The sequence below is a fragment of the Hyla sarda genome, chromosome 4 (genome assembly GCF_029499605.1).
Source record: "Hyla sarda isolate aHylSar1 chromosome 4, aHylSar1.hap1, whole genome shotgun sequence".
In the NCBI taxonomy this organism is placed as follows: domain Eukaryota; kingdom Metazoa; phylum Chordata; class Amphibia; order Anura; family Hylidae; genus Hyla; species Hyla sarda.
In genome coordinates, this window is record NC_079192.1 from 164167122 (window position 1) to 164239210 (window position 72089).

Here is a 72089-nt window from a genome sequence, read left to right on the forward strand (position 1 = left end):
ACAACCACATTGATCTTTGTGCTCTGCACTCGATTGATAAAGCCTGGCCCTGCCAGGCTTTATCATTCAGAGCGCAGGAGCCGCCGCAGCAGGAGAGGTAAGCCCTCCGGCTACCTCAAAAGGGTATCGCTTCCCCCATGATCGTGCTGCGGGGGGCAATCCACCCCACTGGACCACCAGGGCCGGTTTGTCCTATGTCGGCAACCGGTTAAGGTAAAAAATGGGTCCATCCTTAAGGGGTTAAAGGTCTTGAAGGTGGGTGATAGCTAGATGTCTCAGGTTAGTGAAGCTCTGGTGAAGTCTTGGAGACAGTTGTGTATGGTGCGGATGATCTCAGAGGGCGTGAGGGGCCGCATCGGGAGATGAGGTCAGAGATGTATGATAGGGGGACAGGTTGTCGATGGCCTTGTATGTTGTGGTGAATGGCTTCAACTGAAATCATTGGGAAATGGGTAGAGGCAGAGGAAAAAGGAGAAGAAAAGTGGATTAGTCGAGCAGCAGAGTTGAGAATAGATTGGAGAGGAGCAAGAATGAAGAGACAACAGAGGAGGATGTTGCAGTAGTCCAAGCAAGAGATGATGAGGGCATGCACCAATAGTTAAGTTGAGTCTAAGTTGAAGAATGAGCAAATTTGAGAGATGTTTTTGAGGTGAAGGTGACAGGCAGTGGTAAGGGTCCAGATGCATGATTTGAAGGACAGCGCAGAGGTTGAAGGTGACCATAAGGCAGTGGACTTGTAAGACTACAAAGAGAGTGGAGCAAATGACAGTGATTGATAGATCGGGTCAGGGGTGGAGCAGGATTGGGGGGAAAATGGTAAATTCCATTTCTCCATGTTGAGTTTGAGAAAGAGAAGAAGACAGAAAGCGAAAAGAAATATATAGCTGACAGATTATCTGGGATTCTGGATAGGAGGAAGGGGATATCAGGGCCAGAGAGGTACATATGGGTGTCATCAGCATAGAAGTGGTACTTGAAGCTATGGGATTCTATAATCTGTCCCAGGCCAAGGGTATAGATAGAGAATAGTAAGGACCTAAGGACAGAGCTTTGGATGACTCCAACTTTATCCCTGGATCCAAAAATGTGTTTATTTTTTTTCAAGAAAAACATCCAGGCCCCCGGAGTCAGTAATCACAACATCAAGTGACAGAGAGCTCCATAGTTTCCCTGCTCTTACAGTAAAGAATCCCCATTTGTAAAACCTTCTTTCCTCTGACGTAGAAGATGCCCTCTTGTCATGGTTACCAACATAAATTTAAAAAAATCACTGGATATAGCTCTGTACTGTCCATTCATATATTTGTACATTGTGATAAAATCAACCCTAAGACGTATTTTCTCCAAACTGAATAACTCTTAACACCTTGGGGACAGTGGGTTTTTCCGTTTTTGCACTTTCGTTTTTTCCCTCCTTACCTTATAAAAATCACAACCCGTCCAATTTTGCACCTAAAAATCTATATGATGGCTTAGTTTTTGCGCCACCAATTCTAATTTGTAATGACATCAGTCATTTTACCCAAAAATCTACGGTCAAACGGAAAAAAATCATTGTACGACAAAATTGAAGTAAAAGCTTTTGTAACTTTCGGGGGCTTCCATTTCTACGCAGTACATGTTTCGGGGAAAATGACACCTTCTCTGTATTCTGTAGGTCCATACGATTAAAATGATACCCTCCTTATATAGGTTTGATTTTGTCGTACTTCTGAAAAAAATCATAACTACATGCAGGAAAATGTATGTGTTTAAAATTGTCATCTTCTGACCCTTATAACCTTTTTTATTTTTCCATGTAGGGGGTGGTATGAGGGCTCCTTTTTTGCACCGTGATCTGATGTTTTTAGCGGTACCATATCTGTATTGATTGGACTTTTTGATCGCTTTTTATTCATTTTTTCATGATATAAAAAAATATGCTATATAAAAAAATATGCTATTTTGGACTTTGGCATTTTTTTGCGCGTACGCCATTGACTGTGCAGATTAATGATATATTTTTATAATTTGGACAATTATGCGCGCAGAAATACCACATATGTTTATTAAAAAAATTTTTTACGCTGTTTTTTTTTGGGGGGGAAGGGGGATGATTCAAACTTTTATTAGGGAAGGGGTTAAATGATCTTTATTCACTTTTTTTAAACTTTTTTTTTGCAATGTTATAGCTCCCATAGGCAGCTATAACACTGCACACACTGATCTTTTACATTGATCAATGGTTTCTCATAGGAAACCATTGATCAATGATTCTACCGCTTGACTGCTCATGCCTGGATCTCAGGCACTGAGCAGTCATTTGGCATTCAGACAGCGAGGAGGAAGGTAGGGACCCTTCTGCTGTCCTATAGCTGTTCGGGATGCCACAATTTCGCAACGACGATCCCGAACAGCACCACTGAGCTAACCGGCATTAATTTACTTTCTCTTTAGACGCACCGTTCAACTTTGAATGCTGCGTCTAAAGGGTTAATAGCGCGTTGCACAGCAATCAGTGCCACGGGTCCCGGTTGTTGTTAGAGGCTGGGCCTGACCCGTTATAGAACAGGAGTGGGAGAAGGGCGTACAGGTACGCCCTCCATCCCCAACATGTTAAAGGGGTATTCCAGTGGGAAAAAAAAACATTTTTCAAATCAACTGGTGCCAGAAAGTTAACCAGATTTGTAAATTACTTCTATTTAAAAATATTAATCCTTCCAGTACTTATCAGCTGCTGTATGCTCCACAGGAAGTTCTTTTCTTTTTGAATTTCTTTTCAGTCTGACCACAGTGCTCTCCGCTGACACCTCGGTTCATTTTAATCACCGTAGCAAATCTATCCTGCTCTGGACAGTCCCTGAAACAGACAGAGGTGTTAGCAGAGAGCACTGTGGTCAGACTGAAAAGAATTCCAGAAAGAAATTCAACTTCCTTTGGAGCATACAGCAGCTGATAAGTACTGGAAGGATCAAGATTTTTGAATAGAAGTAATTTACAAATCTGTTTAACATTGTCGAACTAGTTGATAATAAAAAATGTTTTCACTGGAGTACCCCTTTAACCCCTTAAGGACTAAGGACGTACCGGTACGTCCTTGGTCCTGCTCTCCTGATATAATGCGGGGTTACACAGTAACCCCGCGTCATATCACGGCGGGCCCGGTGTCATAGTGAAGCCGGGACCCGCCTCTAATAGCGCTCAGCGCCGATCGCGGCGCCGCGCGCTATTAACCCTTTAGCCGTGCGATCAGAGCTGAGCTGCGCGGCTAAAAGCGAAACCGAAAGTGGCCGGCTAGCTCAGTCGGGCTGTTCGGGATAGCCGCGGCTAATCGCGGCATCCCGAACAGCTGACAGGACAGCGGGAGGGCCCCTACCTGCCTCCTCGCTGTCCGATCGCCGAATGACTGCTCAGTGCCTGAGATCCAGGCATGAGCAGTCATGCGGCAGAATCGTTGATCACTGGTTTCTTATGAGAAACCAGTGATCAATGATGAAGATCAGTGTGTGCAGTGTTATAGGTCCCTATGGGACCTATAACACTGCAAAAAAAAAGTGAAAAAAATAAGTGAATAAAGATCATTTAACTCCTCCCCTATTAAAAGTTTGAATCACCCCCCTTTTCCAATAAAAAAAACACAGTGTAAATAAAAATAAAAATAAACATATATGGTATCACCGTGTGCGGAAATGTCCGAATTATAAAAATATATCATTAATTAAACCGCTCGGTCAATGGCGTGTGCGCAAAAAAATTCCAAAGTCCAAAATAGTGCATTTTTGGTCACTTTTTATATCATTTAAAAATGAATAAAAAGCGATCAATTAGTCCTATCAATGCAAAAATGGTACCGTTAAAAACTTCAGATCACAGCGCAAAAAATTAGCCCTCATACCGCCCCATACACGGAAAAATAAAAAAGTTATAGGGGTCAGAAGATGACAATTTTAAACGTATTAATTTTCCTGCATGTAGTTATGATTTTTTCCAGAAGTCCGACAAAATCAAACCTATATAAGTAGGAGATCATTTTAATCGTATGGACCTACAGAATAAAGATAAGGTGTCATTTTTACCGAAAAATGTACTATGTAGAAACGGAAGCCCCCAAAAGTTACAAAACAGCGGTTTTTTTTTTCAATTTTGTCGCACAATGATTTTTTTTTTTTCGTTTCACCATAGATTTTTGGGAAAAATGACTGACGTCATTACAAAGTAGAATTGGTGGCGCAGAAAATAAGCCATCATATGGATTTTTAGGTGCAAAATTGAAAGAGTTATGATTTTTTAAAGGCAAGGAGCAAAAAATGAAAATGCAAAAACGGAAAAACCCCGGTCCTTAAGGGGTTAAAGGGGTTATCCAGGGGAAAACTTTTTTTTCATATATTAATTGGCTCCAGAAAGTTATGCAGATTTGTAAATTACTTCTATTAAAAAATCTTAATCCTTTCAGTACTTATGAGCTTCTGAAGTTGAGTTGTTCTTTTCTGTCTAAGTGCTCTCTTATGACACCTGTCTCGGGAACTGTCCTGAGTAGAAGCAAATCCCCATAGCAAACCTCTTCTACTCTGTGCAGTTCTCGAGACAAGCAGAGATGTCAGCAGAAAGCACTGTTGCCAGACAGGAAAGAACAACTCAACTTCAGCAGCTGATAATTATTGGAAGGATTAAGATTTTTTAATAGAAGTCATTTACAAATCTGTTTAACTTTCAGGAGTCAGTTGATATATAAAAAAAAGTTTTCCTGGAATACCCCTTTAACCCCTTAAGGACTCAGCCCATTTTGGCCCTAAGGACTCAGACAATTTAATTTTTACGTTTTCATTTTTTCCTCCTCGCCTTCTAAAAATCATAACTCTTTTATATTTTCATCCACAGACTAGTATGAGGGCTTGTTTTTTGCGCGACCAGTTGTCCTTTGTAATGACATCACTCATTATATCATTAAATGTATGGCGCAACCAAAAAATACTATTTTTGTTGGAAAATTAAAACGAAAAACGCAATTTTGCTAATTTTGGAAGGTTTTGTTTTCACGCCGTACAATTTATGGTAAAAGTGACATGTGTTCTTTATTCTGAGGGTCAATACGATTAAAATGATACCCATTATTATATACTTTTATATTATTGTTGCGCTTAAAAAAAATCACAAACTTTTTAACCAAATTAGTACGTTTATAATCCCTTTATTTTGATGACCTCTAACTTTTTTATTTTTCTGTATAAGTGGCGGTATGGGGGCTCATTTTTTGCGCCATGATCTGTACTTTTTTTTATACCACATTTGCATATAAAAAACTTTTAATACATTTTTTATAATTTTTTTTTATAAAATGTATTAAAAAAGTAGGAATTTTGGACTTTTTTTATTTTTTTTCGTTCACGCCGTTCACCGTACGGGATCATTAACATTTTATTTTAATAGTTCGGACATTTACGCACGCGGCAATACCAAATATGTCTATAAAAAATGTTTTTTACGCTTTTTGGGGGTAAAATAGGAAAAAACGGACGTTTTACTTTTTTATTGGGGGAGGGGATTTTTCACTTTTTTTTTACTTTTACTTTTACATTTTTTTACATTTTTTTTGATCTATATTGATCCCGGCACCTGAGGGGTTAATGGCGGACGCCCGCGAGATCGCGGGCGCCGGCCATTGCCGGCGGGTCCCTGGCTGCGATCAGCAGCCGGGATCAGCCGCGCATGACACGGGCATCGCTCTGATGCCCGCGGTTATGCTTAGGACGTAAATGTACGTCCTGGTGCGTTAAGTACCACCTCACCAGGACGTACATTTACGTCCTGCGTCCTTAAGGGGTTAAGCTTGATAAACTTTCCTGGTACTGTAACCCACCCATTTCCTTGTATTGGGCACCCTCCTCTGCACCCTCTCCAACCATGTCCTTCTTATATAGGGGCCAAGGGGCCAAAATTGGACACAATACTCTATATGTGGTCTGACTAATGATTTATACAGAGGCAAAACTATATCCTTGTCACAAGCCTCTATGCCTCTCTTTATACATCCCATGACTTTATTAGCCTTGGCAGCCGTGGCCTGGCACTAATCACTAAAGTTGATTTAACTGTTGATTTAGCAGTTTTACTTAATTAATAAATAAATAATGAAAAACTATTTTGTTACCTCGACCCAAGTGCATCCGCTTACATTTATCTACATTAAACATAATTTCTCATGTCTGTGTCCAAGCCTCCAGCTTCCCCAGATCCCTCTGTAATATTATATTATCCTCCTCTGTGGTGGTCACCGTATCCAATTTAGTATCAAGGAAATGAATAAACATATTGTTAGGAAGTGGACCTAGTAACTGTCAGTGACCTCCCACTGTCAAACCTATAGACTAAGTGGTCAGTACTGACAACAGTATCTATAAGATCAACATTGCCTTGACTGGTGCCATCTGGGTTTTTTGCAGTTGCTGCAGGATCCTGGCTGTGATTGACAGTTGGATCCCACCACTGATCTCCTGCAGCACATCACACATAGCAGGAAATAGCTAGGACATCTGTATTCATCCATTCGCAGATAGGACATATGTATACGCCCAGTGGAGGAAAAGGATTAAGGTTAATGTCTTTACTTGTAATGCTAGAGAGAATAAAATCATACAAAGAAAATAAAAATGAATCATTTTTATAGGGGAGGGGCAATCAATCCAGGGAGTAATAACTTAACACCAGGCGAACAGGTTTATCCCCTCCACCTATATAAACAAACAGATATTCCTAGTAAAACAACATACTAAAGGTGTGTCAAGCAAAGAAAATATAAAAAAAAAAAAATACAAAGGAATAAATCTAATGTTTAATATGTGCATGATTATAAATATACCATTATAATATCAAAATATAGCATGAAATTAAATATCTATTATATAAAAGGATGCAATACATATCATAACCATACCAACAAAATATGCAGAATAATGCAGACACAAAATATAATTATATACAAACCCTAAGCTTTTGATCTACTGTCTATGCCCTGGTCCCACCCCCTCAGGTACCCTGTAATCTACTGCCTGTGGCGAGATGCTCATCTTCCCTCATGGCCGATGCAGCCCCTGAAGGACCTGAAGCAAATAATGAAAAGGATCCCACTAACATAGCAATGTTGCAGCTGATTTGTACAGAGAGATGGTCTATGATTCCTCCAAATGTTTAGAAGCAGTTATTGCTTAATTGGATAATTTTCCGCAAAAAAGAAATGACCAAGTCTAATATTTTTTCATCATTTGTTTGATTTGGTTCTCCTTATCTATTTTTAAGGAATTGTTTGAAAATCTGATATAATTTTAGGTTAAAATTATGAAGAAATATAGAAAGAATATTCAGGTCATATATGTTAATATTTTTAAATTAAAAAAAATGCATTGAAAAGCCCCACTTGAAAAAATTGCTCCAGTCCCACAGCTAATCCATGACAAAATATGCAACATCTACAGATTCTCCAATCATGTCAATAAGAAAAAAGTGTAATGAACCCACAACAAATCAAACATACCAAATAACAAGCTACAGATTCCAAAATGGGACCACAGGTTAAAAAATTTTGCAGATGGAAGAGATTTTTTTTAAATTTGTTGTTGTGGAAATAAACAGCAAATATACTATTTGTGACACTACCCAAAGACGTAATCTTATCAGAGACAACCCCTTCCAGTTGGACATATTAGCAAAATCTCCACGCATGTTGTAGTATGAGCTAGTTCAGTAGAAACCTATTAAAAAAGACTTCACATCCATCTGCATTTCAACATGCACAAACATTTATTTCCAATCAGCCAAATATGTATGTTTGGAGGAAAAGTAAGAGGTATATATATATATATATATATATATATATATATATATATATAGCCGCCTTCAGTGTGTCTTAAATATATTAAGAATACTAGTAATCTTAGATTGTACCAGAGCTTGTTTTACATCTTCATTTCTTAAGCTATAGATCATAGGATTCAACATTGGTATTATCACTGTATAGAACACTGACATCATCCAGTCCTGATCCACTGCATAAGCAGAATTTGGTCGTAAGTACATAAAGAAAGTTGGGCAGTAGAATAAGGCTACACAGGTAAAGTGAGAGACACACGTGGATAAAGACTTGATCCTACTTCTTGAAGATCCTATCTTAAACAGGGCAAAAATAATGTAGATGTAAGATAACAATATACAAAAGAAAGAACCTACTTCAAAAGATCCAGCAACAACAAACAACAACAACTCATTGACATATGTATCTTTACATGAGAGTTTTAATATGGGGTTAATATCACAGTAGAAATGGTTGATGTTATTAGACCGACAGAATGGTAAGGTAAAAGCAGCACATGTATGGATTAAGGAATTGACACATCCTGCTGTGTATACGGCGCAAACAAATCGGATACATGTCACTTTGTTGATAAGGATTGCATAATACAGCGGTTTACATATGGCTACATATCGGTCATAGGCCATCACAGCAAGTAACATGGCTTCTGAGCTTGCCAAATCGATGAAGAGGAACATTTGTATTGCACAAGCAGTTATAGAGATTGTCTTCTTTTCTGAGAGAATGTTGGCCATGATGTTGGGTGTTATAGATGATGAATAAAGGACATCTACAAGTGATAGATTCATAAGGAAGAAGTACATTGGTTTTTGTAAACCTGGATTTGTTCTAATCAACACAATGATCATAAGATTTCCCAGTAAAGTTACTATGTAGATGAATGAGCAGAGGAGAAAGAGAGGAAGCTGAAGGGTTGGGTTAGAGGAGAGACCAGAGAGAACAAATTCTGTCACAAATGTTTCATTCTTCATCTTCGTTATATCTTCTCAGACGGTATGTAGATGTGTTACATTTCTATCTTGTAAATCAATATCAAAAATAGAAAACACTTCATTTTGACAAACTACAGCATAGCAAACAAAAGTCAATGTTTAGTGAATATAATGAATGATCTTTCACTGTCCTTTTATTTCTAAAGTAGATGAATATCCAGCCTTTAGAGGTTTAAATTCTAACACAAACATTATTCTATAGAGATAACTTTTAATGAACAATTCCCAAGTGCCCCATTGTGATTTAGCTACATAGAGACCCAAAAGAATCTATAGAGAGAATTAGAGATGAGCGAAACGAATCTGACTACTCCAGATTCATTGCGAATTTTATGAAAAATTTGATTTGCAACGAATGAGAATATCGCTGCGATTCTATTGCGCGAATCGCTGCATTAAACTCCATTTAGTGCGGTCCAGGCTCCAGGGCATCTAAATTGGCGGATCCACATGTGAGGACATGGGGCAAGGAATCCTGGGAAGGCAGGAACAAGGGTAGGTGGGATGACCCTTAATCACATGCAGGATGCAGACTATCAGCAGCCAGTCACCCCTGTGATGTCACAGCCCTATATAATCGGCAGCCATATTCCATCTCGTCTCTTCATCCTTTCACTGCAGAGAGATAGGGCAGATAGCGCTGTGTGTTACACAGAAAAGCTTTTTCCAGCAGCGTTTCACCTCCTAGTCACGTCAGCATTCTGGTGGACAGAAAAGCAGTGCGTTTTTCACAGAAAATAATTTTTACTTTAGCGATTAACCTCCCAGTAACTTTCTACAGCATTGTATTACAGAAAGGGGCAGAGAGCTGTGTGTTGCCTCATACGTTTGAACAAGCTGGCTCAGCTGGAGAAACGTTAGGAGAGGAGGGAGGAATACGTTTTTAGTGCAACTCTGTGTCTTTGTGCCACAACAAATCTGTACAGTCTGTACTGTCTGTAGACGATATATTACATACCCAACAGTCCATTCCTAATAGTATTTGAGAGAGAAAGTGCAATTTTCGGTTTAGTACTCAGCGACTGTGTGCTGCAGCACTGTTGTGTACAGCTGGTGTTGTGCACAAATACTTATTTATGCGTACTGTAGGGCATTTTTCTGCCCTCATAAGTGCATACCACATATCTACATCTAGGTTGTGTACTATTTTGTACCTGTTAATCTGTCAAGGGCCTAGATACTGTGAAAGGCCAGGCAAAAGTACTCACCGGCTGGTGTTGTACACAAATACTTTTTTAAGCCTACTGTAGCGCATTTTTCTGCCCTCATAAGTGAATACGACATACCTACATCTAAGTGATGTACTATGTTGTACCTGTTAAACTCTCAAGGGCCTAGATACTGTGAAAGTTCAGGCAAAAGTAATTACCGGCTGGTGTTTTACTCAAATACTTTTTTAAGCGTACTGTAGCGCATTTTTCTGCCCTCTTAAGTGCATACTACATACCTATCTCTAAGCAGTGTACTATTTTGTACCTGTTAATCTGTCAAGGGCCTAGAGAGGAAACGACAGCCAAAAGTGCACACCTGCTGCTGTTCTAGACAAATACTCTTTTAAGCATAGTGAAGTGTATTATACTCCCCTCATATATGCACTAAGTATGTCAGGTAGAGAAGTGCCAGGACGTGCACCGAGTAGTGGCGGAGTCCTAAATTCATCAGGTGCAGGCAGAGGTCGCAGAAGACTAGGGGCGAGTGGTAGCAAAAGTCGCAGTGAGAGGCCTGATCTCCTGGTATCAGATAGCGGTCGTGTCTCGACCAGCAACCCATATGCCATCATCGATTGGTTAACACGGTCATCCATGTCAACAGTCGGTGGGTTCCTCAGACACAACCCTCAGTTGGCATGGCCGGAAGCAGTCCCTGTCCTCCCATTGCCTCTGTCCTATGCTGTTCCCTCCCCTAAAAAAGTATCTAATGCTTTTCAACTCCACTATTCAGTGAGGACGATCTAATAGAGGGCAGTCAGCAGCTACTGCCCAGCCAAGAAGTGGAGGAGACATCCGCCGCTTCCTCTGCTAGGTGGGCAAATAGTGATGAGGAGAGTGATGTGGGAGGTGGTGTTGCCAGCATTCAAAGTCCTGAGGCAGACACTGTTGAGGAACCTGAGGAGGACATCAGTGACATGCAGACACTTGTTGATAATGATGAAGCCGATCACAATTGGGAGCCGGGTGCAGAAGCGGCTTCATCATCATCAGGAGAAGAGGTTGCAGGTTGCCCTTGAGGCAGCAGCTGAGCCAGCAAGGTGGTAGCACGGTTGGCAGGCAGCATTATGGCAGAAGTGGAAATTCTGGAGCCAAACGTGCCATGGGGAGACCACCTGCTTCGCAGCAGCCTACCTTCCCGGGAGGTAGTGGAACAGGGGTTCCAGGAGACAGCGGCAGTAGTAGTCAATTAGTGCGGACTATTGGTGGGAAAATCAGCTACTCAGCGGTGTGGCAGTGTTTCATCAAGCATCCGGAGGAGGTTACCATAACCACATACACGTTGCGTTGGCAGAAGGTGAAGCTTGGCCAGGGTCCCAATGTTGGCACCACGACCCTGCGTCAACATATGCTGCACCACCATAAAGCAGCCTGGGAGAACCTTAGCTCCAATGGGGTTGTCCAGCCTTCTGCATCACCCAGTGGCACGCCGATCCCTCTTTCAGCCAGCCAAAGCTTCACCACCTCAGCCGAAGGGAGCTGTGTGTCATACCCTCCTTCTGTCCCTACAGATGGTCCTGGTCCTCCTACTTTTAGTCAGTCATTCCTCCAGTAATCCACATGTGAAGCCATGTCCAAGAGACAATAGTATGCACCCACTCATCCAACGGCACAGAAGATGAATGTGCTCCTGTCTAATGTGCTGGTGCTGTAGTCCCTCCATTTTCAAGTCGTGGACTCTGCACCTTTCAGTGAACTGATGGCTTGTGCCAAGCCAAGGTGGAGGGTACCAAGCCGTCATTTCTTTGCGAAGAAGGCAGTACCAGCCCTGCACAATTTTGTGGAAGAGATGGTGGGCAAGTCCTTGAGCCTGTCGGTGTGTATCCATCGGCGAAGTCATGTCCAAGAGACAACAGCATGCGCCCACTCATCCAATGGCGCAGAAGCTGAGTGTGCTCCTGTCCAAGTTTCTGGTGCTGCAGTCCCTCCCTTTTCAAATGGTGGACTCTGCACCTTTCAGAGAACTTATGGCTTGTGCCAAGCTGAGGTGGAGAGTCCCAAGCCATCATTGCTTTGCAAAGAAGGTAGTACCAGCACAATACATGTGCTTTACGGCCCACTGGGTGATGTGGTTCCTGAACAGCCGCAACACCAACTTGGACAGGTCACGTTGCTTCCTCCATGCTCTCAGGTCGTTGGTCCCGTGACAGTGGGCGACTCCGCCTCCTCATCCTCCAACGTGTCCTCAGCCTCCACTGCATGGACAAGTCTCAGTGGCCCTTTAGCATACCATGTGTGCAGGGCACGGCGGTGTCACGCTGTCCTTCACATGGTTTGCCTTGGCGAACGGAGTCACACAGGGGAGGAACTGCTAAAAGTATAAAGAAATCGGAGCATGGCTTACTCCACGAAAACTGGAAATGGGAACCATGGTGACTGACAATGGGAAGAACATCTTGTCTACGCTGCAAGAAGGAAGGCTTAGCCAGGCGCCCTGCATGGCACATGTATTCAGTCTGGTTGTCAAGCGGTTCCTGAAGTGTTCCCCCTATTTGCAAGACATTCTAACAATAGGAAGGAAACTTTGCATGCACTTCAGCCACTTGTACACCGCAAAGCTCTCCCTCCTTGAGCGGCAGCATCAGAACGGTATCCCCCAACATAGTCTGATTTGCGAGGTTGCCACACGTTGGAATTTCACCCTCCATATGTTGGACAGACTATACAAACTGGAGGAGGGGGAGGGGAACATTGGAGCACAGTATAGGTTTCGTGAAATGGGTGGTTTTTCTAGTCATCTGACGGTCAGCTGAGCAGCCAGGGGGGCTAGAGGGTTATGATGAAGGCGAGACAGAGGACTCAGACACACCGTGGCAGTATGCAGTGGAGATGGAGGCAGGGAGCCCCTCCGAGTCACTTGCACAAATGGCACGATGCATGCTTACTTGCTTGCGTAGTGACCGCCGAATTGTCACCATTCGGCAGTGGGATGACTTCTGGCTCTCCACCTTATTGGACCCTCACTACCGCCACAAAATGGAGGTGTTGGCAGCATGAGGAAACCATACAGCGGCTGAATGACACAGCGTGGAGGTGTTGGCAGCATGAGGAGACCATATAGTGGCTGAATGATACAGCTTGGATGAGGCTGAAGCATGAGGAGACCATATAGTGGCTGAATGACACAGCGTGGAGGTGTTGGCAGCACGAGGAGACCATACAGTGGCTAAATGACACAGCGTGGGGGTGTTGGCAGTATGAGGAGACCATATAGTGGCTGAATGACACAGCTTGGAGGTGTTGGCAACATGAGGAGACCATATAGTGGCTGAATGATACAGCTTGGATGAGGTTGAAGCATGAGGAGACCATATAGTGGCTGAATGACACAGCGTGGAGGTGTTGGCAGCACGAGGAGACCATACAGTGGCTAAATGACACAGCGTGGGGGTGTTGGCAGCATGAGGAGACCATATAGTGGCTGAATGACACAGCTTGGAGGTGTTGGCAGCATGAGGAGACCACATAGTGGCTGAATGGCACAGCCAGGAGTTGGCAGCAGCATGAGTAGACACTAGGCATTCACAATCCCTAAGATTAAAAGATGAATTCAGAAAATTAATTGGATAGCTAGTGCTACCTACCATAACAACATTTTTATTTCCAGGCCCAGCAGCAGTATCAGTAAACCATATATTGCCTGAATGACACAGCCTGGAGTTGGCTGAAGCATAAGTACACACCAGGGCTTAACAATCCCCCCCCCCCAAAAAACAAGAATTTTTTTTATTTAAAATGAAGAATTTGGATAGCTAGTGCTACCTACCATAACAAAATTTTTATTCCCAAACCCAGCATCAGTATCAGTATCAGTAAACCAAATATTGCCTGAATGACACAGCCTGGAGTTGGCTGAAGCATGAGGACACCATTGAAATGTATGATTTTTTTATTTAAATTTAAGATTTTGAAATTTAAATTAATAATTTTGAAATTGAACTTTTAACTCCCAAGTTTTAGTGTCCCAGACCCAGGCGTGTGGGTACAAAGGGCCAAATCTATCAAGTCCCCACAGGGCTCATGTGGCCGTGAAATGTAGACACAATGTCTTCATTGCCCTGACCAGCCATTATTTCCAACACTTTTCGCCAAGGCAAACCATGTGAAGAACAGCGTGACACCGCCGTGCCCTGCACACATGGTATGCTGAAGGGTCACTGGGACTTTTCCGGGCAGTGGAGGCTGAGGACACGGTGAAGGATAAGGAGGCTGAGTCGCACATTGTCACAGGACCAACGGGCTGACAGAATGGAGCAGGAAGCAGAATGAGTACACAAGAGGGGTTCACAACCCCTAAAATTAAAAGGTGAATGTTGAAATCTCTACTAGAAATGCATGTTGGGTAGTGCTAAACATCCAAAAATTGAAGGTCCAAGCCGGGAAGCATCAGTAAGCCAAGTAGTTCCTGGAAGACACAGTCAGGAAAAGGCATCAGCAGTACACAAGAGGATTTCATAACCCCTAAGATTGAAAGATCAATATTGAAATCTCAATTAAGCATATATGTAAGCAAGTGCAAAACATCCAAAAATTTAAAGCCCAAGCCCAGAAGCATCAGTAAGCCAAGTAGTTCCTGAAAGACAAAGGAGCAGTCAGGAGCAGATATCAGCACTACCCAAGAGGGTTTCATAACCCCTTACATTATAAGATCAATGTTGAAATTTCTATTAAGCATGTATTTAGCTAGTGCTAAACATCCAAAAATGTAAGGCCCAAGCTTAGAAGCATCAGTAAGCTAAGTAGTTCCTGAAACACACAGTCAGGAGCAGGCATCAGCAGTACACCAGAGGGTTTCATAACCCCTTACATTGAAAGATCAATCTTGAAATCTCAATTAAGCATTTATGTTAGCTAGTGCTACCAGAACAAATTTGGAGTTAATATCCCAGTCCCAGTAGCATCAGAAAACTATATATTGGCTGAATGACACAGCCTGGAGATGGGGAAAGCATAAGGAGCCCATGCAGTGTCTGAATGGTACAGCCTGAAGTTGGCTGAAGCATGAGGAGACCATATAGTGGCTGAATGGTACTGCCTGAATGTGGTTGAAGCTTGAGGAGACCATTGAAATACAAGAATTTTTAATAGAAATCTAAGATTTTTAAATTGAAATTGAGGATTTTGAAATGGAACTTTTAACTCCCAATTTTTTTGTGGCCCGGGCCCCGGCGTGTGGGTACAAAGGACCTAATCTAACAAGGAGTCCCATGTCACATGTCAGCACAATGACAGAGCCTGGAGGTGGCATCAGTAGGAGGAGACCATATAGTGTCTGAATGGCACAGCCTGGAGTTGGCTGAAGCATGAGGAGACCCCAGGGCTTCACAAAAATTGTCAGAATACCACCTGACATTCAAAATAATAAAATGATAGATAAGTTCTCTGAAGAAAAGGATCCTTCATTAGATGACAATATGAGTATTGTGTGTTCCAGTGACATTAACTCATCGGAGGAACAGGAAAACATGATGCAACTTCATTCTGCAACTGAAGAAACACAACTAAAAATGAACGACTTAAAGCCTACCTGAACTGAGGAACTTCAAAATGGTAAATCTACCACCTGGGATAGTCAGTCAATTCCAACAGCTGGTGGTCAGTAACCACAGTTCCCTGCTTCTGCTAGTCCTTGGCAATATTCCTTTTATTACTGGTCTGGTATCAACATGGCAATAATGCTGGGAGAGTATACAGTATATTGCCTGAATGACACAGCCTGGAGTTGGCAGAAACATAAGGAGACAAAATAGTGGCTGAATGTAACAGCTTGGCTGTTGCAGAAGCAGGAGTCCTGAAAGTGACCCGGTGAAAGAGTGGTGCGGTGGGTGGCAATACCAGTACTCGATAGTGAAGGTGGCAGGAATGTTTGTAACTGGGGAGCAATGGCTTAAATCTGTTTGGCACTATCCATATTTGTGCAGTGTTGGTGTAGCACCATGGTCAATCTACTCTGAGGCATCTGGCATTGGTGGGTGGAAATCCTGGCTGATCCATGCCTGATTCATCTTCACAAAGGTCAGTCTCTCTACATTTTTCGTGGACAGACAAGTTCTCCTTGGGGTGACTATGTCTCCCGCCGCACTAAACACTCGCTCTGATGCCAAACTACTGGCCGGGCAGGAAAGCTTTTCCAGGGCAAACTCTGCTAGTTGCGGCCACAAATTAAGTTTGGCTGCCCAGAAGTCCAGCGGATCTCCATGGTCCGTTGGCATGGGCATGTCAAGGTATGCCACCACCTGCTGGTTCAGGTCCTGCTTCATGTCTACCTGCTGCTGATGAGTTGCTTCACTATGTGGGTGAAGAAAGCTACTCATCAGCGACTGTAGACTCAGATTGTTGCTGATGGAGCTGATACTGCTCCTGCCACCCCACCCCTCCCCAGCAGCCATGGCAGTGGAAGGTGATGGCAGAGGGCCCCCTGAGTAAGACCTGCTATTGGATGGACAATGGCTCCGATAGGCATCAGGCAACTGAGAACGTAGGATCTCTCTGTAGCAGTTCAGTTTGTCCTCCCTTTCAGTGGGTGTAAAAAAGGCACCCATTTTGTGCCGGTAGCGAGGGTCCAATAAGGTGGAGACACAGAAGTCATCCCGCTGACTAATGGTGACAGTTCGGCTGTCACTACGCAAGCAAGTGAGCATGCATTGTGCCATTTGTGCAATTAACTCGGAGGGACTCCCTGCCTCCATCTCCACTGCATACTGCCATGGTGTGTCTGGGTCCTCTGTCTCGCCTTTCTCATAACCCTCTTGCTCCTCTAGTTCATCATACTCCTCCTCTCCTGTCAGATGAGTAGAAACACCACCCATCTCATCAAACCTAAACTGTGCTCCACTGTGCCCCTCATCCTCCTCCTCCAGTTCAGCCTCCACAGGGATCATGTGGTTGTGAGATGTAGGCGCAACGTCTCCATTGCCCTGAACAGCCATCATTTCCAACACTTGTTGTAAGAAATGAAGCAGTGGAATGACGTCGTTCATCCCGTAATTCTAGTGACTTACCAATGTGGCTTCCTCAAAGGGCCTGAGCAAATAAGCTGCCACTGGTTCACATTGAAGTTACACAGGGGAGTACCCCTATCCGCTTGGATCATCAAGGAATCGGTTATGGTTTTTCTCTATTCGTACAGTCGGTCCAACATATGCACGGAGGAATTCCAACGTGTGGCAACGTCACAAATCAGACTATGTTGGGGGATACCATTCTGACACTGCAGCTCAAGGAGGGTGTGCTTTGCGGTGTATGAGTGGCTAAAGTGCATGCAAAGTTTCCTTCCCATTCTTAGGATGTCTTGCAAATGGGGGGAACACTTCAGGAACTGCTTGACAACCAGATTTAACACATGTACCATGCAGGGCGCATGGGTCCCCCCTCCAGTGCGGCCATGATGTTCTTCCCATTGTCGGTCACCATGGTTCCCATTTCCAGTTTTCGTGGAGTAAGCCATGCTCCGATTTCTTTACGAATGACTTTTAGCAGTTCATCCCGTGTGACTCTTTTTGCCAAGTGAAACCATGTGAAGAAAAGCGTGACACAGCCGTGCCCTGCACACACGGTTTGCTGAAGGGCCACTGAGACTTGTCCGTGCAGTAAAGGCTGAGGACAAGTTGGAGGATGTGGAGGCAGAGTCGCACACTGTCACAGGGCCAACGGGCTTACAGCGTGGAGGAGGAAGCGGCGTGTCCTGTCCAAGTTAGGGTTGTGGCTGTGCAGGAACCACATTCGCCTAATGAGCCATAAAGGATATTTATTTTTCCCTGACCGTAGTTACAGCTCCAGACATCAGCGCTGCCGTGTACTTTGGTACACACCAACAGGCTCAAGGACTGGCCCACCATCTCATCCGCAAAATTGTGCAGGGCTGGTACTGCCTACTTCGCAAAGAAATGGCGGCTTGGTACTCTCCACCTCGGCTCCGCACAAGCCATCAGTTCTCTGAAAGGTGCAGAGTCCACCACTTGAAAAGGGAGGGACTGCAGCACCAGCAACTTAGACAGGAGCACATTCAGCTTCTGTGCCGTTGGATGAGTGGGTGCATACTATTGTCTTGGACATGGCTTCGTATATGGATTGTTATCGGAATGGCTGACTAAAAGTGGGAGAAGCAGGAGCATCTGGAGCAACAGAAGGAGGGTATGACACACAGCTCCCTTCAGCTGAGGTGGTGGAGCCTTGGCTGGCTGTAGGAGGGAGTGGCTGGCCACTGGGTGATGCAGCAGGCTGGACCACTACATCGGAGTCACGGTTCTCCCAGGCTACTTTATGGTGGCGAAGCATGTGTTGACGCAGGGACGGGGTGCCAACATTGGGATCCTGGCCACGCTTCACCTTCTGCCGACATATCTTGCATGTGGCTATGCGAACCTCCTCCGGATGCTTGATGAAAAACTGCCACACCGCCGAGTAGCTGATTTTCCCACCAACAGTCTGCACTAATTGACTGCTACTGCCGCCGTCTCCAGGAACCCCTGTTCCACTACCACCCTGATAGGTAGGCTGCCGCGAAGCAGGTGGTCTCCCCCGGGCACGTTTGGCTCCGGAATTTCAACGTCTTCCACCACGCTGACTGCCAACCATGCTACCATCTTGTTGGCTCAGCTGCTGCCTCACAGGCAACCTGCAACTCTCTTCTCCTGATGATGATAAAGTCCCTTCTGCACCCGGCTCCCAATTGCGATCAGCTTCATCATCGAGTTGTGTCTGCACGTCACTGATGTCCTCCTCAGGTTCCTCAACAGTGTCTGCTTCAGGGCCCTGAACCCTGGCAACACCGCCTCCCACCTCACTCTCCTCATCACTACTTGCCCGCCTAGTGGAGGAAGTGGCACATGTCTCCCCCCCTTCTTGGCTAGGCAGTAGCTGCTGACTGTCCTCTATTAGATCTTACTCAGTGAATAGTGGAGCTGAACCCACAGCATAAGATACTTCTGTAGGAGAGGGAACAGCATAGGACAGAGGCAATGGGAGGAGAGGGACTGCTCCCGTACCATGTCAACTGAGGGTTGTGTCTGAGGAATATAGCGACTGTTGACTGGGGGTGTCAGATGTGATTTGTGATGAAGTGGATGAACGTGTTAACCAATCGACGACGGGAGATGGGTTGCTGGTCGAGACACAACCGCTAGCTGATAACGGGAGCTCAGGCCTCTTGCTGCGACTCCTGCTGCCACTGGTCTCTAGTCTGCTGCAACTTTTGCCTGAAGGATTTAGGCCTCTGCCACTCCTCTGTGCACGTCCTGGCACTTCTCTGCCTGACATACTTAGTGTGTATATGAGGGCAGTACAATACGCTTCACTACTCTTAACCCCTTAAGGACACATGACGTACTGGAACGTCATGTGTCCGCTCCCGATCTATAACGCGGGGCCAGTCATAGCGGGTCGGGCCCAGCCTCTAACAACGGCCGGGACCCGTGGCTAATAGTGCGCGGCACCGCGATCAATTAACCCTTTAGTCTAAAGTGAAAGTGAAACCATGCCGGTTAGCTCAGTGGGCTGTTCGGGATAGCCGCGGCGAAATTGCGGCATCCCGAACAGCTTACAGGACAGCAGGAGGGTCCCTACCTCCCTCCTCGCTGTCCGATCGCTGAATGACTGCTCAGTGCCTGAGATCCATGCATGAGCAGTCAAGCGGCAGAATCATTGATCACTGGTTTCCTATGAGAAACCAGTGGTCAATGTAAAAGATCAGTGTGTGCAGTGTTATAGGTCCCTATGGGAGCTAGAACACTGCAAAAAAAAGTGAAAAAAAAAAGTGAATAAAGATCATTTAACCCCTCCCCTATTAAAAGTTTGAATCACCCCCCTTTTCCCAGAAAAAAAACCACAGCGTAAATAAAAATAAACATATATGGTATCGCCGCGTGCGGAAATGTCCGAATTATAAAAAATATATTGTTAATTAAACCGCACGGTGAATGGCGTACGCGCAAAAAAATTCCAAAGTCCAAAATAGTGCATTTTTGGTCACTTATTATATCATGAAAAAATGAATATCAATAAGTTCTATCAATGCAAAAATGGTACCGTTAAAAACTTCAGATCACGGCGCAAAAAATGAGCCCTCATACCGCCCCATATGCGGAAAAATTTAAAAGTTATAGGGGTCAGAAGATGACAATTTTAAACGTATTAATTTTCCTGCATGAAGTTATGATTTTTTCCAGAAGTACAACAAAATCAAACCTATATAAGTAGGGTATCATTTTAATCGTATGAACCTACAGAATAAAGATAATATGTCATTTTTACGGAAAAAATGTACTATGTAGAAATGGAAGCCCCCAAAATTTACAAAACTGCGTTTTTTTTTTTTCAATTTTGTCTCACAATGATTTTTTTTTCCGTTTCACCGTAGATTTTTGGGCAAAATGACTGACGTCATTACAAAGTAGAATTGGTGGCGCAAAAAATAACCAATCATATGGATTTTTAGGTGCAAAATTGAAAGAGGTGAAAAAACAGAAAAAACCCCGGTCCTTAAGGGGTTAAAACAGTATTTGTCGAGAACAGCAGCAGATTACTTTTGGCTATCCTTTCACAGTATGTAGGCCTTTGACAGATTAACAGGTACAAAATAGTACACTACTTAGATGTACGTATGCGGTATGCACTTATGAGAGCAAAAAATTGCAATACAATACGCATAAAAAAGTATTTTTCTGTATTTAGATGGTAGTGAACGATTCATGTCAGGGTTAAATACTAAATGTAAAAACTTTGAAGATGCCACTGCTGTTGCTGCTGCTTCTGCCTCTTGCAGGAATAGTGCTAGAAGTGGGTGTGGAACATTGACATAGTGAAGAGTGGACCCCTGTTCAGCAGGTATTTGGTGGAGAGAGCTGTGGCAAGCTGTCTCTGTAGCTTCCCCCTATAAAAAATCCAATTTATCCTTCTTCTTGGAAGGTGAAAAAAACTCCCCCATTCTGGCTTTATACCATAGGTCTAAAATTGTGGGCTATCCAGTACTCATTTCTTTCTTTCATGCGCTTAATGTACCTGTCAGTGTGCAAGCAAAAAAGCATACAGCTTGTCATCCTTGCCAGCCATTACGCACCAGTATGCCTTCAGCTGTTGCAAAACTACAACTCAAAGCATGTACCGACAGACCGTGCATGCTGGGAGTTTTAGTTTTGTAACAGCTGGAGGCATACTAGCACGGAAACACTTAGTCTGTTACCTAACTCAGTGTTTCCCAACCAGTGTGCCTCCAGCTGTTGCGTAACTACAATTTCCAGCATGCATTATCTGTGAGTGCATGCTGGGAGTTGTAGTTTTGGAACAGTGGAGGTTTGCGCCCCCCCCCCCCCCCCACACTCTTCCCACAGGGTACATTCACATGGATGGGGGTTTTCAGTGAATTTTCCGCTGCAAGTTTGAGATGCGTCAAATTTTCTCCCGCAGCTCAATCTCCCAGCGGGAAACTCGCTGTGAACCCACGCCTGTGTGAATGTACCCTAAAAACACTATACTACAATACACAACACAGACCCACAACCTTACACTGTTACACCCCCCCCCCTATAAGATTTAAAATATCTCGGACGGCACTGCTTCCAAAACAGAGCCTCCAGCTGTTGCAAAACAACAACTCCCAGTATTGACGGTCAGACATTGACTTTCCAGGCATGCTGGGAGTTTTGCAACGGCTGGAGGCACCCTGTTTGGGAAAGACTGCCATAAGGCATTTTTGGTGGCGGAGGCAATTGTAATGCTTGCATCCGAGTCCGTCCCTATGCAAATCCCTAATTTAGGCCTCAAATGCGCATGGCGCTCTCTCACTGTGGGGCCCTGTCGTATTTCAAGCCAACAGTTTAGTGCCACATATGTGTTACGCCGAGCGCTCCGGGTCCCCGCTCCTCCCCGGAGCGCTCGCTACACTTCCCTCACTGCAGCGCCCCGGTCGGTTCCACGGACCCGGGGCGCTGCGTTACCACCTCCGGCCGGGATGCGATTCGCGATGCGGGTAGCGCCCGCTCGCGATGCGCACCCCGGCTCCCGTACCTGACTCGCTCCCCGTCAGTTCTGTCCCGGCGCGCGCGGCCCCGCTCCCTAGGGCGCGCGCGCGCCGGGTCTTTGCGATTTAAAGGGCCACTGCACCGCTGATTGGTGCAGTGGTTCCAATTAGTGTTTACACCTGTGCACTTCCCTATATCACCTCACTTCCCCTTCACTCCCTCGCCGGATCTTGTTGCCCTAGTGCCAGTGAAAGCGTTCCTTGTGTGTTCCTTGCCTGTGATTCCAGACCTTCTGCCGTTGCCCCTGACTACGATCCTTGCTGCCTGCCCCGACCTTCTGCTACGTCCGACCTTGCTTCTGTCTACTCCCTTGTACCGCGCCTATCTTCAGCAGCCAGAGAGGTTGAGCCGTTGCTAGGGGATACGACCTGGTCACTACCGCCGCAGCAAGACCATCCCGCTTTGCGGCGGGCTCTGGTGAAAACCAGTAGTGACTTAGAACCGATCCTCTAGCACGGTCCACGCCAATCCCTCTCTGGCACAGAGGATCCACCACCTGCCAGCCGGCATCGTGACAGTAGATCCGGCCATGGATCCCGCTGAAGTTCCTCTGCCAGTTGTCGCTGACCTCACCACGGTGGTCGCCCAGCAGTCACAACAGATTGCGCAACAAGGCCAACAGCTGTCTCAACTGACTGTTATGCTACAACAGTTACTACCACAGCTCCAGCAATCATCTCCTCCGCCAGCTCCTGTACCTCCTCCGCAGCGAGTGGCCGCTTCTGGAATACGACTATCCTTGCCGGATAAATTTGATGGGGACTCTAAGTTTTGCCGTGGCTTTCTTTCCCAATGTTCATTACACTTGGAGATGATGTCGGACCAGTTCCCCACTGAAAGGTCTAAGGTGGCTTTCGTAGTCAGCCTGCTGTCTGGAAAAGCCCTGGCTTGGGCCACACCGCTCTGGGACCGCAATGACCCCGTCACTGCCTCTGTACACTCCTTCTTCTCGGAAATTCGAAGTGTCTTTGAGGAACCTGCCCGAGCCTCTTCTGCTGAGACTGCCCTGTTGAACCTGGTCCAGGGTAATTCTTCCGTTGGCGAGTATGCCGTACAGTTCCGTACCCTTGCTTCAGAATTATCCTGGAATAATGAGGCACTCTGCGCGACCTTTAAAAAAGGCCTATCCAGCAACATTAAAGATGTTCTGGCCGCACGAGAAATCCCTGCTAACCTACATGAACTCATCCATCTTGCCACTCGCATTGACATGCGTTTTTCCGAACGGCGTCAGGAGCTCCGCCAGGATATGGACTCTGTTCGCACGAGGCGTTTCTTCTCCCCGGCTCCTCTCTCCTCTGGTCCCCTGCAACCTGTTCCTGTGCCTTCCGCCGTGGAGGCTATGCAGGTCGACCGGTCTCGCCTGACACCCCAAGAGAGGACACGACGCCGCATGGAGAATCTCTGCCTGTACTGTGCTAGTACCGAACACTTCCTGAAGGATTGTCCTATCCGTCCTCCCCGCCTGGAAAGACGTCCGCTGACTCCGCACAAAGGTGAGACAGTCCTTGATGTCTACTCTGCTTCTCCACGTCTTACTGTGCCTGTGCGGATGTCTGCCTCTGCCTTCTCCTTCTCTGCTGTGGCCTTCTTGGACTCTGGATCTGCAGGAAATTTTATCTTGGCCTCTCTCGTCAACAGGTTCAACATCCCGGTGACCAGTCTCGCCAGACCCCTCTACATCAATTGTGTAAACAATGAAAGATTAGACTGTACTATACGTTTCCGCACGGAGCCCCTTCTAATGCGCATCGGATCTCATCACGAGAGGATTGAACTGTTGGTCCTCCCCAATTGCACTTCTGAAATCCTTCTTGGACTTCCCTGGCTTCAACTCCATTCCCCAATCCTGGATTGGTCCACTGGGGAGATCAAGAGTTGGGGGCCCTCTTGTTCCAAGGACTGCTTAAAACCGGTTCCCAGTAAACCTTGCCGTGTCCCTGTGCTTCCTCATGTAACCGGTCTCCCTAAGGCCTATATGGACTTTGCGGACGTTTTTTGCAAAAAACAAGCTGAGACTCTACCTCCTCACAGGCCTTATGATTGTCCCATTGACCTCCTCCCGGGCACTACTCCACCCCGGGGCAGAATCTATCCTCTGTCCGTCCCAGAGACTCTTGCCATGTCTGAATACGTCCAAGAAAATTTAAAAAAGGGCTTTATCCGTAAATCCTCCTCTCCTGCCGGAGCCGGATTTTTCTTTGTGTCCAAAAAAGATGGCTCTCTACGTCCTTGCATTGACTACCGCGGTCTTAATAAAATCACGGTTAAGAACCGCTACCCCCTACCCCTCATCTCTGAACTCTTTGATCGTCTCCAAGGTGCCCATATTTTTACCAAACTGGACTTAAGAGGTGCTTATAATCTCATCCGCATCAGAGAGGGGGATGAATGGAAAACGGCATTTAACACCAGAGATGGACACTTTGAGTATCTGGTCATGCCCTTTGGTCTATGCAACGCCCCTGCCGTCTTCCAAGACTTTGTTAATGAAATTTTTCGTGATCTCCTATACTCCTGTGTTGTTGTATATCTGGACGATATCCTGATTTTTTCTGCCAATCTTGAAGAACACCGCCAGCATGTCCGTATGGTTCTTCTGAGACTTCGTGATAATCAACTCTATGCCAAAATAGAGAAATGTCTGTTTGAATGCCAATCTCTTCCTTTTCTAGGATACTTGGTCTCTGGCCAGGGACTACAAATGGACCCAGATAAACTCTCTGCCGTCTTAGATTGGCCACGCCCCTCCGGACTCCGTGCCATCCAACGTTTTTTGGGGTTCGCCAATTATTACAGGCAATTTATTCCACATTTTTCTACCATTGTGGCTCCTATTGTGGCTTTAACAAAAAAAAATGCCGATCCCAAGTCTTGGCCTCCTCAAGCGGAAGACGCCTTTAAACGACTCAAGTCTGCCTTTTCTTCGGCTCCCGTGCTCTCCAGACCTGACCCTTCTAAACCCTTCCTATTGGAGGTTGATGCCTCCTCAGTGGGAGCTGGAGCTGTCCTTCTACAAAAAAACTCTTCCGGGCATGCTGTTACTTGTGGTTTTTTTTCCAGGACCTTCTCTCCGGCGGAGAGGAACTACTCCATCGGGGATCGAGAGCTTCTAGCCATTAAATTAGCACTTGAGGAATGGAGGCATCTGCTGGAGGGATCAAGATTTCCAGTTATTATTTACACCGATCACAAGAACCTCTCCTACCTCCAGTCTGCCCAACGGCTGAATCCTCGTCAGGCCAGGTGGTCTCTGTTCTTTGCCCGATTTAATTTTGAAATTCACTTTCGGCCTGCTGATAAGAACATTAGGGCCGATGCTCTCTCTCGTTCCTCAGATGCCTCTGAAATTGAACTCCCTCCTCAACACATCATTCCTCCTGACTGCCTGATTTCCACTTCTCCAGCCTCCATCAGGCAAACTCCTCCAGGAAAGACCTTTGTTTCTCCACGCCAACGCCTTGGGATCCTCAAATGGGGTCACTCCTCCCATCTCGCAGGTCATGCGGGCATTAAGAAATCTGTGCAACTCATCTCTCGCTTCTATTGGTGGCCGACTCTAGAGACTGATGTGGTGGACTTTGTGCGAGCCTGCACTATCTGTGCCCGGGATAAGACTCCTCGCCAGAAGCCCGCTGGTTTTCTTCATCCTCTACCTGTCCCCGAACAACCTTGGTCTCTGATTGGTATGGATTTTATTACTGACTTACCCCCATCCCATGGCAACACTGTTATTTGGGTGGTCGTTGATCGATTCTCCAAAATGGCACATTTCATCCCTCTTCCTGGTCTTCCTTCAGCGCCTCAGTTGGCTAAACAATTTTTTGTACACATTTTTCGTCTTCACGGGTTGCCTACACAGATCGTCTCGGATAGAGGCGTCCAATTTGTGTCTAAATTCTGGAGGGCTCTCTGTAAACAACTCAAGATTAAATTAAATTTTTCTTCTGCATACCATCCTCAATCCAATGGACAAGTAGAGAGAATTAACCAGATCTTGGGTGACTATTTACGACATTTTGTTTCCTCCCGCCAGGATGACTGGGCAGATCTTCTACCTTGGGCCGAATTCTCGTATAATTTCAGAATCTCTGAATCTTCCTCCAAATCTCCGTTTTTCGTGGTGTACGGCCGTCACCCTCTTCCCCCCCTCCCTACCCCCTTGCCCTCTGGTCTGCCCGCTGTGGATGAAATTTCTCGTGATCTTTCCACCATATGGAAAGAGACCCAAAATTCTCTCTTACAGGCTTCTTCTCGCATGAAGAGATTCGCAGATAAGAAAAGAAGAGCTCCTCCCATTTTTTCCCCTGGAGACAAGGTATGGCTCTCCGCTAAATATGTCCGTTTCCGTGTCCCGAGCTATAAGTTGGGACCACGCTATCTTGGTCCTTTTAAAGTTTTGTGTCAAATTAATCCTGTCTCTTACAAACTTCTTCTTCCTCCTTCTCTTCGTATCCCTAATGCCTTTCACGTCTCTCTTCTTAAACCTCTCATCCTCAACCGTTTTTCTCCTAAATCTGTTCCTCCCACTCCTGTTTCCGGCTCCTCGGACATCTTCTCTGTCAAAGAGATCTTGGCTTCTAAAAAAGTCAGAGGAAAAACTTTTTTTTTAGTGGATTGGGAGGGTTGTGGTCCAGAAGAGAGGTCCTGGGAACCTGAGGACAATATCCTGGACAAAAGTCTGATCCTCAGGTTCTCAGGCCCCAAGAAGAGGGGGAGACCCAAGGGGGGGGGTACTGTTACGCCGAGCGCTCCGGGTCCCCGCTCCTCCCCGGAGCGCTCGCTACACTTCCCTCACTGCAGCGCCCCGGTCGGTTCCACGGACCCGGGGCGCTGCGTTACCACCTCCGGCCGGGATGCGATTCGCGATGCGGGTAGCGCCCGCTCGCGATGCGCACCCCGGCTCCCGTACCTGACTCGCTCCCCGTCAGTTCTGTCCCGGCGCGCGCGGCCCCGCTCCCTAGGGCGCGCGCGCGCCGGGTCTTTGCGATTTAAAGGGCCACTGCACCGCTGATTGGTGCAGTGGTTCCAATTAGTGTTTACACCTGTGCACTTCCCTATATCACCTCACTTCCCCTTCACTCCCTCGCCGGATCTTGTTGCCCTAGTGCCAGTGAAAGCGTTCCTTGTGTGTTCCTTGCCTGTGATTCCAGACCTTCTGCCGTTGCCCCTGACTACGATCCTTGCTGCCTGCCCCGACCTTCTGCTACGTCCGACCTTGCTTCTGTCTACTCCCTTGTACCGCGCCTATCTTCAGCAGCCAGAGAGGTTGAGCCGTTGCTAGGGGATACGACCTGGTCACTACCGCCGCAGCAAGACCATCCCGCTTTGCGGCGGGCTCTGGTGAAAACCAGTAGTGACTTAGAACCGATCCTCTAGCACGGTCCACGCCAATCCCTCTCTGGCACAGAGGATCCACCACCTGCCAGCCGGCATCGTGACAATATGGGGTATTTCCGTACTCGGGAGAAATTGTGTTACAAATTTTGTGGGGCTTTTTCTCCTTTTACCCCTTATAAAAAGAAAACGTTAGGGTCTACACCAGCATATTAGTGTAAAAAAAAATAAAAAAAACACTAACATGCTGGTGTTGCCCCTTACCTTTCATTTTCAGAAGTAAAAGGTAAAAAGAGTAAAAGACCCCAAAAATTTGTAAAGCAATTTCTCCTGAGTAAGGAAAAACCCCATATGTGGACGTAAAGTGCTCTGCGGGTGCACAACAGGGCTCAGGAGTGAGAGCGCACCATGTGTATTTGAGGCCTAAATTGGTGATTTGCACCGCCATTTGCACAGCAGTTCTGACATAAACGCAAAAAAAAAATAACACATGTGACCCCATTTTGGAAACTACACCCCTAATGGAACATAACAAGGGGTATAGTGAGCCTTAACACCCCACAGGTGTTTGATGAATTTTTGTTCAAGTTGGACGTGAAAATGAAAAATGTGAGTTTTTTTTACAAAGATGTTGCTGTTCCCCCAAATTTTTCCTTTTCACAAGGGGTAATAGGAAAAAAGCTCCCCAAAATTTGTAACCCCATTTCTTCTGAGTAAGGAAATACCCCATATGTGGATGTAAAGTGCTCTGCAGGTACACTACAGGGCTCAGAAGAGAAGTGTAGGGTATAGTCTACACTCGAACCTATCTGCTAAACTAACCTACCCTATCTAAGTCTAACTATCAATTTAGTATATAATTTGATTTGCTTTTTAAAAAAAAGCACAGCACAGACAGTATCCAATCTCCTCACACAACCACATGAAACTGCAATAAAACGCTGAGAAGAATCTTATATAGTGAAGGGGTGGGCAACTTTACTATTGGTTGCTAGGGATGTTGCTAACCTCTAACAACTAACTGTATTTGCATCCTTCTCATTGGCCCACTAGATAAAGGAAGGGAGGGATCAATGTCCTCTGGAAGTCCCGATATTCGCAAATATTCGCATATACAAAATATTCGCGTACCACACCGACTCACACAGTAAATGATATTAGAGCCTTCTTTGGACCGCAAGCTGGAAGTAGGGAGGGATGATCACAATTTTTTTTTACACAGTACACATCATTGTGATGTGTACTTTGAAGGGCAAAAAAATGAAAATTTGTCATTACGAATATATAGTGCTACATTCTAAATATTGCCGAAATCGTGAAGTGCCAATATTAGCGATAAAAATTAGCATTTTGAATATTCGCGCTCAACACTATTCCGCTGTTGTCCCTGCTGACAAATCTAGTTGCCTCTTTGAAAGTTCTAAGCACACATGTGTCTGTAGCTGCCTGAGCTAAAAGTAATATTGACTCCAATAGCTGACCATCTCACTGGTCCAACGTGTGTAAGAATGAGTTAATGCATGTTGGAACATCGCAGATTAACACCTTCCCACTTTAGGACGTATGCATATGTCCCAGCACTCGACATGTTCGCCCGCTGGGACGTATGCATACCTCCTGATGGGACCCGGCTGTCAATCACATACGGGTCCCGCCACAGCTGCGGTCCTGGCAGCATTAACCCCATAGATTTGTGATCAATCCTGATCACGGCATCTATGGTGTTGACAGGGGGAGGGTGCTCCCCCTGTTCACCAACGGCAGCGCCGCAATACAATCGTGGGTTGCCGTTGGTTACTATGGCAGCAGTGGGCCAGATCATAGCCTCCTGTCTGCCTGCTACGGAAGCCTGTGAGATCCAGCTATAGGCTGGATCGCACAGGCTGTAGTGTCTGCAGCTCATCAGGTCATACTGTGCTGCAGTACAAATGTATTGCAGCATAGTGTAACCTGTAAAAAGAGAAAAAAAAATGATAAAAGGTTCTTCAATAAAAGTTATAAAGTGTAAAAAAAAAGAAAAAGAAAATAAATGCCCCTTTCCAAATAAAAGCCCTGTATTATCATAAAAAAGCACAACTCATATACATACTAGGTATTGCCATGTCCACAATAACATTTACTATAAAGCTATAATGTAAATTATGCTACACGGTCAACGGCATGAAAAAACAACAACAAAAAAGCACAAAATTCACCAATTTTGGTGCAAATAGCGGAATATAAAAGATCAACAGGTAGCATGTATCACAAAAATACCAATAAAAATTACAGCTTGTCCTGCAAAAAATAAGCCCTCATTCAATGGCATTGGATAAAAAGTTACAGCTGTAACTGAAAATGTTCCAGTTTTTCACAATATTTTGGAGTTTTTCCACAAAAAATGCTGCATGTGTCAACAAAAATGCACCACTTATATGAAGTACAAAATGTCACGAAAAAACAATCTCAGAATTGCTCCGCTCAGAAAAAGTGTTCTAAAGTTATTACGATTTAAAGAGACACATGTCAAATAAAAAAATAAATAAAAAAAACAACCTGGCCATTAAAGCGTACCTGTCAGTGCAAAAAAAAAAGTGATATGTTACTCAGGACCCAATCCTGATCATGTGCATATAATTTTTATATGTCTCAACCTATATGTCCAGAGATATAAGCATTTATCTGCTAGTGAGTTACTTTTTCATTGTGCAGGCTGGAGGGGGCGTGTCAGTCTGTCTCCCTCACAGGAGCAAGCCTGTGCAGTCAGCCAATCAGTACTCTCTACTCTGTAACCCTTTCCTCTCTGGTTTTATGCCGTGTCATGTGTCAGAGGAAGATACTTGGAGCTTGCCTGCAGTAATCAGAAGACATTATGGTGAATTCATAACAGGATAAAATGTATAAATATAAGAATAGATCTTTATAAAATTAGTGCAAGGATTTTTTAGATAAAAGTACAGCATTTTTATGAATACATGTTCTATCTGTTTTATCTTCTCCTAGTAAAGCTGAATGCTAATCAGCATAGCTGTCACTATGTGTGTCATTCATCTTTCACAGACTCCTGAATGTCTGATCAACTTCTTTGTCATTCAGGAGTCCGAGAAAGCTTTGACTATTTCAGCATGCTGGGAGTTGTAGTTTAGTAACAACATAAGCTGCAATGTTTGTAAATAACTGTGTTAGAGCAGTGTTGCCTCCAGCTTTTTTTAAACTACAGCTCCCAGCATGTCCACACATCCTTTATCTGTAGTTTTAAATACACAATAGAAATCTCCTATACTGGATACCGGTATGCTTTATGGCCAGTATCCAGTATGCTGTAAAATCTAGACTAGTCTGTCTGGCTAAAAGACAGGCGACCCCTAGTGGTGGCTATTTTGAGCTTGAATTTCAGGTGAAAATGTTCATTTTTTTTAACAGGTGTATAATGTGAAATTTCATATTACAATGAGTCCTGCAATATATGAAAAGTTTTTAACAATGACAGTGCCTCTTTAAGGTTAAAAATGGTTCAGTCCTGCCCACTGACAACTGCATGCAGTGACCCACCCTTTCCTTCACTCCTTCGTCTTTTTAGAGAAGTAATGGCGACTGGGTATGCACATACTTGGCTGGGCATACCCCATTAGTTACCTAAAGGTGGTGGATTACAGCAGTGACTGCACCGCCAACAACTTGGTCAGGTGTGACCATCAATTTGGTTCTTTCATTTTTTTAGTGGCCTTTTCAAAAATGAAAAAGGCAATCGGATTGGTTACTATGGGCAAATCAGCAACTTTTCCTCTGGACAGGTTATGATCAATCTCCCCCCGCAGTGCTTCTCAGAACTATCCATACACTTGGGGAGATTTATCAAAACCTGTCCAGAGGAAACATTTCTGAGTTGTCCATAGCTACCAATCAGATTGCTTCTTTAATTTTTGAAAAGGCTTCTGAAAAATTATAGAAGCAATCTGATTGGTTGCTATGGCCAACTCAGCAACTTTTCCTCTGCACAGGTTTTTATAAGTCTCCCCCTATATGTCTATGCAGGGGATTTGAAGCTCTATATTCCAGCCATGCATGCAGAACTATATGGGGACAGCCCAAAAGACCTCTGAGAAAGGAATTACTAGGCATGTGGGATTTTAACCTCACACGACACTGCTTATTCTCTTTACCCTACTTCAGTGTATCCTAAATATATTAAGAATACTGGTAAATTTGAATTTTACCAGAGCTTGTTTCACATCTTCATTTCTTAAGCTATAGATCATAGGATTCAACATCGGTGTTATCACTGTATAGAACACTGACACCATCCAGTCCTGATCTACTGCATAAGCAGAATTCGGTCGCAAGTACATAAAGAAGGCTGGGCAGTAGAATAAAGCTACACAAGTAAAGTGAGAGACACACGTGGATAAAGACTTGATCCTACTTCTTGAAGATCCTATCTTAAACAAAGTAAAGATAATGTAGGTGTATGATATCAATATACAGACAAAAGATCCTACTTCAATTGAACCAGCTACAACATATGCAAGAAGCTCATTGACATATGTATCTTTACACGAGAGTTTTAATATGGGGTTAATATCACAGTAGAAATGGTTGATGTTATTAGACCGACAGAACGGTAGGGTGAATGCAGCACATGTATGGATTAAGGAATTGATACATCCTGCTGTGTATACGGAACAAACACATCGGATACATGTCACTTTGTTCACGATGACTGTATAATACAGCGGTTTACATATGGCTACATATCGGTCATAGGCCATCACAGCAAGTAACATGGCTTCTGAGCTCACCAGATCGATGAAGAGGAACATTTGTATTGCACAAGCAGTTATAGAGATTGTCTTCTTTTCTGAGAGAATGTTGGCCATGATGTTGGGTGTTATAGATGATGAATAAAGGACATCTACAAGTGATAGGTTCATAAGGAAGAAGTACATTGGTGTATGCAGACCTGGAGTTATTCTTATCAACTCAATGATCATAAGATTTCCCAGCAAAGTTACTATATAGATGAAGAAGCAGAGGAGAAAGAGAGGAAGCTGAAGGGTTGGGTTAGAGGAGAGACCAGAGAGAATGAATACTGTCACAAGTGTTTCATTCTTCAACATTATGAAAGAAAAATGTGCAGTAAAATTCTGTGAATCAATACAAAAAATAAATGTTAAGGAACATTGCATAGCAAATGCAATTCAACGTTTAGTACACAGAGTGTCTAGTCTATCACTGCTTTTATTTCTAAGGTAGATTAATTTGTAATCTTTGGAGATTTCCATTCTAACACAAATATCATTCCATAGCGATTTCTTTTAATGAATAAATGAATGAATAATTGGTAAATGTCTCTTTAGAATTTAGTCACTATGCATAGACAGAATCTCTCCGGGTTATACCTCCCACTATGCAGTCAAGGATTCAACTTGCTTTCCTTATTGCTTGACTGCACTGTTGACTCATTTGTCAGAAACATGTCAGAAATTCTATGCAATATAATTCTGAAATTACCCATGTTGATTCTACCATCTTATCTATTAAAGCTATAAAAATTCTCGGTTCCCCCCCAATATGAAATAGCCATTTACATTACCTCTATAAGAAGCTTACGTAACCTACACTCTAACAAACCTCACCACCACTCTTGTGTTTTTACTTTGAGAGTGACGCTGACCAGGATGCCCAGACATGGGCCTGCAATATTTAATTACTACTTGGTCCATGCCAGTCACTGTGGTTCTATGATATTTTCATCCTGACTCAGTTTCATGTTGCCCCTGATATATTTAATTATTCACTGTCAACTCTATTTAACTCTAGCATGAATTTCTCATAACTAAGTAGTAAACTTCCTACAATACCTGCGAATGTTCGAAACGTGTACTTCCTCTGTACAATACATGCCTTTGGCTTTCTTCTTGACACTGGTGGATGAATTTGAGACCTAATCTGCCTTTTTGTTCCCCTAAAAGCTAAATCTGCAGAAAACCTGTCCTTAAATAAACTGTCTTATCACACAAACTGAGATATTTATGATAATATACCTGTTAACTGTATAGTTATTTAGTTACCTTACATTAGTTAGCTTGCCCCCTTTCGGTAGGACCCCCAGTACTTACTTTGCACCTTGTAGGTAGGACCCCTGTATTTAGCTTGTACCCTGTAGGTAGGACCCCCTGTATTTAGTTTGTTCCCTGTAGTTAGTTTGCACCCTGTTGGTAGGATCCTCTGTATTTAGCTTGCACTCTGTAGGTAGGACCCCATGTAGTTAGCTTGCATCCTGTAGGTAGGACCATCTGTATTTAGTTTGTTCCCTGTAGTTAGTTTGCACCCTGTTGGTAGGATCCTCTGTATTTAGCTTGCACTCTGTAGGTAGGACCCCATGTAGTTAGCTTGCATCCTGTAGGTAGGACTGCTTTGAAGATGTAAAAAAATCAAATACTTACCTTGGTTCCCCAAAGTCATCTATGTCTTTTCCTACTTCTAGAGTGGAAGCGTCAAAGAGGAAAAGATTCTCTCAGCCTCTAGTGGCCATAGGCAGTGACACTGGAGGCCGGTGTTTTGCACATCCAGTTGCCATCTTTCTCATTGAATAGCTGCAGCACTCCAGTTAGGAACCACTGGAGAGCCACTTAAAATTATGCCTCTAGTCGGAGGTTCCTCACCCCTGGTATGAGTGAATACAATACAGTTAATTCCAGTGACTTACAGATGGCCTTCATTCACTTTCCTTTCCCTTCTCCTACAAAGGCAAGATGACTTTTACCATCCATGATGCATCACTGCAGAGTCCTCTGTTTTCCAGCACCCTGCTTACATATTACATATTTGTCACCCCTGCTGCTTCTTCTATTACTATGCTTACTGCTATCCCAGGTTTCCACATTACTGCATACAAAACACAACTTTGAAAATTTGAAATAATGTAAACTTTATACAAATAAACAAGATAAAGTGCGGATATTTGTAAGCATTACACCAAAGTCAGTGTATAGACTATACAATGTCCAGTTGCCTCTCTGGTGTAGCAGCAATATAAGCACAAGTCCCAAAAAGTCCAAGACTCACATTAAGCCATTGCCTGAAGTTTATGTATTATCCTTACAACATGTATACCATAAAACATCCATGTTGTAAGGAAAAGTGGACTTTTATATCCTTAAAGGGGTATTACAGCCTTAGACATCTTATCCCCATCCAAAGGATAGGGGATAAGATGTCTGATTGCAGGGGTCCCACTGCTGTGACCCCCCGCGATCTCGGTGCCGTTGCCGCCATTCTGTGTCGGGCACTGCTCCCGAGATGGAGACGTGACGTCACGCCACGCCCTTTCATGATGTCACGCCAAGCACCCTTCATTCATATCTATGGGAAAACAAATGGGGGGAAAGAATGAAAGTAAGATTCAAACAAAATTGTGACAACGAGATGCCTATTGGATCTGCAAGTTAGAGACACTAAGTCCGAAAGGATTAAACAAAGAATGAAAGAATGATTTAATTTTTTTCTGTAGCTTATGTATACATCTCTTGTGTGGTTTACTATTCTGTATATACTTCTTATCGCTCTACTATAACATGTATTGTAGGGGGTAGACATTATGTAATTTGTGGTTTTAGCTTTTTAAATATTTACAGGCTTATAATTATTATTATTATGAGTTCATCTAAACTGCCACATAAAACAGATAATGACACATTAGTGTGTATGTTGATGTTATGTGGTTTGGTATCAGCACTTGTTTTGTCCATTTTATATCATAGAAGGATATAAAAAGGCAGTTCATCTTACAACGCACATCTGACAAAGGAGGCGGAGACTCTGAAACCTAACAATGGATAAGTGAAACACACAGCCTCTCCAGCTCCCAAGGTTTCCATGTGCAAAGGATAATGGGGGACATTTATCAAAACCTGTCTAGAGGAAAAGTTGTCCAGTTGCTCATAGCAACCACTCAGATCGCTTCTTTCATTTTTAACAAAGCCTCTGCTAAATGAAAGAAGTGATCTGATTGGTTGCTGTGGGCAACGGGACAACTTTTCTTCTGGACAGGTTCTGATAAATCTCCCCCAATAAATCTTGGCAATGGTTTAACCCCTTAAAGGGTAGCTCCCACCATCCTATTTTTTTTTTCTGTCCCTGCCTATTGCCAATCTATCCCTAACCCCCTCGCTGCTTTTAATTTTTCTTTTTACTATATTAAAAATAACTTTATGTCTGCCTGGTAGTATGCTCGCTACCAGGCAGACTTCCCCAGCAGGCACCACGTCACTGATGCCTGCTGGGGACAACACTTCCGCCCTTAGTTTATCTACACAGGGTGCCTCCAGCTGTTTCACCACTACAACTCCCAGCTTGCCCTGACATCTATAGGCTGTCAGGGCATGCTGGGAGTTTTAGTAGTGAAACAGCTGGAGGCACCCTGTGTAGATAAACTATAAGTTAGTGCCATGCCCCCATGCCCCGTTCCCTCCATCAAACCCCCCCCCCCGCCCACCCGCCCGCATACCCCATTCCCTCCATCACAAACCCCCCGCCCACATACCCCATTCCCTCTTACTTACAGATACTGCAGAGTCCGGCAGCGGGCATGCAGGGGCAGCGGCGGCGACAACTCGTGCGGGAGGAGTGGCCTCCCAGCCAGTGGCCGGGGAGCCAATGCGCTCGCTCCCGCCTGTCTGATTGACAGGCAGGGAGCGAGAGCAGTCTAAATGAAAAAGGACTGATTGCCAGGCCAAAATCAGTCCTTTTTCAGGCATGACGTCACGCCAGGCTGCAGCAGGCCACTAGGAGGGAGACCCCTAGTGGCCGGTTTTCAAATGTAAATTACACCATGTTAATAAAAAAAAAAATTATGAAACTATGTTAGAGATATGTTGTAGTACATATGTACTACAACATATCAAAAAAAAAAGTTGGTGACAGAGCCCATTTAAGGACACAGCCCATCTTGGCCTTTAGGACACAGGCCATGTTCATTTTTGCACTTTTATTTTCCCAACTTGCCTTTTAAGAGCCATATTTTTTCATCCACCAAGCCATTTGTATGTGTGTAGGGGGGGGGGGGGGGGGGATTAAAAAATATGACGTTATCTTTTTTTCATAAAGGGGAAGTGAAAGGGCTCATTTTTTTGCATCATGATCTCTACCAATTGTGGCGTCCTGGTACCATATAGTATACCGTACCTTGCATGGTGGTCCCCAAATCCAGAGTTACTCTGTTCCGGTAGGGTTTTCCTGGTGGGATAGCCCCTAGTCACCTCTTCCTTCTTTAATTTTGTGATGTTTGTGTGTGTATATTTAATTGTGTATATAGTGTCGCAGGACCTTCGGTCATGTGACTGTTAATTCTCTTAGGGTATGCTAAAGGACCTTCCTAGGTCACGTGTGTGGTCACATGTTTAGACCATAATCCCTTGTATAAAGTGACTGACAGATGGTATGTACCAATGAGCTCAAGGCCAGCCCGTGCCCATATAAGGGAGCTGCGAGCCAATCCTTGCTCTCTTGGGTTCCGGACTAGAAGAGAGATCCATGCAACTTTCAAAGACAAGACCAGGCCAAAGCCTGACAATACTGCAACTTACCAAATCGTGAGTTACAATACAACTCCCTGCTAAAGTCTGCGTGACTGCTGGACCTAAAATCAATCCCCTAAATCCAGCGGAACAATGCATATAAATCTCCTGAGCTTAAAACTCACAAGGTCCCAACCAACTGTCAGGATCCTAATAGACTCTTCTTGTACAAAGACTGTTCCTGTTTAACTCTGCATAAAACCTGCAGTAAAAGTTCTGACAGTTTTCTGAAACCTCCGGTTGTGGACAATCATTTATTATCCCTCCCTATCACTCTTGGGACGGGTGGCGATAGGACAAGTATATACAGAGGAGCCCTCACCCTGGCATCACAAGTGTTAAGGGTTAACCAAACACCTTTTAGTCACTACACAGCTACACCCCATATACCCTACACCCCCACAAGCTTACCACACAATGATTGGAACAATTTTTGCTTTGATGGGACTTTTTGATTACTTTTTTTATTTATTTTTTCTGATATATGATGTGACTAAAAATCTGTAATTCTGGCAGTTGGTATTGTTTTATGTTTACGCTATTCACCATGCAGAATCATAAACATTGTATTTTACACAAAAAAGCCAAAAGATAGCTGACACAATGTGAAATGTCACTGCTGCTATTTCCAATGATCAATGAATGGTATTTATTTACAGCATGGTGGTACTCTGTGAAGTAGTAGGAGACAACAAACTTTATGAACAAAAGAAGAAATTATCGTGGCACTCACCCCTCTGTATGCTTGGAAAAATGCACATAGCTTATTTAGACCAGTTTCAGTGTGTACATTCAGTTAGTTTTATGCTGGCCCCCACACTTTTTGCATTAAATTTGCACAAAAGCCTTGCCAATTCAGACCACACTTATCTGGCTGCACTATGTTCACTAACAAGTAAACAAGTAGTGCTGCATAGATGCATAGCATCACGATGTAGCTCCGTCGACTGTACAGTACACAGCGGTGCATAGTACATCACTGTAAACTGTGTATAAAAGCCCAGACTTCCATCACTTTAAAGGGGTATTCCATTCTATTTGACTATGCTACAAGGTCTGTAAAGTTAGTGTACTTCATAATATAGTGTCTGTACCTGTGTGTGACGGTTTTCTCACAATTCTTCTGTGATTTTCACCCCAATATTTATTTTTAACAGCATACAAAATGACTGTTTTAGGAGGGAAAAGGGAATTAATTGCCATTAACTGCCATCCCTTTTTCCTGGTCCCTTGTTTTATCATGGCCAGAGTGCCAGAAGGTATAACTAACACAGACGGACAGACCCCCCAATAAAACTGGAATACACAAAAATAAATGCACAGTCGGAATGAACCCTCACCCATGCCTTAGATTATACATTATACACAAATACAATTATAACACACATGTATGATTCCATAATTAGGCCTTGGGCCTAACAGGTACTCCGCTGGAAAACTTTTTTTTTTAAATCAACTGGTGCCAGAAAGTTGATCAGATTTGTAAATTACTTCTAATTAAAAAATCTAAATTCTTCTAGTACTTATAAGCGTCTGTGTGCTCCAGAGGAGGTTTTCTTTTTAAATTACCTTTCTGCCTGACCACAATGCTCTCTGCTGACACCTCTGTCCATTTTAGGAACTGTCAAAAATAGGAGAAAATCCCCATAGCAAAGCTATCCTGCTCTTGACAGTTCCTGAGACAGACATAGGTGTCAGCAGAGAGCACTGTGGTCAGACAGAAAAGAAATTCAAAAAGAAAATAACTTCCTTTAGAGCATACAGAAGCCTATAAGTACTAGAAGGATTAAGATTTTTTTTAATAGAAGTGATTTACAAATCTGTTTAACTTTCTTTCATCAGTTGATTTAACAAAAATTTTTTACCAGCGGAGTACTCCTCTAAAGGGGCACTCCGGTGCTTAGACATCTTATCCCCTATCCAAAGGATAGGGGATAAGATGCCTGACCGCGGGAGTCCTGCCGCTGGGGACCCCCGTGATCTTGCACGCGGCACCCTGTTTGTAATCAGTCCCCGGGTTCGCTCCAGGTCTGATTACAGTCGACCGCAGGGCCGGCGGCGTGTGACGTCACGCCTTCGCCCCTCAGTGCAAGCCTACGGGAGGGGGCGTGATAGCTGTCACGGCCCCTCCCATAGGCTTGCATTGAGGGGCGGAGCGTGACGTCACACGGGGGTGCAGTCGCCTACCCTGTGATCGTCTGTAATCAGACCCGGAGCGAACACGCGGCGGGACTCCCGCGGTCAGGCATCTTATCCCCTATCCTTTGGATAGGGGATAAGATGTCTAAGCACCGGAGTACCCCTTTAAATCCACATAAAAACTAAGACAATAGTATGTAACTGTTGTAGCTTGTCATTTTCTCATGATGACAAAATATATATAATGTTATTTCCAGAATCTCTCTTAATTAAAGGCACTTTAAGATTTGTATTCCTTTTTTCTAAAAAAAAATGTGCTCAAAAGGAAGGAAAGCATACAACCCCCCCCCCCCCCCCCAAAAAAAAAAAATCTCTATACTTTTCCTTCCTCATTCCCCCTGCTGCCTCCCTCGTTCTCCCATAGTTGCTCCTCTTTCACCGCTTCTTGTGCTTTGGATTGTAGCAGGATTGAAGGTTTTCTTCAGTGCACATTGTGCCACATGTATACATCTCTGGAGCAGCAGCTTCAGGGTGAATACCGCTGTGACAAATGTGAGCATGTTGCCCACCTGGAAGCTCGTATTAGAGATCTAGAGGAGCAAAATGCAACATTGAGGGCGATTGACAATCTTACAGAGCAAGCAGTTAGTGGGGTAGAAATGGAGGTTGGAGAAACTAGCCAGGAGGCCCAAGTAGGGAGCTGGGTTAATGTAGTTAGAGGGACTGGAAAGGGGGCAAGGAAAAGGAAGGTCACTTCTGCTTCTGATCTCCCAAGTAAAATTGCCAAGTTGGGCGATGATGCGAGGGCCTCAGTATCAGAGATGGCAACCCTAGTGGATACTGGTCTCCCTAACAGCCGGGGGAACAGCTCAACTAGTAGTGTGGGGGATGGTAACGCAGGTAGGCCAAGACAGTTAGTTGTGGTAGGGGATTCTATAATCAGGAAGACGGATAGAATAATTTGTCGCCAAGACCACCTCAACCGAATGGTTTGCTGTCTCCCTGGAGCCAGGGTTCGGCATGTGGTGGAAAGGGTGGACAAATTACTAGGGGGGGCTGGGGATGACCCAGCTGTCGTGGTCCATGTGGGAACCATCGACAGAATACATGATAGGTGGAGGTCCTTGAAGAATAATTACAAGGAACTATGTGCCAACTGAAGGGAAGGACCTCTAAGGTTGTGTTCTCTGGAATACTTCCTGTGCCATGCGCATCGCAGAAAAGACAGCGGGAGCTTAGGGAGTTAAATGCATGGCTTAAGTCGTGGTGTGAGGGGGAAGGATTTGGGTTTTTAGAGCACTGGGCTGACTTTTCATTGGGGTACAAACTCTATTCTACGGATAATTTGCACCTGAATGGAAGGGGGTCCGCTGTGCTGGGGGAGAGAATCCTGGAAGGGGTGGCTGAGTATTTAAACTAGGTGAGTGGGGGGAGGATAATAAAGCAAAGAAAGCAGACAGTGGGATGGATAGGTTAGAGAGGGGTCAGGACATAATGGTGGGTGGAGAGGAGTCCTGTGGGGGGAGGTTAAGAACAGTGGATAAGGAGATCCATGCGTTACAAACCAGCTGTAAAAATAAATGTAGCCCGAAAAATTGTAATCCCAATAATTCAAAAAATTCCATTAGCCCCAATAACTCAATAACTACAATAAGCCCCATTAACTAAAAAAATACCATTAGCCCCAATAACTTAAATAACAACGTTAGACCCAATAACGCAAAAAATCCAATTAGCCCCAATAACTTAAATAATAATGTTAGACCCCATAACTCAAAAAATCCCATTAGCCCCAATAACTTAAATAGTACAATTAGCCCTTATAACTCAAAAAGTAACATTAACCCCAATAACTCTGAAAATCCCATTAGTGAGACTATATGTGTAAAACTTAATGGAAATGTAAAGTGTATGTTCACAAATGCCAGAAGCCTAGCAAATAAAATGGGGGAGCTTGAGGCCTTGATACTGGAGGAACATATTGATATAGTTGGGGTCACTGAGACATGGCTGGACTCCTCGCATGACTGGGCCGTTAATCTGCAGGGGTTTACATTGTTTCGCAAGGATAGAATGAACAGAAAAGGTGGTGGAGTCTGTCTGTATGTAAGAAGTGGTATGAAAGTCAGTGTGCACGATGCCATAGTGTGTGATGATTCTGAGGATGTGGGATCACTGTGGGTGGAATTACAAAAGGAGGGAAATATTGAAAAAATAGTATTTGGTGTAATCTACAGACCCCCCTAATATCACTGAAGAGATAGAAGGTCAGCTGTATAAACAAATAGAGAGGGCCGCCCGGGCAGGTACAGTGGTAATAATGGGAGATTTTAACTATCCAGATATAGATTGGGGCCGGGGGCTGGCTAAAACTACAAAGGGGAGAAAATCCCTAAATTTATTGCAGGATAATTTTATGGGCCAGTTTGTGAAGGACCCAACAAGAAGTGATGCCTTGTTGGATCTGATCATTTCCAACAACGCAGAGCTGGTTGGTAATGTAACTGTGAGGGAAAACCTTGGTAATAGCGACCACAATATAGTTACTTTTTACTTAAAATATAGAAAACAAAGACAGACGGGGAAGGCAAAAACATATAACTTTAAAAAGGCAAATTTCCCTGGGCTGAGAGCTGCACTACAGGACATAGACTGGGGGGAGGTAAATGGGACATCTTTAAATCAACTCTAAATAACTATACAGCAAAATATATACCAAAGGGGAACAAATATAAACGATTAAAACTAAATCCTACATGGCTGACAAATTATGTTAAAAGAGCAATAAACAACAACAAAAAATTGCCTTCAAAAAATTCAAATCTGAGGGGTCAGCTATAACATTTAAACAGTACAAGGAGCTTAATAAAATCTGTAAAAATGTAATAAAAACAGCAAAAATTCTAAATGAGAGACAGGTGGCCAAAGAAAGCAAAACTAATCCTAAATATTTTTTTAGATATATAAATACAAAAAAACCAAGGACAGAGCATGTAGGACCCCTTAATAATGATAATGGGGAGGTTGTCACGGGCGATCAAGAGAAGGTGGAGCTACTGAATGGGTTCTTTAGTTCTGTATACACTATGGAAAAAGGAGCTGACATTGGCCAGGTCAGTGCTGGTAACACATCATGTAATGTACTGAACTGGCTTAATGTAGAGATGGTACAAGGTAAGTTAAGTAAAGTAAATGTAAGCAAATCTCCAGGGCTGGATGGACTACACCCAAGAGTTCTTAGAGAAGTAAGTTCAGTAATATCTGTACCCTTGTTCATGATATTTAGAGATTCTCTGGTGTCTGGTATTGTGCCAAGGGGCTGGCGCAAGGCTAATGTGGTACCAATCTTCAAGAAGGGCTCTAAGTCTTCGCCAGGCAATTATAGACCGGTAAGTCTAACGTGCATTGTGGGTAAATTGTTTGAAGGACTTATAAGGGATTACATACAGGAATACATAGGGGATGATAGTATTATAAGTGATAGCCAGCATGGGTTTACTAAGGATAGAAGTTGTCAAACCAATCTAATTTGCTTTTATGAAGAGGTGAGTAGAAGCCTTGACAGAGGAATGGCTGTGGATATAGTGTTTCTGGATTTTGCCAAAGCGTTTGATACTGTCCCTCACAGACCTCTGACAGGTAAGTTAAGGTCTTTGGGCTTGGAAACTTTAGTTTGTAACTGGATTGAACACTGGCTCATGGATCGTACCCAGAGAGTGGTGGTCAATGATTCGTACTCTGATTGGTCCCCGATAATTAGTGGTGTATCCCAAGGTTCAGTACTGGGCCCGCTGTTGTTTAATTTATTTATCAATGATATAGAGGATGGTATTAACAGCTCTGTTTCTATCTTTGCAGATGACACCAAGCTTTGTAGCATGGTACAGTCTATAGAGGATGTGCATAAGTTGCAAGATGACTTGGATAGACTAAGTGTCTGGGCATCCACTTGGCAAATGAGGTTCAATGTGGATAAATGTAAAGTTATGCATCTGGGTACTAATGACATGCATGCGTCGTATGTCTTAGGGGGGATTAAACTGGCACAGTCACTGGTAGAGAAGGATCTGGGTGTACTTGTAGATCACAGACTACAGAATAGCAAGCAATGTCAGACTGCTGCTTCCAAAGCCGCCAGGATATTGTCATGTATAAAAAGAGGCATGGACTCAAGGGACAGGGACATAATACTCCCCCTTTATAAAGCATTGGTACGGCCTCACCTGGAATATGCTGTTCAGTTTTGGTCGCCTGTTCATAAAAGGGACACTGCAGAGTTGGAAAGGGTGCAGAGACGCGCGACTGAACTAATATGGGGCATGGAACATCTTAGCTATGAGGAGCGATTAAAGGAGTTACAATTGGTTAGTCTTGAGAAGAGATGTTTAAGGGGGGATATGATAAATGTATATAAGTATATAAATGGCCCATACAAAAAATATGGAGAAAAACTGTTCCAGGTTAAACCCCCCCAAAGGACGAGGGGGCACTCCCTCCGTCTGGAGAAGAAAAGGTTTAGTCTAAAGGGACGACACACCTTCTTTACCGTGAGGACTGTGAATTTATGGAACGGTCTACCTCAGGAACTGGTCACAGCAGGAACAATTAACAGCTTTAAAACAGGGTTAGATACATTCCTGGAACAAAATAACATTAATGCTTATGCAGAATTATAAAACTACATCCCTTTCCCTTATCTCCTTACACCCTTCACTTCAATTCCCTGGTTGGACTTGATGGACGTATGTCTTTTTTCAACCATACTAACTATGTAACTATGTAACTATATTTCCCACTCAGTGACTGAGGTGGCACCTGTACGGCCAAGGGGGCAGTGCAAACACCAACCCAACACACAAGAACTGCTGTGGAACAGGACCGGCTCCAGGAAAACATGGATGATGGGGGGAAATAGGACCATATGAACTAGGAAGTGAGGAGCAGTCACATAGGGAACTGATTGTTTCTTACAATTCATATTTATTAATCTGCCCTGTATCAGCGTGGAGGAGAACAAGATTTCCGATAATATCAGGGACTTTTGTGATGGTTTTTTCTAAGGATGCCTTCAACATTCTGCCTCCACATGAGAATATGATTGCGCAGTCTGTTGCCTAGGGCCAAGTGCTCCAAAAGTAGAATTTATAATCTGTCCGTGCCTGAAAGGTAGGTCATAAGGGAATACATAAGTGAGAGTGTTAAAAAAAAGGGAAATCTGTCCTTCAGTCTCCCCAGGAGGAGCAGAATTCTATTTCTCGGGCTAAATGGATGGCGGGTTACTTCCCTGTATTGACTATAGAGAACTCAATAAGATCACATATAAGAACCAGTATCCCCTAACATTGATCCCTAATCTGTTCAATCAGATATTTGGTGCACAGTGGTTCTCTAAGCTGGATCTGGGGGGGAGGCTCCAACATCATCAAAATCAAATAAGTGGGTGAGTGGAAAACTCCTGAGGGGCACTTTGAGTATTTGGTGATGCCCTTTGGGTTCAGTAACCCTTCAGTGATTTTCCATAATCTGGTCATTGATATCTCTCATAATTAATTAAGCAGGGTACATTAGGGTACATCCTTACTCTGCAAACCTTCCGCATGGACGAAACATTTTATCTTCTTTGAGTCTGTGAAATGTTTAAACTCTCGGCAGGCTGATTGGGATTTGTTTTTTCTGGTTTTATTTCATTACTACCTACAGACCAGGCTCAAAGAATGTTAAAGGTGTACTCCAGTGGAATTTTTTTTTCATATTCACTGGCTCCAGAAAGTTAAACAGATTTGTAAATTACTTCCATTAAAAAAACACAATCCTTCCAGTAATTATCAGCTGCTGTATACTACAGAGGAAGTTGGGTTGTTATTTTCTGTCTGACCACAGTGCTCTCTGCTGACACCTCTGTCCATGTCAGGAACTGTCCAGAGTAGGAGCATATCCCCATAGCAAACCTCTCCTGCTCTGGACAGTTCCTGACACAGACAGAGGTGTCAGCAGAGAGCACTGTGGTCAGACTGAAAAGAGCTACCTAACTTCCTCTGTAGTATACAGCAGCTGAAAAATACTGGAAGGATTAAGATTTTTAAATAATTTACAAATCCATTCAACTTTATGACACCATTTGATTTGAAGAAAACTGTTTTCCAACTGAGTACCCATTTAAGGTTGATTCCTTATTCTGCAGTTTTTAGTTTTTTGGTTTTTTTTTCAGTCCTCCTCCTGACTCAAAGCCTGTTTGTATATCACCAACTGGTATCTGCAAAAAGACCTGAGATAGACACCTGAAAATCTTCCCAATGGAAAATATTTTATACCAGTTCATCTGTGCCTGTGTCTTTTAGGTATGTTTTATGACTCTGTGTTGGGAGGTCATCCAGGTATTGCTGGTACTAAATATCTTATTGTTAGATATTATTTTTGGCCGTCCATCATCAAAGATGTGGGAGCCTATGTGTCCACTTGTGAGACATATGCCAGATCTAAGACCCTGAGAACTGGCCCTGTGTGTCAGTTGTATATGTTAGCTGTACCAAAGAAGCCATGGTCGCATCTAGCCATGGATTTTGTTACTGATCTACCTGTCTCTCCAGAGAAATACATGGTTTGGGTGATTATTAATGTGTTTTAGCAAAATGTATCATCTGATTCCACTCCATCAGCAACCCATCACCATGAAATTGGCTTCATTATTCATTGAACACATATATCTACATGGTCTACCAGTAAATGTAGACCAAACGGAATGGTCAAACGGAATGTCTCAATCAATCTTTGTGTCTGAAAGGCAGTCGAGCTGGGTGATTATGTTGCATCAGCAGAATTAGTTATTAACAACCATATAAACAGTTCAACAGGGTTATAACCTGGGCAACATTCTAGGTTTTCCACTCTTGCTACTAATTTTGGAAACCCAGAAGTCGATGCAACCTACTCGAATCTGCGCACAGTCTGGACCCAGTTTCAGGAGGTATATGTAATTCTCTCTGTGGTAAATCCTGTATCATACTAGTTGAAATGTCTGTCATCATTGAGAATTAATGATGTGTTTTACCACTTTCTACTGAAGAAATATATCATCCTATTGTTGCCTTCCAGGAGAACTGCTTGAGTATGTAGTCTCAAGGATTCTTGATTGCAGCAAGAGCCAAGGGGCCTTCCAGTATTTAGTACATAGTAGAGGTTACAGACTAGAAAGGAGGACCTGGATCTCAACCAAAGATCTTCATGTTTATAGACTCTCCAAGATTTGAGGGTCCTGAGGCCCCTCATAAAGAGGGGTTTCTATAACATATGTACCTCTCTCAGTCTCTGTTTGGTGCATCTGGCAGCATCTTGCGTTGTCCTGACAATGGCCCAGCATTGGGCACTGGTAACGTAGCTGGCCCTGCCAATCAGCCAGTCATTTAAGTACATCAATATAACTAATTTACAATTAGCCATAAATAGCATGTCATATAGTTATTAGGTAACATTAATTATTATCAGGGGATTGATACTCCTGAGTAAACAGAACACAATAAAACTTTGCAGCATCCAAACACACACAATACTCTGAGATAACACTGTCAAGGTGACTGAGGTAACATAATAGTGTCTTGTGTTGTGTTCTCTAGAAGAATTAACTCCACTTATTTTTCAGAACAGAAGATTAATTTTAAAGAGATGCAATTGGAAGACATGAAGAAAACTAAATGTAATGGCTATGTAATATTCTTTATGTATTCCATCCCTTATTTATAGAGCTAATGAACAAGATTGTTTATATACAGTGGTCCCTCAAGTTACAATATTAATCGGTTCCAGGACGACCATTGTATGTTGAAACCATCATATGTTGAGACCAGAACTCTATGGAAACCTGGTAATTGGTTCTGAAGCCACCAAAATGTCATCCAAAAATAGGAAAAAGTGAGGATTAAAGATAAATAAGTAGATAACTAATAGAGATAAAGCAAATCCTTACATATAAAAGTAAGAAAGATCTGCTGGGAGCTGTAATCACTGTCTATGTCAGTGTTTCCCAATCAGGGTGCCTCCATCTGTTGCAAAACTACAACTCCCAGCATGCCCGGACAGCCGTTGGCTGTCCGGGCATGCTGGGAGTTGTAGTTTTGCAACAGCTGGAGGCACCCTGGTTGGGAAACAATGGTTTATGTAGAGGACAGGAGCTTCTTCAGGGTCCTATACAGTACACACAATGTCCCAAATGGAGCCGCCCTTACTTGGTGTCCAAAAGGAGCAGCTAACCCTGGCAGAGGTAATGAGTAGTAGAGAACTTGTAGTTCCTCCCTGTACTGCGGGGGGCGCTACCAGACCGCCAGTCGGTGCATGCACTTCAGTGATACAGGTGATTTACCAGTGAATGCCCATTCTGATTGGTCAGTTCCTGCAGTTGTGACACGTTTCACAGATCCTGACTGTCTGTACAATGTATGTTGAGCCTGGTTTCAAGTTACGATGGTCCAGAAAAGAGCATTGTATGTTGAAACTATTGTATGTTGAGGCCATTGTAAGTTGAGGGATCATTGTACATTGTAAATTAGCACCCAAACAATTCCAGTTATAGCAAGGGATGTGCCTCTATACATCAAAGAACAGCTGGCAGATGTGCAAAACCTCTTTTATCTGTACAACTATATTCTTATGCTATATTAGAAGATGGTGACATAAAAAGAGATTCTCAAAGAATGTCCATCAATCTCTATGAAGAGGAGTTACTGCAATGAACCATGAAGAATTGTGTGAGAGGAAGTGATCTGCAACATTAATCAAGTAGTTATATGGAAAAACAGATTATTGTGTCTATACAAACCTAGATGGCAAGTTGACCTGTTGAAATTGCTGATAATTCTGATATTGCAACTTAATAGACTTATATAGAAAAATATTATAAGTACTATAAAGTGTTATGGTTCTTTCTTTCTTCCTTTAGAATATAAATCGTACAAATACATGAGTCCCACACAGATCAGGCACTGAAGAAGAGGTAAAGACTCCTATTTCTTGTAAGGGTGTGCACCACCAAAGATTAAACCTTAAATCAAGTAAAAAGAGAAAAATAATGCATGAGTTGCTTAACATAGAGAAATATAACCAAAGCATCAATCTGAGTCGTAATGTCCACCACTTTATGGTGTGCGGCATCAAGTCTACAGTACTGAGCCCAAGTCCTCTTACTTATACAGCATTATATCTCTATAGCTGCTAAAACAATTGCCTCGATTTACTATATTTAATTATATATATATATATATATATATATATATATATATATATAAAGCAAATTAAAATTATCCAGTTTTATATACACAAGGCTTTAAACAGAGGTATAACAAGTAACCATGGGAGCCACATCCCAGCAGTGATCACAGCACAGGAATTATACAAACCATATGCCCCCATAGAGGGATAATTTACACGAACGCACAACCGGTAACCGGGGAGCTTATAAAACAACTTGTTATCACAAGCCATTTTCATGATCCATGAATTGCACCAAGCAGCTGCCATGCCTGCTTATCTGGTAGTAACAGTATATCCAGGGCATTTTCTTATGAAATACAGTAATTTACTTATTTTTTGACTCTCAGACCTCATTCACTCAAATATTAAAATAAATATAGCAGTGGAGAGATGAAGCAGCACTCACGTAATCTTGCAGGGAAGCTTTAATGCGAAGAGCAGGTACAGGAAGGTATCAGGCAGCTGGAGTGTTAACAGATAAGAGCAACAAGTGTTTCACCGGGGCTTCATCCGGCTCTATATCATATATACTGTAGAGCATATAGAGCCGGATGAAGCCCCGGTGAAACACTGTGTCGCTCTTATCTGTGAACACTCCAGCTGCCTGATACCTTCCTGTACCTGCTCTTCGCATTAAAGCTTCCCTGCAAGATTCCGTGAGTGCTGCTTCATCTCTCCACTGCTTTGTTTATTGGACTGCAACTTATGCTTGTTGGCACCTCAGATCAGGTTTATACAGAAGAGCTTCCTTGTTGCTTGTGTATAGCGTTAGTGGCTGGAAGAATTGTTAGGGCGAGTTAGGTGGTGCTCAGTCACTCTTCTTCAAGTCTCCCCAAGTATTAAAATAAATATGGATGTAAAGTTGTTTATTATTATTTTTTTTCATTTTCTTTACTTCCGCATGTATGCTAAGTTGTAAGGTTTTGTTGTTTTTAAATTTATTCAGAAATGTTTTAACTTTAAATGTGATATTGTTTAGTGTTGCTCGCGAATATTCGCAATGCGAGTTTTATTCGCGAATATTTGCGAATATAGCACTATATATTCGTAATTATGAATATTTTTTTTTTCACAGTACACATCACAGTGATCATCCCTCTCTGCTTCCAGCTTGTGTGGTGTAAAGAAGGCTCTAATACTACTGTGTAAGACTGGCGTGCGAATTTGCATATGCTAATTTTCACATATGCAAATTCTCATATGCTAATTTTCGCATATGCTAATTTCCTCATATGCAAATTTCCGCATAGGCGAATTTTCGCACATGCGAAAATAAAACGAGAATATTACGAATATGCAAATTTAGCAAATATATGACGAATATTCATCCATATATTCGCCAAATATCGTGAATTCAAATATGGCCTATGCCGCTTAACACTAATATTGTTATTGCCTTGGCAGCAGCTGTCTGATACTGGTCGCTACAGTTTAAAGTACTGTTGATAAAAACTACTAAGTCCTTTTCCATGTCACTTGTCCCCAATATTTTGGCATTTAATATATATTCTCATCCTGGACTGTTCCTCCCCATGTGCATAACCTTACAATTATCAGTGTTGAACCTCATCTGCCACTTCTCAGCCCAAGCCTCCAACCTATTCAGATTCATTTGTAACAGTGCACTGTCCTTTATTGTGTTGACCACTTTGCAGAGCATCATATCATCTACAAAGATGGATACTTAGAGTATGTACCTTTAATAACTACCCTCTGTTTCCTATCCCTGAGCCAGATATTTACCCACTTGCCAACATTTCCCCTCAGCCCCAGCACTCTTATTTTATGTACCAACCTTTCATGCGGCACCATATTAAATGCTTTGGAAAAATCAAGATATACGACATCCAGCAATTCAACCCGGTCCAGTCTTGAACTCAAGTCTGTTTAACAACACTGATCCCTCATAAACCCATGCAAATATAGAGTAAAACATTTATTTTTATTGAAAATGTCCAATGTGGCCTTTCATAGAAAACCCTCAAACAACGTACATACAACAATAACTGGTCTATTATTCCCTGGTTAACTTTTTTTGTCCCCTTTTTGAATATTGGTACCACATTTCCTATGCGCCAGTCCTGCAGAACAGTGCCTGTCACTATAGAGTCATTGAATATTAGAGATAGGGGTCTGTCTTTTACATTATTTAATGCCACCCGAACCTGGTGATTTGTCTATTTTTTTTTTTTTTTTTAGGTGGCACTGCACTTTTTCCTGAGTTAGACAGGTGACCTGTACTGGGAAGTTTACCTTATCTCACTGGATTTTACATGTCATTTTCTTCTATGAATACCATGGATAAAAATGTGTTTAATGCATTTGCTTTTTCCTCATCACCACCTGTAATTGCTGTCTCACTACTCACTAAAGGCCCAATGCTTTAACTTTAACCTTTTTACTTTTTATATAGTTAAAGAGCATATTAGGGTTATTTAACTCTCTCTGACAACGAGTCTGTATCCACTTTTGCTGCTTCTATCTGTTTTTCTTTTTTGTAAATTTTTTACATATTTTTTTTCCCTTTTGCTTGGTAATGCTCCTTCATGTTGTCTCATATCCAACATAAATTGTTACATAAGATTATCACCTAAACAAGTAAGTCCAGTTAATGTCCATCAGAATGTTCTGTAACATACTCTTTTTCTAAACAATTCATCTAAATTATACAAACTTAAAAGAGAACACATTTTCATGCTACAGTTTCACAAAGTAATGAATTTTACATTGCATTAACAACGCAATATATGTGAATAGGCCGACCATTGTACCATTTGTATTCATCCATATTGGGTTTTTTCTGATTCTAACCTTTTATGTGTACCTCTCACAGTGAGAATTTAAGATATTTTTTAAAATCTCCCACTTAGTGTGTGTACTATTGTTTTTGAGGATATTATCCCAATTTATGTTAGGGGTTCTCTGAGCCAATCAAACTTTGGCTTCCTAAAGTTCTTTGTTCTTGTGACTCCTCGAAAGGTAATGTATTATGGTGTGGTCATTATTTCCTTCCTAGGTGTCCTCTTACCTGCACATTAGTTACTCAGTTAGTGAGAGCTCTTACTGAAACTCCAAGCTTTAGACTTTCAGTAAGAACCCCCTGCGATCTAACAATTAGCCCCTATCTTGATCTCCCGCCCCGCACACCGCTCTCCTCATGAATGGAGGTGTGTCGACCACGGCACAAAACTGTGGCTGACAGGCCCCCTCCATGTATCTCTATGGGACAGCTGAAGATACAGCGTTCGGGTATCTCTGGCTCTCCCATAGAGATGCATGGAGGGGGCCTGTCAGCCACAGTTTTGTGCCGTGGTCGACACACCTCCATTCCTGCATAGAGCAGAGGTGTCGGGCGGGAGATCGCGGGGGTAAGTTTTTAGATACTGGACTACTCCTTTAATGAAAGACTAAATCAGAAAACTTCTGTAAAATAGAATACACATTTTACATGTTTTAAATTGGAGTTACATTTTTTATTTAATCTCAGTATAATGACTTTTTATATGATGTAATATAGACATATTACATGATGTATTTGGCTGAAGTACACTGTACTTTTAACTGCATTATTCTATATCATAAATGTAATTGATAATTTGGAAAGATTAATTTGTAAAGAATAAGTTAACTCCTGGTCATCCTGTCAAGTTCCAAGGACTACACAGTATTGCTTTAAATAAAGGAATAAATACAGTATAAACACTCTTTTCTTTCTTCAGATGATTCAGCCATCATTGCTAGAAGTAGAGAGTCTTAAAAATCACACAAAGACATCCACGTTCCTTCTTTTGGGACTTACACAAGATCCTCATCTTCAGCTTGAGCTTTTTTATTTATTTCTTATTATATATTTGATAACATTTATGGGAAATGTTGGTATTTATCTAGTTATCCACTTTTCACCCAGTCTACAAACACCCATGTACATATTTTTGAGCCATTTGTCATTCATTGATCTCTGTTACTCTTCTTCAGTTGTTCCCAACACTATGAATAATCTCCTTCAGCGTAAGGGTTATATAACCAGTTTTGGCTGTGCAATGCAGCTATTTACCTTCTCATCCTTTGGTTCCACAGAATGTCTTCTTTTTGGAGTGATGGCATATGATCGATATGTAGCTATTTGTAGCCCTCTTCATTATGGAACAATCATGACCAAACAAACATGTACAATATTTGTTGCAGCTTCGTACTTGACAGCCATAGTGCAAGCGGCCATTCAAACAGGTTGCACGTTCAGCTTGTCTTTCTGTGGAGCATATATCATAAATCATTTCATTTGTGATGCTCTTCCTTTGCTTAGACTCTCTTGCTCAAGTACAGTCTTAAATGAGTTACTCATCTCTATATGTGCAACTCTCATAGGAGGAGGTTCACTTGTAATTATCCTAATATCTTATGTTTTTATTGTAACCACTGTTGTGAAAATACCCTCATCTCAAGGAAAAAGAAGGGCATTTTCCACTTGTGCCTCTCACCTAGTATGTGTCACTTTATTCTATGGAACAGTGTTATTCAATTACCTTCATCCATCCGGTGGCCTTTTGACCCATCACGAAATAGTGGCGTCAGTGCTCTATACAATGGTTATTCCAATGCTGAACCCTATCATCTACAGCTTAAGGAACAAAGAAGTGAGGCGGAATATGCAGCATTTGTTCAGACAAAGAATTATTGTTAACTTATGGTTCGTTAACTTCTCAAATTAGAGAATATTATGTATACAGGCAACAAGAAGTTCACATGAAATCTAATTGTGTTCCTGGTTTTTCAAAGAACAAATTTTTTACTCATTCAACAACTTCTTTATTAAAGGGGTACTCCGCTCCTAGACATCTCATTCACTATCCTAAGTATAGGGGATAAGATGTTTGATCGCGGGGGTCTCTCCGCTGTGGACCCCTGCGGTCTCCCTGCTGCACCCAGCATTCGTTTAGATTGTCTGATGCAGCGCTGGAGGCTTGTAAGGTCATGGTAATGCCCTGCTCATGACTTCACGGACACGCCCCTCAATGCAAGTCTATGGGAGTGGAAGTGACGGCCGTCACGCCCCCTCCCATAGACTTGCATTGAGGGGGAGTGGCAGTGATGTCACTAGCGGGGCATGGGCATGACATCACAAGCCTCCACCCAGCATTGCCTGTCATCCAGCATAGAGCGAAATTCGCTCCGTGCACCGGATGTCTGGGTTCCGAAGCCGAGATCACGGGGGCTCCCCAACGGTGAGACCCCTGCGATCAGACATCTTATCCCCTATCCTTTGGATAATGCATACTTATAGCTATGGATTTAAATTATTGAATATGGAAAATTCTGATGCAAAAAGGAGGGTAAGGGACCTATGAGCAATAAGAACCCACTGGCACCTGTATTTTCCTTCTTTAGATGCAAAGATCTGCATTGGTCACAGCATCTTAAGGGTTAATGGTGTACATCAGCATGATTACTGATATCCTTCATTATCGGTTAGCACTCACCCACTATGAAGCAAGTGCAGTGGCCGATGAAGGTGCCGGTGGGTTTGGGTTGCTCATCAGATCCCTGCAGCACGATCACGGAAGTCCAATGGTTTAAAATGGTTGCTGAAGGTCACATACCCTCCTCTGTGCCACAGGAACTTCCATAGACAGTAAATATATTTCAACATAAATGTATGGGGCTCTATGCCAGTCTAGCAGGGAAATAGTTAGCGGCTGTATTGCCACTGGCATAGCTCAGCCACGCTAGGAGCAGGGATTCCTGTCTGTATAGTGATGGGAGTCTGGGCTCCGACACTGTATACAGCAGTGCGATATGCTCCACTATATACGTACGAAGAGATGCAATGGCTGATATCCTGCATCTGACCCTTGAAATGGTACTCTGAAGGCACTGAAATTGCTACAGGGTAAAAGATTGGCATTTCAACAGAAATGAAAAAACGCTGCAAAGAAGATACACTCATCAGGTTGTTATCCAGCTGCAAACATATGAGACAAACATTAAGAATGGAAACAAAGAGACAAACGTGATACTCCTGTAGTTTTCCGTCTGTCCTAGGAGTGAATATTTCAACAGTATAAATAAATGTTATGATTTTTAAAAAGAAGCATTTTCCAAACTGTTTAACTTTCTGGCACCAGCTGATTTGAAAAAGTTTTTATTTTGTAGCCAGAGTACCCCTTTAAGATCAAAGAAGAGAGTAAACAAAAACAAGGCAACGATTGATAAAAACATTGGTAGAAATCCATTGGGGGGGAGGGGGGCAGAGGGATCAAATCTAGTATAAAGTGAAATCTTGGTCTCGAACCAGTACAAGAAAGCGCTATCCCAGACAAAACTATCACTGTCCAGCTAGTACACATTTTAGTGTGATTGATCCAGTAACTCTGCTTACTGTGCATGCACCACTCCGCATCTGGCCCATCCTTCCATAGAGAGCACAGTACTGGAGTTTGTAACACCTTTTGAAATGAATAGAACTCTAAATCAGAAATCTGCACATTGGTGTAAAAAAACAAACTAACATCCTATAGCAGCTCATCGGTCAAAGGCCAGAAACATAACAGGAAAAACACCAAACAACCAGGCAAAATAAAGTGTACTAACAAACAGTTTAGAAACTGGAATCCAGATAAACGGCAGATATGAAATATAGCTTCAAGCAGAAATACAGGTGGCCAAGCTGCACAGCCAAGTTATAGCACACGATTGCTGTGACCCCTGATGGTGGAAAAGGTTATCATGGACATGTCTGCTAATTTCCACATTGTTCTTACCAGTAATTTAAGAGAAAACTATGTATGCAGAATATTGTGCAATCCAATATGGCGGCCAAACCATGTGATCCATGATGGTACAGGAAGTGATAATGAACATGTGCGCAAATTTTTACATTGTTCTGAAGAGCAATTTCAGAGAATACTATGTTTGCAGAATATTGCGCAATCTAATATGGCCGCCAAATTTGGTGATCAATTGTGGTACAGAAAGTGATCACAAACATGTGTGATAATTTTTTTACATTGTTCTGTCCAGTAATTTTAGAGAAAACTATGTTTGCAGAATATTGCGCAATCCAATATGGGCACCAAATCTGGTGATCAAAAATAGTATAGAAAATGATAATGAACATGTGTGCTAATTTTCTCTCTGTTATGACCAGTAATTTTAGAGAAAACTAAGTTTGCAGAATATTGTGCAATCTAATATGGCCACCAAATCTGGACATCAATTGTTGTATAGAACATGTGTGCTAATTTTTGCAGTGTTCTGATTAGTTATTTTAGAGAAAACTATGTTTGCAGAATTATGCGCAATCCAATATGGCCGCCAAATATAGTGATCAATTGTGGTACAGAAAGTGAGCACTTTACCATTGTGCAAAGAAACAACTTTTAGATTACCGTCTACATATTACACACCTTTAACAAAGTTGCATATTATTATTAATGCTATCTAAATGTTATTGGCGAGCAGTGGCCATATTCATTATGCAAATGAAGCAGCTTTAACAACGTTGGAACAGGAGGTAACCATGAACAAGTCTGCCAAATATTACATTATTTTAACATACGGTTTCAGAGAAAAAGATGTTTGTAGAACATTGTGCAAATCCATATGGCGGCCACGCCATGTGACCAAAAGTCTTATAATGAACAAATCTGACTCTGCACAACAGTTTAACCACATACAGCGATTTATATCTGTAGCTTTAGCGGTTGTAGGGAAGAAGATTTTTGAATATTGTACAAAACAGCCACAAAAGATGGCGGCCTTACCATGTGGCCTATGACTTTTATATTATTCAAGATTATGCACAGCTCATGGGTCTACCATTATGCAAAGTCACTTGTGTTTTGGAGTTTTTGAAATTTTCACATTGTTCTTACCAGTAATTTAAACCCTTGGGGACCGAGCCCATTTTGATGCTAAGGACCAGAATTTTTTTTGCAATTCTGACCACTGTCTCTTTAAGCATTAATAACTCTGGGATGCTTGTACTTATGAATTTGATTCCGAGATTGTTTTTTAGTGACATATTCTACTTTATGTTAGTGGCAAATTTTTGTCGATAATAATTTTTATAACACTGAAGCTCTCTGCTTGTAAGGAAAATGGATATTCCAAATAAATGATATACTGATTCACATATACAATATGTATACTGTATGTTTGCATCATAAAGTTGACATGTTTTTACTTTTGGAAGACATCAGAGGGCTTCAAAGTTCAGCAGCAATTTTCCAATTTTTCACAGAATTTTTCAGGGACCAGTTCAGTTTTGAAGTGAATTTGAGGGTGTTTATGATAGAAATCACACATAATGGACCCCATTATGAAAACTGCACCCCTCAACGTATTCAAAATTACATTTAAAAAGTTTGTTAACCCTTTAGGTGTTTCACAGGAATAGCAGCAAAGTGGAGGCGAAAATTCAAAATCTTCATTTTTTTACACTAACATGTTCTTGTAGACCCATTTTTTTACAAGGGGGTAAAAGGAGAAAAGGCCCCCCCAAAAATTGTAACCAATTTCTCTCGAGTAAGGAAACACCACATACAACTCCCAACATGCCTGGACAGTCAATGGCTGTCCGGCAATACTTGGAGTTGTTATTTTGCAACAGCTGGAAGCTCCGTTTTGGAAAAACTGACGTACAAGACATTTTACATTTTTATTGGGGGGCGACAGTTTAAGCGGGTAGTGTATATGTAGTGTTTTACTCTTAATTAAGGGTTAGTGTTGTGTAGTGTTTTTAGGGTATTTTCACACGGGCGGGAGTTTACAGTGAATTTCCCGCTGCAGCATAAAATTTGCCGCATCTCAAACTCGAAGCGGGAAACTTGCTGCAGACCCCCGCCCATGTGAATGTACCCTGTACATTCACATGGGCGAGGGCAAAACTACAACTCCCAGCATGCACTGATAGACCGTGCATGCTGGGAGTTGTAGTTATGCAACAGCTAGAGGCACACTGGTTGGGACTGGGAAACACTGAGTTAGGTAATGTTGCGCCGAGCGCTCCGGGTCCCCGCTCCTCCCCGGAGCGCTCGCTTCTCTCTCGCTACCGCAGCGCTCCGGGCAGCTCCACTGACCCGGTGCGCTGCGATACCGTCTCCAGCCGGGATGCGATTCGCGATGCGGGTAGCGCCCGCTCGCGATGCGCATCCCGGCTCCCGTACCTGACTCGCTCTCCGTCTGTCCTGTCCCGGCGCGCGCGGCCCCGCTCCCTAGGGCGCGCGCGCGCCGGGTCTCTGCGATTTGGAGGGCCACTGCGCCGCTGGTTGGCGCAGTGGTTCCAATTAGTGTGTTCACCTGTGCACTCCCTGTTTATACCTCACTTCCCCTTCACTCCCTCGCCGGATCTTGTTGCCATTGTGCCAGTGAAAGCGTTTCCTTGTGTGTTCCTAGCCTGTGTTCCAGACCTCCTGCCGTTGCCCCCGACTACGATCCTTGCTGCCTGCCCCGACCTTCTGCTACGTCCGACCTTGCTTCTGTCTACTCCCTTGTACCGCGCCTATCTTCAGCAGTCAGAGAGGTTGAGCCGTTGCTAGTGGATACGACCTGGTCACTACCGCCGCAGCAAGACCATCCCGCTTTGCGGCGGGCTCTGGTGAAAACCAGTAGTGACTTAGAACCGATCCACTAGCACGGTCCACGCCAATCCCTCTCTGGCACAGAGGATCCACTACCTGCCAGCCGGCATCGTGACAGTAGATCCGGCCCGGCAGGAGAGGAGGATTTACGGATAAAGCCTTTTTTTAAATTTTCCTGGATGTACTCCGACATAGCAAGAGTCTCTGGGGCGGACAGAGGATAGATTCTGCCCCGGGGTGGAGTAGTGCCCGGGAGGAGGTCAATAGGACAATCATAAGGCCTGTGAGGAGGTAGAGTCTCAGCTTGTTTTTTGCAAAAAACATCCGCAAAGTCCATATAGGCCTTAGGCAGACCGGTTACAGGGGGAACCACAGAGTCACGGCAAGGGGTACTGGGAACCGGTTTTAGGCAGTCCTTGAAACAAGAGGGCCCCCAACTCTTGATCTCCCCAGTGGACCAATCCAGGGTTGGGGAATGGAGTTGAAGCCAGGGTAGTCCAAGGAGGATTTCGGAAGTGCAATTGGGGAGGACCAAAAATTCAATCTTCTCGTGATGAGGTCCGATGCACATTAGAAGGGGCTCCGTGCGGAAACGTATGGTACAGTCCAATCTTTCATTGTTTACACAATTGATGTAGAGGGGTCTGGCGAGACTGGTCACTGGGATGTTGAACCTGTTGACGAGAGAGGCCAAAACAAAATTTCCTGCAGATCCGGAATCCAAGAAGGCCATAGTAGAGAAGGAGAAGGCAGAGGCAGATATCCGCACAGGCACAGTAAGACGTGGAGAAGCAGAGTAGACATCAAGGACTGTCTCACCTTTGTGCGGAGTCAGCGTACGTCTTTCCAGGCGGGGAGGACGGATAGGACAATCCTTCAGGAAGTGTTCGGTACTGGCACAGTACAGGCAGAGATTCTCCATGCGGCGTCGTGTCCTCTCTTGAGGTGTCAGGCGAGACCGGTCGACCTGCATAGCCTCCACGGCGGGAGGCACAGGAATGGATTGCAGGGGACCAGAGGAGAGAGGAGCCGGGGAGAAAAAACGCCTTGTGCGAACAAAGTCCATATCCTGGCGGAGCTCCTGACGTCTTTCGGAAAAACGCATGTCAATGCGAGTGGCAAGATGGATGAGTTCATGTAGGTTAGCAGGGATTTCTCGTGCGGCCAGAACATCTTTAATGTTGCTGGATAGGCCTTTTTTAAAGGTCGCGCAGAGGGCCTCATTATTCCAGGATAATTCTGAAGCAAGAGTACGGAATTGTACGGCGTACTCGCCAACGGAAGAATTACCCTGGACCAGGTTCAACAGGGCAGTCTCAGCAGAAGAGGCTCGGGCAGGTTCCTCAAAGACACTTCGAAATTCCGAGAAGAAGGAGTGTATAGAGGCAGTGACGGGGTCATTGCGGTCCCAGAGCGGTGTGGCCCATGACAGAGCTTTTCCAGACAAAAGTCTGCTCCTCAGGTTCTCAGGCTCTAAGAAGAGGGGGAGACCCAAGGGGGGGGGTACTGTTGCGCCGAGCGCTCCGGGTCCCCGCTCCTCCCCGGAGCGCTCGCTTCTCTCTCGCTACCGCAGCGCTCCGGGCAGCTCCACTGACCCGGTGCGCTGCGATACCGTCTCCAGCCGGGATGCGATTCGCGATGCGGGTAGCGCCCGCTCGCGATGCGCATCCCGGCTCCCGTACCTGACTCGCTCTCCGTCTGTCCTGTCCCGGCGCGCGCGGCCCCGCTCCCTAGGGCGCGCGCGCGCCGGGTCTCTGCGATTTGGAGGGCCACTGCGCCGCTGGTTGGCGCAGTGGTTCCAATTAGTGTGTTCACCTGTGCACTCCCTGTTTATACCTCACTTCCCCTTCACTCCCTCGCCGGATCTTGTTGCCATTGTGCCAGTGAAAGCGTTTCCTTGTGTGTTCCTAGCCTGTGTTCCAGACCTCCTGCCGTTGCCCCCGACTACGATCCTTGCTGCCTGCCCCGACCTTCTGCTACGTCCGACCTTGCTTCTGTCTACTCCCTTGTACCGCGCCTATCTTCAGCAGTCAGAGAGGTTGAGCCGTTGCTAGTGGATACGACCTGGTCACTACCGCCGCAGCAAGACCATCCCGCTTTGCGGCGGGCTCTGGTGAAAACCAGTAGTGACTTAGAACCGATCCACTAGCACGGTCCACGCCAATCCCTCTCTGGCACAGAGGATCCACTACCTGCCAGCCGGCATCGTGACAGGTAACAGACTATCACAGTGTTTCCGCACCACTATCTGTTTCCTAACTCAGTGTTTCCCAACCCATGTGCCTCCAGCTGGTGCAAAACTACAACTCCCGGCATGCATGGTCTGTCAGTGCATGCTGGGAGTTATAGTTTTGCAACAACTGGAGGCACACGGGTTGGGAAACACTGAGTTAGGAAATAAAAATGTTTCCAAACCAGTGTGCCTCCAGTTGTTGCAATACTACATCTCCCAGCATGCCCAGACAGCTGAAGGGCATGTTGGGAGCGGCAGTTATGCAACCACTGTGTAGTGGTCTCCAAACTGTAGCCCTCCAGATGTTGCAAAACTTCCACTCCAAGCATGCCCAGACTGCCCAGGCATGCTGGGAGTTGTAGTTCGGCAACATCTGAAGGGACAGATGTTGCCAAACTACAACTCCCAGCATGCCTGGACAGTCTCGGCATGCTTTGAATTGACATCTGGAGCGCTACAGTTTGGACACCACTGTACAGTGGTCTCCAAACAGTGCCCTTCCAGATGTTGCAAAACTACAACTCCCAGCATGCTGAGACTGTCCAAGCATGCTGGGAGTTGTAGTTCTGCAACATCTGAAGGGCCAGATGTTCCAGAACTACAACTCCCAGCATGCCTGGACTGTCTGGGCATGCTGAGAGTTGTAGTTTTGCAACATCTGGAAGGACACAGTTTGGAGACCACTGCACAGTTGTCTCCAAACTGTGGCCCTCCAGAAGTTGCAAAACTACAACATTCACCCCTGCCCCACGATTTTCCGGTCAGTCCTGATCAGCCAATCACAGGGGATAGGAGGAGGTGGCACCCTACCACCTCACTCCTATCCTCCAGGATAATTGGAGCTGTCTCTGACAGCTCTGATTATCCCTATTTTCTGGGCTATCACGTCGTCAGAGACCCGATCAGCCCGGAATTGCCGCAAATCGATGATCTGAATTGATCAGCGATTTGCGGTGATCCCCAACATGGGGGGGGGGGGGTCTCAGGACCCCCCCAGGCATTTGCATGGGGTGCCTGCTGAATGATTTCAGCAGGCATCCTGGTCCGGTCCCCATGCTAGCGGCATGGATCGAAATTCCCACGGGGGTACAAGTACGCCCTTGTTCCTTAAGTACCAGGGCACAATGGTGGACCCATATGCCCATGGTCCCCAACAGGTTAAGAGAAAACTATGTTTGCAGAATATTGCGCAATCCAATATGGTGGCCAAACCATGTGATCCATGGTGATGCAGAAAGTGGTAACGAACATGTGTGCTAATTTTCACATTGTTCTGACCAGCAATTTCAGAGAAAACTATGTTTGCAGAATATTGCACAATACAATATGGCCACCAAATAGAGTGATCAATTGTGGTAAAGAAAGTGATCATGAACATGTGTGCAAATTTTTTGCAATATTCTGTCCAGTTATTTTAGAGAAAACTATGTTTGCAGAATATTGCGCAATCCAATATGGCAGCCAAATCTTATGATCACATGTGGTATAGAATGTGATCACGAACATGTGTGCTAATTTTCACACTGTTCTGACCAGCAATTTTAGAGCAAACTATTGCACAATCCAATATGGAGGCCAAACCATGTGATTCAAGGTGGTACAGAAAGTGATTACGAACATGTGTGCTAATTTTCACATTGTTCTGACCTGTAATTTCAATTCTGACCTGTAATTTCACAGGAAAATATGTTTGAAGAATATTGCGCAATCCAATATGGCGGCAAACCATGTGATCAATAGTGGTACAGAAAGTGAGTACCATTGTGCAAAGAAATTAAACTTTTTAGATTAACAGTGTACACACAAAAAAAAAGTTACATATTATTAATGATATCTAATTATTTTTGGCATGCGGTGACCATATTGAATATGCAAATGAACCATATTTAACAACCTTGGTACAGGAGGTAACCATGAACGTGTGTGCCAAATTATACATTATTCTAACAAATGGTTTCAGAGAAGAAGATGTTTGTAGAATATTGCGCAATCCAATATGGCGGCCAAACCATGTGATCAACAAACTTGTAATGAACAAATCTGACTTGGGACAACAGTGTCACCACATACAGCAAATAATATATCTGTAGCTTTAGCAGTTCCAGAGAAGAAGATTTTTGAATATTGTGCAAAAATTGCCACAAAAACCAAGATGGCGGCCTTACCATGTGACCTATGACCTTTATATTACGTAAGATTATGCACAGCCCATGGGCCTACCAACATGCAAAGTCACATGGGTTTTGGAGTTACAGTGCAGGACATATAAGCATTTGAATTTTGCGACGGAATAATAATAATAATAAAAATAATAATCTGAGCAAAAACAATAGGCGTCCAGTGCAACTTTGTTGCTTGACAACCTAATAATAATCTGAGCAATAACAATCGGTGTCCTGAGCAACCACGTTGCTTGGCCACCTAATAAATGAACAAGACTAGGTATGGAAAGCAGAAACCAGGAGATGCAGGGGATGAACAGAAGAAGTATGACTCTTGGCTTATTGGCCGATTAGGTGTGGGGAAACACCAGTGAAAGGTATTGTTGGCTGCATTGTGGTATTTTGCCCTGCTAGAGAGTTATTTTATGCTATTGTGTGGTATTTGTATCGTGCTACTGGAATTTGGAGCTGCATTGTGGTTTTGTTTGTTTGTGGTATATGGTACTGCTTGATATGTATTCATGTTTTATGTCATAATAAATATGTGCCAGATACTTTTGGGTAAATATTACATAGTTGTTTCTACTGGCAGATATGTTTTTGATTTGCTAAAATGGTGTAGAACATATTAGGTGATTTCTCTTGAAATTACAGTACACATTGGCCCTGATTTACTAGGAGTGTTGTGTGGGTTTCCTTGTGGATTTTAATTCCCTACAATTTTTTTCCACGGTATTTACTAAGGTTTCCTACATTTTTAACTTTTCCCTACTTTTTCCTTTTTTTTACACATGCTCTGATCTGTCTGGTTTTCCTCAGCTCAAGTCCACTCGATTTTCTGTGGAAACCTTAGTAAATATGTTGGGTTTTTGCGAAAATGCAGGGGCACGCCCCTTTTGGTGACCACGCCCCTTTTCCTGACAGACACGTCCTTTTTTTGGGTTTTCTTAGTAAAATGGAGAGTTAGTTGGGTTTTTTCAATTCTGGCGCACAAGCCGATAGAATTGGTTTTGTCTGGGTTTGCAATAGTAAATGAGGGCCATTGTGTTGACCACAGCAGCGTGTTGCAGACTTGGCCCTGATTTATCAAAAATGTAGGGTTGGGTTTGTTTTTTTGGTTTCAACCCGACCATCTTTTTCCCTATCAATTTATTATTGTGTCGCACGTTTTGTCGCAATTGTTTGTTTTTTTGTCGCAGGCAGTTTTTTTTTGTCTCAGCTTTCTTATTCTCGCGTTATTAGCAAATTTCCTGTCAGAAGAAATAACTAATATTTTTTTTTAGTTAAAAAAAACAATGCATAATGACTATTGACATAAGAGCATGTATCGGAGAGTTTAGAAGCCTAAAAAGGGGCGTTTCCCTAACAAAACCAAGGTTCCCAACTTGTTTATTAAGAAACCGACCAGACTTTTAGGGTTTCAATGTACTTTTTTTCCCACTGCTTGAAGCAGTGGGGAAAAAAAGGACACTGAAACTCTAAAAGTCTGGTTGGGTTTCTTAATAAATCAGTTGGAAACCTTGGTTTTGGTCGGGAAACGACACTTTTTCGGCTTGAAAAATCCCCGAGTCGGGTTCGTAGGAAAGGCTTGTCGCAGTTTGTCACATGATGTCTGCGTCTTGTCTGCGTAGCCAAAAAAAAAAACGACAAAAACTGTCGGGTTTCCAACGATAAACGAGGGCCACTGTCTAATCTGAAACTATGTTTTGTTCCTTTTTAAAGGATAAGTCTCATGCTAGAAAACTTTAAAATCGCGGGGGGGGGGGTTGAGCGCTGGCCACTCCCGGGGCCTCTCACACTACGCCCCCCCCATAAAGCACTATGGGAGACCCGAAGGTTGACGAATGGCTCTCCCATAGACCATATGGAGGGGGGAGTGGCGACCTCCAGGGGGCTCCGTACAGGTGATCGTGGGGGGCCCAGCGCTCGGACCCCCCCCCGCGATCTAAAACGTATCCCCTATCCTTCGGATAAGTTTTCTAGCATAAGACTTATCCTTTAAGCCAAAAAGTTAATAATAAAACTAATAATAACTGTCAAACAACACTTGCCAAATATTACCGATCAGTGTCAGTTTAAAAATAGATAAAACATTATGAAACTGTAAGTCTTTGATTCAAAATCAAATATAACTTTATGTGAAGATGTGAGTTTATTTTCTATTTCCCTTATATCCAGTAGAGGCCACTATAGACAAATAATCACTTCATCGCCTGGTACTACTATTTGCATTATGTAGAAGTATTTGCTTGAAAAATGGTAACTATTAAATTAAGAAAAAAAGGTAAAGCATTTGCTGAGGTAAGTACTCTTGCTGTGTTGAAAGAGAGCGTGGCCAAAAAGGATAACTTTATAGTTTTAGAATATAAGTAAAAAGCATATATGTCCAAGACAGCATAGCCAAGGGCCAAAGTTTGTGTGTGATAATACCTCTAAATAAGAGTGATACAGTTACCCAATACCAGTTACTGAAAAATATCCAGTATACCAAGACCAATATTATCAATAATACTATAAAAATAACCAATTATATCACCACATCATGACCACTACAGTTACCACCACAGAGTGACCAACAAACTGTCACTATGGAGAACACACCATACAAAGAACAAAAATATTCCCATACAAAGACCATATAGTGATTACAGTACAGTTATATCCAGAGACTCATAAGATGTCTTCTCTGGTTGGAGTCATTCTCTTATTTTATTCTTTATCAGGCCCAGATCCCTGAGAATATGAAGAAAGCGGTCAGCACTGGAGCCTTAGGGTCCGGTGCTCATGGGATATAAGGAGAATCAATGTAGGAAAACTTCTGGCACATGGTAATGTCTTTCAATATTATTTTTTTGGGCTAGAGTGGCTGAACATATTGTGGCTCACCTAATCCTTTTTCAACGGCTGTTTAGAAAGGCTCAAGTGAGCCGCAATGCCTCATTTATGAAGGGAATTTAGGTCCACGACGTTCACCATACGGGATCATTAACATTATATTTTAATAGCTTAAACAATTCGCAAGCGCCAGTAGCAAATATGTTTATACATTTTTTTAACACTTTTTTGTAAAATGGGCAAAAAGGGGATTTACATTTTTATACTTTTTTTTTTTACTATTTATTTTACATAGATGACTAATTGTAGCAATCATTTGATTGCTAATACTGTTTGGTGCTATACAAAGGCAAAGCACTGAGTATAATTTATGATCTACTTCTCTAATCTGCCAGAAAGGAGACCAGAGAAAAAGACTGTAGCAGAGCAGAAGTAGAGGGGACCTCCAGCCACCATCTTGGGTCATTGGACACCTGCGGTCGTCCCACGAGTGGTCTGATGAGTCTCTGCATGCCCCCGTTATCAGTATTGATCATGGCCATTATTGTGATCGCTGATGTCCACCATTACCAGCGGGTCCCCAGCTGCTATGAGGACTTGCCGTTCATGAAGCAGTCACAGCTCCTGTAGTCACTTCATGTACAGAACTTAAAGGAGAACACAGGGATACCATTTTTTTTTCAAACTTCAACAGGCTGCCGGCATTTAAAAACAAACCGGACTTATCTGTCACCGCTTCCCCATTGCCTCGGGTATCAAGATCTCACCTCTGCAATGATTGTCTTCCTGGTTGCCGTTGGTCGATCCGTCACACTGCTGCTCAGCTAATTGTTGGCCGCAGTGATGTTCTACCTTGGCCAGTGATTGGCTAAGCATCAGTATGACGTATTCGGCCCTGGCACCAGGAAGAAGACTAGATCTGAATATGTCATGCTGCTGCTCAGCCTATTGCTGGCAGAGGCGGGACATTGCTGCGGTTTGCGATTAGCTGAGCCGCAGTGTGCCGAAATGTCCACCGGCAACTAGGCAAGAGGATCGCTGTGGAGGCCGGAGTGGATACTGGAGGTAAGTCCTGTTTGTTTTATGAATGCAGGCAGCCTGGGTAAGTTTGAAAAAAAATGTAAATCCTGGAATTCTCCTTTAAATGTATCTCCTGGTGCATTAAATACCAGTCTTCAGGATCTACATTAACATGGTCTGTAAGGGGTTAAGGATTCAGACACCCCTACTAATGAATAGTCTCTTATTGTCTATCGCAAACATAAACAATAAGATTTATAAACATAGACAATAATAGATTTATAAATCTATCCACAGACAATATTCAGGGGACAAAACCAGACATCATGAGATTACATAACATGCTAAATGCTATAATTATATAATACCACATAGACAGCTAAATAGGTTATAATCACACACCATAATGATGACGATGATGATGATAATAATGTACTTTCCCAACTATTATTAGGAATATAGATAAATGTATGTTTACTAAATAATATATATAAATTTGTGTCTGAAATTCAGCGCTATACAAAAATGGAACTTGTAACTAAACAATTTAAAATGGACGTCATACGACTGAATTGTCCCAATTAATCCTGGTCCAATTAGTCTGACAGTTGACTATTTTCTCCCCTTCAGTAGAACAGGTGCCCCTGTAGGTGAAGAGGTGCCTCCCAGCAGATAGAAGATCTGCAATAAATCCACAACATACCTTGACATGCTGCAGATTTGAAATTCTTAGCACAAGTTATTTTCCACATGGATTCTGTGAAGATTATTTCTGCTGATACTGTCATTTTATGGAGACTTTCCAGACAAAAATCCACAGTGAAAATTTGCAGCAGTCCTATCTCATGTGGGACAGGACTGCTGTACCTTAAAACGGTACTCTGCTGGAAAACATTTATTTTTTTATTTAACGGGTGCCAGAAAGTTGAACAGATTTGTAAATTACTTCTATTAAAAAATCTTAATCCTTTTAGTACTTATAAGCTTCTGTATGCTCCATGGGAAGTTCTTTTCTTTTTGAATTTCCTTTCTGTCTGACCCCAGTGCTCTCTGCTGACAACTCTGTCCATTTTAGGAACTGTCCAGAGTAGGAGCCCATAGCAAACCTATCCTGCTCTGGACAGTTCCTGAAAGTCATCCCAACGAAACGTACGTCGGAACGAGCGATTACTGGGGACAATATGGGTGAGTTTTGGCATAGATGAATATGTGATCATGTGATATACTGCAGTAGCATAGTTAAGGGGGCTGTAGTCTTTAAACTTTGCCGGGATGTAGTGCATTCCACTTGGGATTTTGACTATCAGGTGCAATATATAGGTCCAGGCTTTGAGCAATATATACATCTACCTCTTTCCCCTCTCCCACCCTATTGTATCACTAATTATATACATAAACATTTATGATACCTTATTATGTACACCCAGTCTCGCCAGCATTGTTTTTAAACTCCTGATGTTTTCCTGTGTGTTAAGTTTGTATTAATAAAGTTCATTAATTTTTCAGTAGCAAATGCTCTGTTTCTTTGATATGAAATAGCTAGTTTTGAGCTATACTGAGTTTTATAAATCAACTAACCCCAGGCTGTTACGGTATATAGGTCATGTCTTGAGATACTATGGGTAGTTTGAGCTTGTTGGGTATTGGTTGTATAATAGTTCTTGAAATGGACAGAGGTGTCAGCAGAGATCACTGTGGCCGGACAGAAAGGAGATTAGTGATTAAGATATTGTAAACTGAGTTGTGATGAAGATATTGTAAACTGAAAATAAAAGGGGTGTGACTTAAAGGGTGGGCATGTCTTTTCAAGATGGAGCATGGAATGCAGGGAGGGTGTGGCTTGCCAGCGGGACTGACGCAGTCACCAGGAGATGCAGAGCGGAGCTTGTGGAGTAAGGTACCGGAAGTCCTATATACTTTTATGGGACTTGAAACAAAAACCCCATCCTTCATATCAGGGGTAGGTTAAGGTTAATTTAACTATCACATATTTTTATTTGACATATAAGTAACATGTGACCAAGTATTAGCGAAATCTCTCCAGTCGTACGGAAGTTATGCTGGAAAATACATTTCCCATAGATTTGCATTGGACTTTAAACAAAAACCCTGACACTTGCAAATGGAGGGTAGGTTAGGATTAAATTAACTATCCTATATTTTTTGTGTACATATAAGTAACATGTGACCCAGTATTATCGAAATATCTCTGGCTGTTTGGAAGTTATGCAGTAACATGTATTTCCCATAGCCTTGTATGGGACTTTAAACAAAAACCCTGACCCTTGCAAATTGGGGTGGGTAAGGGTTAAATTACCTATCCTATGTTTGTTGTTGACATATTAGTTACATGTGTACCAAGTTTCATGTTAATATCTTTAGCCGTTTGTAAGTGATGCTGAAACATACACATACACACATTAGCTCAGATTTATGAAACTGTAAAATTTTGCAATCCCCAAATTTAGTGTGGCCTCCATGTTGGAAAATGCAGTCCAGTGTAAATCTTGCGCAATGTATGCAATCCTTGAACAGCAGTTTGAAGGTGCATATTGTTGTGTGGGATGTGCGAGTTGTTCATTCGGAAGCCCAGATCCTGGATCTAGAGTAGCAACTGGTAACAATGAGATGCATTGACAACCTGGAGAGGAGTCTCCTGCTCACTGAGCAAGTACTCTCTGGGGTAGAGGTGGGGGAGGATAGTGGGATGGAGGTGCAGGACAGTCAGGCAGTTAGCTGGGTTACAGTTAGAAAACGGGGTAGAGGGAAAAGTGTCAGGGAGGCTAGTCCTGATCTTGCACACCCCAACAAGTTTGAGGGGGGATGCCATTTCAGAGCTAGCAGTACTGCAGCAAGTCACTGCCTCTGAGGGGGGGTGTTTGCTCCAGTAAGGAGGGAAGGAGGAGCGCAGGGCAGGCCAGACAGGTACTGGTAGTGGGGGACTCTATTATTAGGGGGACAAACAGGACGATCTATCACAAAGACTGGGATCATCGAACAGTGTGTTGTGTTCCTGGCGCTCGAGTTCAGGACGTCACGGATCGGGTTGACAGGTTGCTGTGTGAGGCTGGAGAGGACCTAGCAGTCATGGTACATATTGGCACCAATGACAAAGTAAGAGGTAGGTGGCCTTGAAAATGATTTCAGGGACTTAAACCGCAAGCTTAAGGCAAGGACCTCCAAAGTAATATTTTCTGAAATATTACCTGTACCACGAGCCACACCAGAGAGGCAACGGGAGATCAGGGAGGTAAACAAGTGGCTCAGAAGCTGGTGTAGGAAAGAGGGGTTTGGGTTCATGGAGAACTGGGCTGATTTAGCTGTCGGATATCGGCTCTACCGTAGGGACGGGCTGCACCTCAATGGGGAGGGTGCAGCTGTGCTTGGGGAGAAGATGGCTAGAAGGGTGGACTAGTGTTTAAACTAGGGACTGGGGGGGGGGACCTACAACATAGAGGTGGAAGATAGTGTAGATAGAGAAGGGGGATTTAATAATGTACCTGGGGGTGGAGCGGAGGGAGGGGTTAGAATAGATAATAGGGATAGACGTCATAGAAAAAAACAAACATACACCATTGAACTGCATGTTGACTAATGCCAGAAGTTTGACCAATAAAACTGACAAACTGGAGTTGAAAATGTCTGAGGAGGATTATGACGTAGTGGGTATAACAGAGACTTGGTTGGATGATAGCTGTGACTGGGCGGTCAACATACAGGGTTATAGTCTATTCAGGAAGGATCGGACAAAACGGAAAGGGGAGGAGTTTGTCTTTATGTTAAATCCAGTCTGAAGGCTGCACTGCGGGAGGATATTTGGGAGGGAAATGATAATGTGGAGTCATTGTGGGTAGAAATATATGGAGATAAGAATAAATAAATTCTGATAGGGGTTTGCTATAAGCCACCAAACATAATGGAAGAGCCAGAAGATCAATTACTGAGGCAAATAAACAAGGCAGCAAATCAAAATGATATGATAATAATGGGGGACTTTAACTATCCTGATATAAACTGGGAGACTGAGACCTGTGAATCTCAAAAAGGAAACAGGCTTCTGACTATAGCTAAAGACAATTATCTATCCCAAATGGTGCAGGGCCCGACCAGAGGGGGCGCCCTACTATACTTAATCTTAACCAACAGACCTGACAGAGTAACTAATGTGCAAAAGAAGGATACCTAGGAAATAATGATCATAATATAATACATTATAACTTGTTCTTCAATAAGGGAATCTCTCGAGGGGCCACAAAAACAATGAACTTTAGGAAGGCAAAGTTTGATCAACTTAGAGAAGCCCTTAACAATATTGTCCTCAAAAACAAGAATACTGACACTAAATGGGAGACTTTTAAAAATATCTTAAAGGGGTATTCTGGGCAAAAACATTTTATTCTCTATCCAAAGGATAGGGGATAAGATGTCTGATCGTGGGGGGCCCGCTGCTGGGATCCCCCCGTGCGCGCGATCTCCCTGCAGCACCCGCATTCTAGGCGGGAGCTGCGTCTCCAGTTTCGGAAACCTCCGGGTTTCCGGGACTGGGGACGTGACGTCACATGCCCTCCATTCATGTCTATGGGAGGGGGCATGATGGCCATCACGCCCCCTCCCATAGACATGAATGGAGGGGGTGTGGCGTGACGTCACGTCCCCAGTCCCGGAAACCCAGAGGTTTCCGAAACTGGAGAAGCAGCTCCCGCATAGAATGCAAGTGCTGCAGGGAGATTGTGGGGGGTCCCAGCGCCGGGCCCCCTGCGATCAGACATCTTATACCCTATCCTTTGGATAGGGGATAAAATGTTTTTGCCCGGAATACTCCTTTAAATTCTCACTGTAAGATGTATATACCTTGTGGGAATAATAAGGTCAGAAATAAAAGAAAACCCATATGAATGAATAAGAAAGTTAAGAGGGCAATAAATGACAATAATAAAGCATTTAAACTACTAAAACAGGACGGCAATGAAGAAGCATTAAACAGCTATAGAGAAAAATGTAAAATATTCAAAAAACAGATAAAAGCAGCAAAAATAGATACAGAAAGACTAATTGCCAAAGAGAGTAAAACTAACCCCAAAATGTTCTTTAACTATTTAAATAGCAAAAAGGTCATAAGTATAGGCCCTTTAAAAAAATGATGAGGAAGAAATTATAAATGGGGATCAGGAAAAAGCTAATATATTAAATGAAATTCTCCTCCATTGTATTCACCAAGGAAAATGAAATGCCAGGTGACATACAGTGAGATAAAGTAAACTCCCCAGTACCGGTCACCTGTCTAACACAGGAAGAAGTACAGGGCCGCCTACGAAAAATCAAAATAGACAAATCACCAGGTCCAGGTAGCATTTACCCCCGTGTTCTAAAGGAATTAAGTAATGTAATAGACCCCCTTTTTATAATATTCAGGGACTCTATAGTGACAGGGACTGTTCCCCAGGACTGGCGCATGGCAAATGTGGTGCAAATATTTAAATATTTTAACCCCTTAACGACGCAGGACGTAAATGTACGTCCTGGTGAGGTGGTACTTAACGCACCAGGACGTACATTTACGTCCTAAGCATAACCGCGGGCATCGGAGCGATGCCCGTGTCATGCGCGGCTGATCCCGGCTGCTGATCGCAGCCAGGGACCCGCCGGCAATGGCCGACGCCCGCGATCTCGCAGGCGTCCGCCATTAACCCCTCAGGTGGCGGGATCAATACAGATCCCGGCATCTGCGGCAGTTCGCGATTTAAATGAACGATCGGATCGCCCGCAGCGCTGCTGCGGGGATCCGATCATTCATAACGCCGCTCGGAGGTCCCCTCTCCTTCCTCCGTGCGGCTCCCGGCGTCTCCTGCTCTGGTCTGTGATCGAGCAGACCAGAGCAGAAGATGACCGATAATACTGATCTGTTCTATGTCCTATACATAGAACAGA

At 43.4% G+C, this 72089-nt stretch overlaps 3 protein-coding genes across 3 annotated transcripts; 1 reads left to right on the plus strand and 2 right to left on the minus strand.

Annotated features, from left to right (window-relative positions):
- Nucleotides 1–6157: 6157 nt before the first annotated feature.
- On the minus strand, nt 6158–8817 carry LOC130367414 (olfactory receptor 1019-like). Its single transcript, XM_056569833.1, has 2 exons — nt 7919–8817; nt 6158–6200 (listed from the first exon to the last, which is right to left on the minus strand). The coding sequence occupies exons 1-2, from the start codon at nt 8812–8814 to the stop codon at nt 6158–6160; spliced, it is 939 nt and encodes a 312-aa protein (XP_056425808.1). The 5' UTR covers nt 8815–8817.
- A 14226-nt stretch (nt 8818–23043) lies between these two features.
- LOC130368632 (olfactory receptor 5B12-like) lies at nt 23044–32493 on the minus strand (the record flags this gene model as incomplete). Its single annotated transcript, XM_056572573.1, has 2 exons — nt 31594–32493; nt 23044–23052 (listed from the first exon to the last, which is right to left on the minus strand). Coding segments are annotated over exons 1-2 (909 nt in total), but the record flags the coding sequence as incomplete, so codon positions are not given.
- Nucleotides 32494–34804: 2311 nt separating this feature from the next.
- Nucleotides 34805–53042, plus strand: LOC130367416 (olfactory receptor 508-like). The gene is made up of 3 exons (XM_056569834.1): nt 34805–34823; nt 45432–45697; nt 52053–53042. The coding sequence occupies exons 1-3, from the start codon at nt 34805–34807 to the stop codon at nt 53040–53042; spliced, it is 1275 nt and encodes a 424-aa protein (XP_056425809.1).
- The last annotated feature ends 19047 nt before the right edge of the window (nt 53043–72089 follow it).

Bases quoted from the DNA above. Each gene is read 5' to 3' on its own strand.
- LOC130367416 (XM_056569834.1), top strand. The intron at 45,698-52,052 runs GTGATTATTAAT...TTCTTTCTTCAG, and splicing joins CAGAGAAATACATGGTTTGG to ATGATTCAGCCATCATTGCT.
- LOC130367414 (XM_056569833.1), bottom strand. From the start codon at position 8,814: ATGAAGAATGAAACATTTGTGACAGAATTTGTTCTCTCTGGTCTCTCC. The intron at 6,201-7,918 runs GGTACAATCTAA...GATCTGGGGAAG, and splicing joins GAAGATGTAAAACAAGCTCT to CTGGAGGCTTGGACACAGAC.